Source organism: Camellia sinensis, chromosome 2, assembly GCF_055761805.1.
Source record: "Camellia sinensis isolate YWXY chromosome 2, ASM5576180v1, whole genome shotgun sequence".
Lineage (NCBI taxonomy): Eukaryota > Viridiplantae > Streptophyta > Magnoliopsida > Ericales > Theaceae > Camellia > Camellia sinensis.
Genome location: NC_138962.1, coordinates 122,191,184 through 122,263,272, shown reverse-complemented (window position 1 = coordinate 122,263,272; position 72,089 = coordinate 122,191,184). Strand labels below are relative to the sequence as shown.

At 36.9% G+C, this 72,089-nt stretch overlaps 2 protein-coding genes across 2 annotated transcripts; one reads left to right on the top strand and one right to left on the bottom strand.

The window, feature by feature from the left end:
• Positions 1-37,005: 37,005 nt before the first annotated feature.
• LOC114283904 (uncharacterized) lies at positions 37,006-37,749 on the top strand. Its single transcript, XM_028226783.2, has one exon. The coding sequence runs from the start codon at positions 37,006-37,008 to the stop codon at positions 37,747-37,749; it is 744 nt and encodes a 247-aa protein (XP_028082584.2).
• A 14,122-nt stretch (positions 37,750-51,871) lies between these two features.
• LOC114283933 (phosphatidylinositol 4-phosphate 5-kinase 6-like) lies at positions 51,872-67,678 on the bottom strand. Its single transcript, XM_082915535.1, has 8 exons — positions 64,877-67,678; positions 63,147-63,314; positions 62,755-62,920; positions 62,271-62,387; positions 61,975-62,168; positions 53,239-53,387; positions 53,060-53,141; positions 51,872-52,618 (listed from the first exon to the last, which is right to left on the bottom strand). Exons 1-8 carry the CDS (start codon positions 65,947-65,949, stop codon positions 52,330-52,332), a joined length of 2,238 nt encoding a protein of 745 aa, XP_082771661.1. The 5' UTR covers positions 65,950-67,678; the 3' UTR covers positions 51,872-52,329.
• Positions 67,679-72,089: the final 4,411 nt, after the last annotated feature.

Here is a 72,089-nt window from a genome sequence, read left to right as displayed (position 1 = left end):
TTTGGGATGACTTTTTAGCTAATTACGAAAAGATGTGCAAAAAGTAGAGACAAAAGAGAATCTTTGACTTTTTGGTATGAATTATTGATTTTTTGACTAATTTAATAACTTTTTAATTAATTGACTAAAATAGCCTCTTGCCAAAGGAGCCCTGAATATCCGAATGAAGATATTGGGACTAATTTATGACGCTCAGAATTAAGTAAAACTGATAGAGAAAGAAGGATTTGCGAGATACCTCAGAATATCAACAGGTTTTGATGGGGGTGGGCTCTGACGAGTGGGTTCCAATAGGGATAGGACTAATGATGGCTGAAAGATAGCTCTATGTAAGAAATATCACTTTAGGGACTATTTTGGCTTTTGGGATGGGTTAAGTATAACTCCAGGCTACTTGAGGATATCATAGATATTATTTGGGGGTGTTCAAAATAATACAATAAATTTTAAATTTTATAATTAGTTGTACAAAGTATTGAGATGTCCAACCAATTTTTTGCAGTACAAATAGAGCCACCCCATAAAATGTCTAAGAATACACAGTTTTTATTGAGTTTAATAATTAAAATATCAATTTTTCCGTAGATTTTACCTAACTTCAATTGATTCAAATTAAAAACAACTTAAAAGTTCAAGATTTATATTGATAAAATTAAAAACTCAAGATTTTTTTGTTGTTATAAGGGTCAAACCTTGGAAATAATTTCCCCTAAAAATTTTCGCTCAGGACTTATGAGTAAATAAATCTTGTCAATAAAATAATTTGATCATTATCCCTAAATTAGAAGATTACTAACCCAATAATTGTAGTTAATCTGAGTGACATTATTTTTTTAATTGGATATCATGTATGACTAAAATAATTTCTTGGATAAATTACACTCACTTTTTTTTTTTTTAACAATTTGAGAAAAATATAGTTAGTCCCAAACTTTTTACATAATTACTCCAGCGTTCCTCGGTGTTTTAATTCATATAAGACTTAGCCTTGTTTTATTAGTAATTCATGAGTCATATGGATGAAAAGAAATTATCTCTTTTTTATTAAAATGTATATTTATCTTTATTTATTTCAATATCTACTTGCTATTTACATTAATTTTGATTGCTTAATTTTACTAAAAGGGATGTCAGTATTATTTTTACTGCAACCCATTAATATTTATGGACCCTGATTGGGTTGACGATAGCCTTATTTTCTTTTTCTTAAAAAATACTTTACCTTCTTCATCTATTAGTTAAAATCATTTTGTCCTTCTCAACTAAAAATATTATACTTTATCATATTGAGTTATTAATTTTATCCCTTTTAAATATTCACTTTCGTTAAAATTTTGAAAGAAATGGAATTAAAAAGTTACCTTAAACGGTTACTTTAGAATCTGCCGAAATTATCCTAAGAATATTTTTTTTCTTGCCCTAAAAAATACAGACCAATAAATAAATAGTCACCAACAATGATTAATTTTTTGAAGAATGAAAATAGAAATTTCAGATTCTCGAGTGCCGATTTTTCTAAGTGTCTTTAAAGTCTAATCTATGCTACCAAACACACAACAACTCATTTTAAAAATGCCCCATAAATGAATGAATTTACACGATTTAGTTATTTCTTAAAAATATATTCTGAATTTATTCTATAAGAATAAATCTAATGTTATTCTAATTTGGAGTTGGAGAGATTCATCATCAGCAAAAACTCTGTTTGTCGAGAAAGGATATGAAATTAACAATTTACAATCTTGGCAATTTGACTTCCAAAGGGGATACTTTATTTGCGTCATATAGATATTGCTAAAAAAATATTGACACTGCTATTATTTAATGGGATGTGGCTTCCCAAGGTCCAATTCAACTCATTATGGCCTATTTTAGGTCTATTTTCTATTTTTAACATTTCTTCAGTAAATTATTTATAAAAAGTAAATTTAATTAGATATCAATAATTATATGTTTGGGTTATTTTTGTCTTTAAAAAAATAGACAATAAATATAATTTTAAAAATAAACTGTCCATTTTTGAAAGACAAATATAATTCAAATATGTGACTACAACTATCCAACCAAACTAAAATTTTGTATTGATGATTGAGTCGAAAGGCATTAAAACCTGAACAATAAAGTGAACTTGAGATGGGCTTATTAATGGGCTGAACTAGGCCCTCCATTTCAATATTTGGATCAAAGAAGACGGGAAGGAAACTAAATCCTAATATGTTGTGTGTTGGATCTTAGATTTGGATAGAAAAGAGAAAAAGTGAAAAAAAATAAAAAATAAAAAATAAAGAGGCACTTACGAGCTGGTCCTATTGACCGAACTTATTTACTTATAAGTCCTGTTCATTTTTTTACCTATCAATATTCCTAAAACGCCCTCTCTAACCTATAAGATCACTGCTCTAGCACCCTAGTTGTCGAACACTAACTCTAACCATTGACGACCACTTTTGATTGCCGACAACCACCACTAACTTCCAACGACCTATTTGGCTGCTATCTTTGACTGCCAATAACCATTATTGACCTTCGACAACTTCCTCTAACCTCCAACAATTTTTTTTTGGATAATTTCAATGTCCAATATGTTACTACCACCACCATCTCCTTAGATTTAGTGGCAACAAGAGAAAATGAGAAGAAGAATGATGAAAAGAATGAAGGAGAGGGATGAGAAGTCCTTACCCGAAGTTCTCATCATTCTTCACATTCGCAGATCAACACAAAGAATCAAACATAAGTTTAGTGATAAATTTATCACTGACTGTTTGTAAAAAAGTTATAGAAGGCAAATCTAGTCATCACCAGCATAAATCAACACAAGAAACGAAAACATATTCAGTGATAAATTTATCACTGATATATTAAATCCTGGATTGCAGAAGATTTGGTTTGAGAGAAATAAACAGGGAAGGAAGGAAAGAGATAAAAGAGTGGTGAGATCTGGAGAATCACTGTTGCATGGACTCATTTGAAGTTGATTTCACCATGGAAATAATTGGATCGGTGTAAATCTAGAACATCTGAGGTCACTGAAAAAATGTTAGATAATTAGGATGATGGAGATGAAGGATAATGACAGCGATGACAATGCATCTGCGACGGTGGAGTATAGATCGGTGATGGCAGATGTGGTTTGTGAACAATGGTGGTGGATCGGAGGTGGTGGAGATGGTTGAACGATGGTGGCGGCAAAGGTGACGATGGCCAATGATAGGTGACAGTAGTGGTGGCGGGTGGATGACCATAGCGACGATGGTGGTGTGGCGATAGTGGCGGTTTGAAGCTCTTTAGAGAAATTGTGTAGAGAGAGAGATGATGAGGAGGAAGAAAAGTATTCTGAAAAAATGATAGAAAGAGAGAAAAGATAACAAAAAAAGAGAAAATTAATGAGAATTAATAAATTCAATAAGGGTAATATAGACATTTTAAGACTTAATTGTGCATTTAAAAAGTCGATAAGATTTAATGGTATTTGTGTCCACATAATCGGACTAGCCTGTAATTAACCCAAAAATAAAAAGTTAATGTTTCATTTATATTTCACTCACATTTTTCTTTTTCTTTCCATTTCTAAATCTCTAGCTAAAATCTATTATCCAAATACAACCATTAAAAGATTATGCTAATAAGAGTCTATGCAAACGTCACTAGACTAAATCTATACAATCATTTTAATAAATTTTTCTCTGTTGATCAAAAAAAAAAAAACCTAAATAACTTTCAAAAAATTAAAGTTTCAATATATATTTGAGGAAATATCATTTTCTCCCAAACTATCACACGTTTTTCACTTTGACCCCCCATACTTTGATTTATTTCAATTTAGTACCTGAACTTTCCACAAATTGATCAATTAGACCTCTGCCGTCACATTCCGTCCACAATTGAATGGAATGTGCTGATGTGGGGGGCAAATTGATTTTTAAAGTATAGTTTGGGGGGCAAATTAATTTTTAAGGTATAGTTTGGGGGGTAAAATGAAATCTTAAATGTCACATCAGCACATTTCGTCCAATTGTAGACAGAAGGTGACGACAAGAGTCTAATTGATCAATTTCTGAAAAGTTCAGGTACTAAATTGAAATAAATCGAAATATGGGAGTCAACGTGAAAAAAACATGATAGTTTGGGGGGCAAAATGATATTTCTTCTATATATTTTACATATTTTTAGATATTTTAATACAATATTTACACATACACTCGCCATCATCCAGTAGGAAGTGATTAGTATTTTGCCTTAATTAATTCATGCAGGGAGTTGTAAGGTGTAGGTTTAGTGTTCACTGGATTCTCCTTCTATGAAGTTGTTGTGAGAGAGAGACCTCATGTTAGGTTATAGTGGGTTTGAATTCAAATCAAGAATACCCACATGCATATTGCCTTTTTTTTAAACATGATTCTCTTCCACAACATCAAAAATAAGGGTTGTTGAACAAAGTTTAGTGCTTAGGGCTAACTTCCCTTGCCATAATGAAACCTAGAGAGAGACTGATCAATTCACCAAGAATCAATTAAAATAATATATAGGAACCAATAACTGAATTAGGTACCCACAAAAAAAAAAGAAAAATGCTTGAGACCTCTAAATTGTGAGCTCTAGAAGAGCTCTAACCTGTGGGTCCCACTGTATGATTTGATATTTTTGCCTTTGTTTTGTTTTTTTATTTTTTTTTTTAGGTTGTCATGTCACTAGTGCTCTTATTAGAGCTCTATTATTAGAGCTCTTAATCACTACCTAAAAAAAAATATTAATGGACATGATTTTTTGCTTCTAAGAAATATTATAAAATCTTCTTTAATATTTATATATTTTGTGTCAGAATCAATATCCCATTTCTGTGTCCATATCGTTCCAAGAGTGTAACAAACATTTTCCTAAGCTACATAAATACTTTTCGGAAAGGTTTTTGTTTTTTTTTTTTTTTTTTGCGGTATTTGATTGTAACTTCAAAATGATGGTAATGATGCTGTTGTTATATATATGGAAACATATGTAAAAGATAGATTGCTATGATGAATAGAAAAAAAAAAATCATATATTTTGTATAAAAAGTGTTGTTCCATATAGAAATTATAAAAAAAAAAATTCCTATTTGTAAGAACTTAGACAGGTAAGATTGGGTCTTTCTTAGGTTAGGATCTTAATATAAGAAAATTTAAGGATTAGTGGAGCCCATTATAGGTTATAGTTTGATAATCCGAATCGTTTATTTTGTAAGATTCATTAAGTAGAATATTCATGCAAAAAATTAAAATGATCAGACATTAGTAAATATATGTTTGAATTAAATTTATATTACAAAAAAAATGGATGGTTATTCTTGAAATTATATTTGTCATCCATTTTTTAAAAACAAATATGATTCAAATGAATAGTTACCGACGTCCAATTATCTTTATTTTTTATATAAATATTCTATTCAATAAGTCTAAAAAAATGAAAGATTCATGTTAGGTTTTTGTTATTAGCAATCCTGTTTGACAAAACTCCTTTCAGTTGTAATTTTATTCGTTCTTATATTTCAGTGAGGCTATGAGTATTTAGAAACTAATTCAACCCGAATTGTGCCTATGCAGATGAGTCTGTGATCTTAATCATATCATGTTTGCCACTTCACTGACTATGTCGGGTCCGAGATAGCGCCCAGGGGCAGCGCCCCCGAAGCCAAAAGCAAAAATGCAGCCGAAGTTGCTTGACTGCTCGAACGGCCATTTGTGTGCTCGAGCGAAGAATCTTTGGTTTCAGAAGTTTGAGCTGTCTGTAAAAGTACTGGGAGTTATGTTTTCGCGCTTGAGCGGCACTTCCTATGCTTGAGCATAGACCCTTGTTCTGAAATACACGTTTTAGTCAGTCTGCTCGAGCGGCCACTCCAGTGCTTGACCGGAGATCGCGATTCGGCCTGCTACAAAGCTGCGATTAAATCAGATTTTAGGGTACAACTTCCAGATTTTCTATTGGGGTATTAGGGTTTTTATCTGGAGCTTCTTTTCTTGTTTCCTTTAATATCTGTGAGAGTTTAAACTTGAGTATGACATAATCGACTGGGTTTGGTCCACTTAGCTTAGGAAACTTCTTTTCAAGGAGTGATGGTTGCAAACAATCCTATGAATAAGCAGATAGACACAGTCAAATTCTTTTCAAATTTATTGTGAGATCTCAAAATCATGATCATCACCCATTAGGTTATAATTTCCCAACTAACGAATTTTGAGAAATTTTAGAATTCTCACCAAAGTGATCAATCAAACAATAGCCTTCCCATTATTCATTACTTACCAAAGAAAATGCACCATTTTATTTTCAAAAGCACATTATCAAATTTCAACTTCTCCTTATTTTATTTTATTTTTTTTTTTTAATTTTGAAGTTTTCCTTCTTTCTTTTTTTTTCTTTGAAAAGTGTTGAGGAGTTCGGATTTCATTCCAAGAAATCAATCAAACAATCATCCTTTAACCAAATATCTTATAGAGGAATCAAAATTTTATTCAAAATGGAATACTTGGTCTAATCAAACAATTATCTTCTAATCAAATATCTTTTAAAGGAATTTGGAATTTTATTTAAAATGGAAGAGTTGGTCACCACTTCTTTATCTACCATTTTTTCATAAAATTTGAAATCCCCCCCTCCCAAAGTCAATGATTTAAAGATTCTCATCCAATCAAGCACCTTCCGTAGTCTCTAAGGTTTTACTTAAGTTAGAAAGTTGTTTCTCTTTCTCTATCCTCTCTCTCTCTTAGAAGTTATCCTTTGATCACATTTTTTCTTGGGGATTTAAATTTTCGAACGGCAATCATTCTCAATCTATCACTAAGGTAAATATTCAAATTCACACTCAAATTCTTTAAATTGGGAAACTACTCCCTAATTTATCACTAATTGACAGAATCAAAATCGACTCAAATCACTACCTAATATGATCTCTCAAAAATTTTGGCAATGAATCATTGCTAAGAATAACTCAGATTACCCCAAAATCAAATCACTACCATATCAAACTCTCGCTAATGCTTTCTATATGCAAAAGGTAGGTTTGGTCACAAAAAGGTACATCAGTTATTGCTGTCAATATATCTCTCATTCCACAAGAGAATGATCAAACAGTACTAATAGTATAATTTAACGCTTGCCATATTGACATAACATAGCCCGCGAATGTCCGGGATATTTTGCAACAAAGCAGGTTTTCCATAGTCTAAAATGATACAATGCAATTAACAATTAACCACTAATTTCATAAAAGAGAAATTTTCAAGTTAAGCTAACTTAATTCCCCAACGGAGTCACCAACTGTGGGCGCCGTGCTTTTTTTGAGTCTAATCATTGCTTCCCACACCGACTTATTTTGACTAAAAAAGAGTCATCACTTAATTTTTAAAGGAGAATTAAGAAACCTTTAACAATAAAAATTAAGTTAAGGCCCAGTCTGTCATAACTAGAAAATTTCTAGGTTTGGGAGCTTAGGTACAAAAAGGGAATGCCATTTTCATGAAGCACCCCCTTTTGACCAATCCAAAGATTGGCCTCTGCTCACTTTCTATTTTATGATTTTAGTGGTTTATTATTCATAACCCTTAACTAACCTTAAACTACGTGATATGAAGAAAAATGAATATCATATATTTTAGATTGAATGAATAAAGCCATATTTTCATAAATAAATAAAAAAAAGTGATTTTTCATTATAAAAATAAAAAATAAGTGGCTTTTGATAAACCATGGCCTCGAACATAAACTAAAATACACAATATTCATAAAAACATACCAAATACACAATTTTGCATAGAAAATCAATTAACTTGCATAAATGAAAAACAATGCAAGAAGCATATACATGCCAAGAGGATGTAGAGGACTTACCCGAATGCCCACTTACGCGTCTTACATGCATGCATAATAAATATGTCCTAATCATGCAACTAACATACAAAAACATAAACCTAGGCCTAGTTTGAGGCTACTTATCATGCTTATGCACAAAATACAACTAATGACCAAAAAACAAGAATATAAACTACCAACTATGTGATGATCAAACTGGGCCATACATGATTATTTCATGATTAAAGGAGACCTAAATGCGCTTTTCTAATGAGATAAAGAGAAAACATGCAAAAATAACTGAAAAAGATAGTGAAATTAAAGAACTACATGATGCTATGATGGTCTAGCAACCTAGCATGGATTAGCTACTGAAAATAGGCTAAAAAGAGTACTGAAATTAACTAAGAAGAGAGGTATACTTGCTGGTTTTCTTAAACTGAAGGGTGTGCCAAGAAAAGTGCAAGAAAACCTTAGTTTTCTTACTTACAAGCCTCCCTCAAGATTTGGTTCCAAGTTTAGGTTCAAGAGCTTCAATCCTTAGGTATTTTCAAAGGCTTAAAGTTGCTATAGGGTGTGGGAATTTCAGAGTTGAGGCTATGAGAAGGGAGAAGAGGGTGTTTTTACTCTCTAAAGCTCACAAAATGGCTACAAGTCTTAACCCCATGAAAAGGAGGGGAAGGGGTCTCTTTTATAGGCAAGGGGATGGTTTTGGAACCATTTCTAGGGTTCCATCGCTTTCTCCCTTCTCCTCTCACCAAAAATACACCAAGATTGAGTTTCTAAAAATAACTTCGTCACGCTTAGATGTGCGCACACACCATTTTTGTTTGCGGCGCAACGATTGTGCACACGCATGAGGTACATGCAAATGCACCCTTTGCCATGGTACACGTGTCATCCGTGCATGCATTCTATGTTCTTGGCTTGCTTGTGGCCCTAATAAGTCCGAATTGTTTTTTGATCAATGTTTTTGATAAAACCGATCACTACTTTTGGAAAATATGTTTGATCAAAGCATAATCAGGCTTATCTTGCTTTCTCGAGGTTAAAATTTTAGTTTTTTTTGCTAAAAATAGGTTCAGCGGTAAAATGGTTATTTTAGCAAAAAGTCAGTTTTTGGCCCAAACAGGTTTACATAGTAAATCCAAACATCCTTACACATTCTAAAGATGAAGTAATTTACCATTTCATCATCGGGAGTCTTGCAAGTGCTCGAAGTCTTGGGGTTAGTCAAAATGGGGTGTCTACAGTGGATTTTTTTTTCTAATATTTACTTATTTTCACTATACCAAATTGCAAGAGGAAGTTTCAATTCGAGAAAAACTCTAAAGTATGAGAAACCCTAGAATTTTGGATGTCGTGAATTGGGAAAAATGTTATCATATTGTAAATTAGGGAAATTGTTGTTATATTATTGACATTGGGAATTTGGTGTTGAAATATTGAAATTTGGAAAGTTGTCATAAAAATTGAAATTGGAGAATGATAATGGAATTGGGAGGTTGAGAATATAATTTGTGAAATTATATTGTTGTTACGATGGTTGTAATCATTGAAAAGAAATAATGTTTGGTGTTGATAATAACTCACTGCATTGTTAGAGATGTTTTGATGAGAATGAAAACCTGTTGTTGAACGGTGGTGCAAAGAGAAGATTTTACAAGAATTGAGTAATGCACACTATCATTAAAAAAAAATATGGTTTTAATTGAACAGTTAGGGTGAATTCGGATCATGTATGGTTGAGATGAGAACAATGTGGGTTTGTGGTGCTTAGCGATGGCCACTAGCAGTGTGTAACTTCATATGGTACACTGGGTTACATGGTACTCATGATGACCACGGGATTAGGTGACGCTTAGCAGTGGTCACTGGTAGAGTGTAGCTTCATATAGTGCACTAGTTTAGGTGGTGCTCAGTGATGACCACTGGCAGATACATGGACTTAAGAGGATTCACTGGGTTTTGGTGTCATTAATGCAAAAAGGATGGTTTTGTTATTGTTGGAAAATGGTGGTTTAAACAAAGCATTTTGAACATCTTATATATGTATAGTATCATGATCATTTATACTTGTGGATTTGTATTGGTTTCAAAAATGTTCCCTATTGGACTATATATTCACCCTACGTGGCTGAAATCTTTTTCAGGTATTGATGACGTGCCCAGATACAATTGGATGTGTGCTTGAGTTGAGAGAGATAGCTCTTCTAACCTATAGGCCTTAGGCCATTTATTTTTTCGGTCGTGTGCCATTCTTGTAAAGGTTATACCTTCGTATATGATGTAAGCCTATGGGCATTTTGATTATTCATGAGATTAAGGTGTGCACGGTGCGGTTCAAGCTGTTTGAGAGTAAAATTACAAACCAAATGGTAGATTGGCATATTAGTGAATTGGCAAATCGCGGTTTGGGCAGTTTTGAGTGGATTGCCAGATTGAAGAATATTCTAACCAATTATCAAATATTTGCATAATATATAACACTAATTTTCATAATATTTTATATATAAAACACAAATTAATTTTAAATAATATGTTTCATATATATATAGCTATTAATTTGTAACAAATTTCACATCTTAAATCTCTCTCACTCACATTTTTACTTTGATATTTCATTGGAGGTTAAAAAATATATATGTATTAACTATAACGGAGCGGAACGGTTTGAAAGGCAGATTATAAATTTTAAAATTCAATCTGTGGTTGGCGGATAGAACGGTACCGATTGATGCAGATCAATGCAGTTTTAGCAGATAGGACAGTATTTTGCACAGCCCTGCATGAGATCATTACTTGGCTTTATGTACTGAACATTCATCTCACTCAGATATTGAATGTAGGGTGTATATAATTGGAGAAACTTATATACTGAATGACACTATTATTGTGAGGCCCCAGAAAATATTATTTTCTTAAAAGTCTCTTACTTTTAAATTATTTCTTTGAAGTCCCTCAATTTCTTAATTAATTACAATCTTAACCTTAGTATCAAAATACATGCACCAACTGAAAACTTGCAAACCCTAATCAATTTTGGCAACTTAGGAATCATTTCTAATATCCTAATATTGATTAATTGACTCCCTAAATATAGAATTACCACTTTAAAACCCTTGGTTTTTCTGGTTTTATCACATTTGTTGGTTGATAGCCTTTTTATTTGAAACAATAAATCTAAACCGAATTAGATTCTCTAACCCTAATTTAGTTTAATTCTACACTAAAATAAATGTTCCAATTCATAAATTAAATGCAAAGCCATCTGTAGCTCGACTTTTTGTGCCCCCTCTCGGAAGACAAATAAGCCCTACAGTATCGGACTCCCGCGATTCTGAATCTGATCTCACAAGTGCAATGTTAAATAGATAAACACCAAAGAGTCTAAATTCGGAAAATCTTTTGGAAAATTGATTTTGAATCAAATTGCCAAAAATAGACTACTTTGCTAGATACAGAGTCGCTACCTAAATGTTTTTTGGAAATTTAGGAATCTATGACTTGTGCCAAAGGCCATGTGTCCGTCATCACCAAGATTGTCTTGGCTCGAGAACTTAGGTATGAGAGAGGAAGGTCATGAATTGAGCACCCCCGCTCGCCCGATCAAAGATCGGCCTCTACTAATCATGATATGAATTTTATCTATATTATGCTCTTGTTCCTATTTATTAGGCTAGCATTAGTATCTGATGTGCACACACACAAGAATAGACTAATTTGCAAGAATTGGAACACTTGATCTCATGTTTGTTTTGAAAATTGTTTCGAATATGTACCACTTGAAAAAGTGATCACATAATGAACATTACTCAAATTATTCCAATTCAAGCAATTAGCCTTCATCCACAGGCATTCAAGCAATTTATCAATTAAGCAATTAGCCTCATGGCAAGCATGTTAAGCATGGCAACAATCACATTCATGCAATATGCTAAAGTACAAAAATGCTCACCTCATACTCCAAGGCAAGCCAAATGAAACAAAAGAGTTAGAAAAAATGTATGATCCTAATGATGCAAATGACTAATGCAACACATGTGATATGCAACTAATAGGCTCGACTACTAATTATGACATGTGAATCAATTTGATAGCATGCACCTTTTTCAAAGAAGTATTTAAACGACAATGCAAGTTAGAATAATGCGCCTAGCCTCGGTGTATGCAAAACAAATGGATGCAAGCATGAGAAATGCTAAACAAAACATGATGCCCTAAACTAACCATCATAAGCAGTTAAATAAAAGAGAGAAAGACGTGGGGTTGGAAGGCATAAACATTATTACAATTGCTTACCCTCGCGCACAAGGGTCCAAATAAATAAACTAGCTAACTAATTAAAGTGAATGTAATTAATTAACTATTACAAACCCAAATAAATAATTTAGCTAAACTACTTAGCTAATTATTCCAAACCAAATAAAATAATTAGTTAACTACTCTAGCTAATTAAATAATTACAATACGAAACGAATTAGCTATTACAAAGCCACTACTGTAAGCACAACATTAATATTAACATCACAATTAGCTATTACAAAGCCACTACTGTAAGCACAACATTAATATTAACATCACTTCACGGATCCTGAGAATCGAGAGAGGGTTCATGCATGAATGTGTTTCTACCTGAAGAAGGTCATTGTTCTGCTGCCAGATACTCTGTCGCACAGTAGAACACTTACACTGTTTTCCACCTCAAGACCAATTCTATTCTACTTCAAAAGTACACTGCTAGATTTTGCACAGGTGGCTAGCAGGCTAGAAGTAATGGCCTACCGTCCACCAATGGTGGCCTGCCGGCCACTGTTGCTTCGTTCTTCCTGCTACAACAAAGAACAAACAGAGCAAGAGTAGGGTATTCTCAAGGGTTGTTTGTACAACTCACCCCTCCTTATCATCAAACAATAGCTCAAAGGAGTGACAAAATTTGATTCACAAACCATCAACGGAAGCAATTTCGTTGCATGATGGCTTATTAACCAAAAGTGTGCAAGTTCAATGAATGCAACAAAACAAGACTCTCAAAACCACCTTTTTATCATGAATGATCAAGGAAAGTAGTTGACCATGATTCTTGAACTGTTTGCATCACTCATGAATATGAAACGATTCAAGAGTCAAGGGGTTCAATTAACATCTGATTGAACCTAAACCAAGTTATTATCTTGCATCTCTTTTAGCCTCAATTTTATTACTCCATTTTAATTACCTTTCCATTCTTTAATAAATTAAGTCCAAAGGTGAGCTTTGAGTTCTCTAAAGGAGAGAAATATCAAACCAAGAGTTGGCTAAAGGCATGAGAGAGATGTCATGTCATTGATAATGAACCCCTAAAAGGGATTAAACCATTAAGTATGACAATCTCAATCTTAAGCTTAAAAGAACAATAGGTTTGAAACAACTCTCAAAGCAAAGCAAAGCAAAAGCCAAGAAAGGAGGGTGGTTGTAGAGGTGATTAAAGGTGATTATAAGTATGGAAAGCCTAAAACAAACACTATCAACTCAAATAGGATGGTGGCTAAGGCCTACACCACTAAACCTATGAGGACAATTGCACTACAAGCATGCGATACAAAGCTCAAATGTAATGAACACATAAAAATAGACCTAAAACAGTGCTAAATTAGTCCTAAAATATGCTGGAATTAAGCTAAACATAGCTAGAACAATAAGCTAAAATATAGAGCATGCTAGGCTAGTGAACAAACACAAGGAGAGGAGGCTAACCTATCCAATTTTGAGACTTTCAAAACAACATTTTAGCTACTGAAATAACTCTGAAAATTAGTGTTTAAAAGCTCCAAAAAAAAAAAAAGACAGTGTAACGGTGGGAAACACAAGGGTAAAGGCCTTGAAAACAAGGTGTAAAGAATGGTGAACCACCCCTCAACCCTTATTGGCCTTAAACCACAAGTTTCAGCCCAAAAATACAGAGTTTATATAGCCCAAAAATAGTGGAAAAATAGTAAGAAAAAGAATAAATAAAGAAAGTAAATAAGCAAACCTTTATACCTCTTGAAGAGGAGAACCAATTTTAGGCAACAAATCAAGGCAAACACACCCTCAAGAGCTCAAACTAGGCTCAAAGGTACCTCAGCTCCAAGATGGTAAGGTTTGGTTTAGAGTGTATAGGTAAAAGCTTGCAAAAAGCTAAGAAATTGCACAAGAGATAGAATTGTAGAGAAAGAGAGGGAGAATTTTTGCTCTAAAAATTCCAACCTTAAAAATGAAAGGGGAGGCCTCTTATATATAGAAAACCATGTAACTCCCTTAGAAATATCAATACATACACATGTAAGATGGTGCATGTATCTGTGCCAACAGCTAGCACAATTGGCAGAAAAATATCTACAAAACACACTTGTGGCCGGCAGGCCACTACTACTGGCTGGCAACCAAAAGTAATGGCCAACAGCCAATAGAAGGGCCAGCAAGATATAAGAGGTTGAAGGCTTGAAAAACTCTGGTTTTGGTCCAAAAATAAGGCAACGAGTGTGCAGGGTTTGAAGGCTCAAAGCTGTGGCATTCCGCTGAGGACTCCGAGTACTTAACAAGCATAGACTCATCATTGGGTGTACAAGCGGTGGCGTCAAAGTCGTAAGGGCAGTAAAAAATGGGGTGTCTACAGCTTCCCCTCTTTAATAGAACTCGGAGTCATGAAATGACGTGAGTGAATGTCAAAGCCTGAAGATGACCTATTTTGACAAGGCCGTAAGATTTGGACAAACAATCAGAACAAAATAAATGGTTGCGCCCGCAGGCTGCCTACATATCCCCTTGCAAGGAATCAAAAGCATAGTTCTAGGACAAGATGCAAATGATATGCATGAAGAAAACTTTGAAAGCTGGACTCACACGCTTCGCGCAGCTGGCTATTTTGAAAACACATGATCATACAAGGTCATGCACTAAGCAAATAACAAATACAATAAGCAAAAATAAGATTACAACATATGAATGAGTAGCTTCAAACTTAAAACCAACACAGGAAAGAAAACACCGCTCAGGGTTGAGTTTTATGCATCTTGAGAAATTGAGAAACGAAAACCGCTCGGGGTCGCGTTTCACATGTCCCAAGATGAAAACTGCTCAAGGTCGCATTTCACGCATCCTGAGATAAAAACAAAATCGCTCTGGGTCACATTTCACTCATCCTGAGATAGGAAAAAAATCACTCAGGGTCGCGTTTCACGCTTCCTGAGATAAAAGTAAAACCACTCAGGGTCGCTTTTTACGCATCTTGAGATACAAGAGAAACAGCTCCAACTCACACTTCACGTGTCCCGAGATAAAACACGTCAAGGGTCATGCTTCATGCGTCCTAAGATACAAGAGAAACCACTCGAACTCGCGTTTCATGCATCCTGAGATAAAACACGCCCAGGGCCATGCTACACATGTCCTGAGATACAAGAGAAACCACTCAGGTTTGCACTTCACGCATCCCGAGATAAAACATGCCCAGGGCCGCGCTTCACGCGTCCTGAGATACAAGAGAAACAGCTTATACTCGCACTTCACGCGTCCTGAGATAAAACACACCCAGGGGTGCGCTTCATGCGTCCTGAGATACAAGAGAAACTGCTCAGGCTAGCGTTTCTCGCGTCTCGAGATAAAACACACCCAGGGTCGCTCTTCACGCGTCCTAAGATAAACAACAAAAGATACAAAAAGGAAAGAGTGTATGCGATAGATGCGCAAAGTGGACAAGTGCAATAGATGCACAAAGTGAACAAGTGCAATAGATGCACAAAGTGAACAATATTACAAATCAATACAGTGACAACGCATGTTCTATGCAAGATAAACAACCGACGTATGATGTTAATTGAAAGCATGTTCTATGCAAGAAACAAAAGCATATTCTATGCAAAAATTAAAAGCATATTCTATACATGAATCATGAATGATCCAAGGCACGCATGCAACATAAGTATATGTGAAATGCACTTTCTGTGCAACGGAAGAGAACAACTATGCGATTTTGACAGAATGAACAAAAACATTATTTGGTGACAACCTCCGATTTACCTCTTAGAGACTTTACAACATGCTCAAAAAGGATAGACCTCGTTCACATTGGCAAGTGGTGAACATTTGTGTGACAAAACGCAGTTTCAAGATCTGATAGAATCAATCTGGATCCAACAGTGAGCTTTCCGTACACTACTCGAGAAACAGAAACACATAACAGCACTAGGACATAACTGAGGACTACCGACCACCCACCGGCCATCATGGGAGACCGTTGGCCACCTATCGGCCACCGGTTGGGCTTGCCGTCCACGAATGTGGCCTGTTGGCCACCCATGCCAGTTTGGGGTAGATTGGTCTTTTCACGCACGGGTCTTTAAGTATACACCTCCATGCTTCATTTCCTCACACCCACACCTCTGAAAGTACACTCTTTCTCTCTCTAGGTGCTTCTTCTTTCTAGATTTTCCCTTTACACGCATTTTCCAACGCCCCACGCAAACTTTTTTCATAAAACCCTCTTGATTCTCTACACTTTGAATTGATCAGATTTTGATTTCGTCACTTTTTTTACATTTTCACCACTTTAGGCTTGTTCCCCTCAAGTTTCTCTCAAGTTTCATGAACTTTTCCGGATTTTGATTTTTTCTCCTATTTTCTCTCTCCTAGGGTTGACTTTTTCCTAATGTAACCTATTTTCTCCATTTTTCTTCATTTTCACCTACTTTTCACCCATTTTCCAGATGGCAGATGATATGCCTCACGACGGAGCTCCTCTCGAGGTTCCGTCCGTGCTTCCACCTATGGCCGAGGTAGAGGAGCTAGCAGTTGTCAAGGTCGGTGGGACGACAAAGGACATTGAGGCTGACTTTGAGGTGGAGTTCGCGCCAGAGTTCGAGCTAGAGCCGTTACCACTGAGAGTGCGGCCCTTCGATCAGGCGATATATCATCTCTGCACATACATATTACCGCCTGGAGGCATCAGGTGTTTTAGCGATTTTGCTCATGGTGTACCAGAGGACCTCCTATTGAGGAAGCCGGACTCCCACCTGTCTTCCAGCGCTACTGAGGTATGAACTCTGTTTTCATGCATTCCCGCATTTCCTTTAACTGCATTTCTTGCACTGCCTTTCATCTAATTACTCTTTCATCACTACCTGATTCACTCTTTTTCTCTGCCACAGGGAAACTCCCGTGCTTACAAAGGGTACGGAGCGACGACGGCGAGGGACTGGTATAATGAGCTCCCTGCTGGGGTCTGTGATATCATCTATGAGGCTGGCTTTGGCCTTTTCTGCTCCAGACTATCACTCGTCATAGCAAATCGCCCCCTTCTAGGAGCGTTGGTGGAGAGGTGGTGGGACACCACTAATTCCTTCCACCTCTCTATTGCTGGGGAGATGACAATGACTCCCTATGACTTTGCCATGATTACAGGCTTAGGAGTAAGGGGGATCTGATCCCCTTCGACACGGATATGGATAAAAGGGAGGCTGCTTGGATCCACCTGTTAGGAGTGCGTCCGCCTCTGTACCAGCTGACCATGGTGAGATACAGTTAGTTCGCTGAGCAGTTCCACGGGAGCGAGCCCAAGACACCGAAAGAGATGGAGCAGTATGCCCGAGGCTTCTTGATGTTTGTCCTCGATACCATCTTGTTTTCGAACAGGTGGAACACCGTGGGTTTATACTTACTGAGCACCCTGGTGACCTTGTCCCAGGTTCGGTTCTATGACTGGGGTGGAGCTGGCCTCGCCACCTTTTACGGTTACATGAGCTCTACTTCTAGCATGAGAGAGGAGTGGGTCGGAGGCTACTGGCGAGCCTAGGAAGTATGTACTTCACTTCCCTCTTTGCACTTAATTTTCTACTTCACATTTTCTACTTTATATCTGTTCAACACCTGTGCTTTCTGCTTTGCACTTTTGTATCTGTTCATGCTCTGTGCTTTCTACTTTGCACTTTCTGTATCTGTTCATGCTCTGTGCTTTCTGCTTTGCACTTTTTTTATTTGTTGACACTATTGATAATCGCTACCATTTTCTTGTAGTTATGGGCTTACACTTCTTTTTCGGCTCTCACTCTAGAGTCTATAAAGAAGATCCCTTCTGTCGTCCCTTACTTACAATGGTACGACAGTCGGTAATAGCGTCGGTGTCGTGAGATCTTTGTCTTCTTCAACCATTACTTCGATATAGTGGTCGCCGACGAGGTAACTCAAAACTCACAGTCATTTTTGTTTTAATACTACTTTGATTCACACTTTGGCAACTGATGGCAACTAACAATTTGTACATTCTCTATTTGCAGATCACGTGGCAACCTTGGGCGACGATGCCTGCCGGGGTGAGAGACCAGTATACGGGAGCTTGGGGCACATCTCGCTTCCGGATTTTGCTGGAGGGTCCAGTGTGCCGGGCTTGGTTTTTGAGTGAGCGATTTGGACGCCAGACCATGGGCTCACTTGATCTAGCCATTCCGATGCCACCCCCAACGTCTATGAGGACAGTGGATAACCTACCAGTTGATGCAGTCATAAAGTTCATGGTAGGCCTAGATGTTGACTTCTTTGGAAGAGAGGGCGACTACACAACATTCGTTCAGACTCACCTTATGCCTCCTCTAACGGGCACTCACGCAGGCAAGAGAGTAGGGGCTCTTGTGGTCGGTGAGGTGACTCAGGCGACCAGGGCCCATACTAGAAGGGCTCCCCCTGTTGAGCAGACTACTCGTTGGCCAGAGCTTCTCACTGTGCTCACATGTTGGCGACCGACTGGGACGTCCGATCGAGCCGGCAGAGGTAGGACACGAGTATGTCAGAGTTCGAGGCACGTCTTAGGTATGGACCACAGTTTACTATTTGCACCCCACATTTCCATTTTTGATATGTTTATTCCAGATATTGATCATCCAAATGCACTTGTAGGCACCTATAGGGTATACATGAAGCCTCCTTGAGCTGGTCGCTTCTCTGATGGGTATGGTGCAGAGGAAAAAGATGTTGTTTGGTCTCCGCGATATCCAGGTAATTCTTTCAGTTCAGTATGCATTTCATTACTAACTCTGTTTGTGCATCACACTATCATATTTTCACTGATACATCGGAACTTTAACTGTAGTCTTTCTCTAAACTGCACTGATATATTGCACAATATACTCATACATTGTACTCACACTATATCTTATTTCTGCATGACACTCATTCTGCATAGTATGCCTATATCTAATACATACACTGTAGCTAATATGTTGACAACCCTTTTTTTTTTCCCAGATTCCATCCGTGCCGAGGACACCAGCAGAAGCACCACCACCGGCAGAACCTCCTCTAGCAGTAGGGAGGAGAGAGAGGCAGGCCCCAGCACGTGGCTGAGATGTACGCCACAATCGAGGTAGGGATAGAGGCACCCGAGGCCAAAGCAGTCCCTCAAAGCCCATTTTAAGCGACGATGATACTTAGACTAGTGACTCCGAGGAGGTAGTGAGTTGACATGCTGAGTCATCTGAGAGTGGAGATGGTGATGCTGGCTCAGGGTCCGAAAGCGAAGGTGACGCCAAGACGGGCTCTGGGTAGGGAGCAAACATGATACCAGCTCTGGTTCAGAGTCTGATTCTAATAGTGGTGCTGATGGAGACAGTGCCCCCGAGTCCCCTCTAAGGAAAAGGAAGAGAACGAAGAGGGCCTCTCGAGCCTGAGGCGACTGGCACCGATTTTTTTTTTTATACTTTTTGTTTGGTAGCATTAGCACATGTATAGCTTTAGATAGGCTTCATTTTTTTGCTTTTGAAACTTGTACTCCTCTTTTATAAAAACCATGATCAGAATAAAATCTCACAGTTTTTTTTAATTTTTTTTAATGAAAAAGTGTTATCATTTTTGCATCATGAACACCATATTTGCATGAAATGGACATGGAATTGAACTTGCCAAGAGAGCACTTGATTGAAACAATGTTCTTAATCGGGTAATGAGTCAACCAACAACCAAGATACAAAATACAAAATACAACTCGATAAACAAAGCAAAACAACTCAAATATAAATATAAACACTTGCTAAAACCAAAAGACTCAAAACAAGACCTTAAAACACACAAAGATCAAGACAAAACACATGCTACCAACACTGCCCAGCACATAGGTGGACGGTAGTCCAGAAAGGGGGCTGCCGGCCAAAGATGGGAGTTGCCGGCCAGAAGAGGTGGCCTGCCTGCCACAAGTGTGAGGAACCTCCAGATTGTTGACAGTTGGCTTCCACTACAACCTTATCTTCTACAAAAGGTTCTCCTTCATGATTTCTTCTCCAGAACCTCATTTTCAGCTGTTATTTCTTCCACAAATGAAGATATTACTTGTTGAGAAGCTCACGAAATGGATAGCTACTTTAGACGGCATGGAAAAGGCAAATTTTTGGGGTTTCGACATAAATGCACTTTTTCCATTGAGTCATACTCCACTTTGCTTTACGTTCCTCCATGTCGCGGCCTGATGCTGGGACCCAATTACGCATGTATTTCGCTTTGGAACACAAGAAATGTGCCTGAATCTTAAAGAATTTTGGGCATTGATGGAAATCCAGCACGATGAGGAAATCATGTCTCAGTCCCGTTTTGGACACGCCCAGGCTTTTGGACGAATGTGTGGGCTCACTTTGCAAGAGGCCCGATCTTTGGCCCACAACGGAGAGCTAGACATACCCAGCTTGATTCATCAATTTTTCGACATCGATGACAGAGGAGACCTCCTCTGGCAAGGTTTTCGGTAACATGCCCTCTACTTATGTATGCTATCTCATTTCCTTCTTTCCCCTAGTTTCAGCGAATCCAACATTCGGTTAATAGAAGTGCTCTAAGGTTTGAAAGAAAGTAAGAGTTGCGTTGGTTTGGCGTTGGACGAGACCCTGATGGCCTTGGATGCATTTCATTGGCGAGAGACTACCAGATTCGCGGGGAGTACACTACTTCTTCAGGTATTGTTTCGTATCCATTCTCATATGTATTTCTCACATTACTCGGCACTCATGCTCTATTTTTCTCTCAAAGCCCTTTTCTTACTTTTTTTTCCTCGACATATATCTCTCTATTCTTTAGTCTCTCTTATTTTTCATCCCTTCCCAGTTATGGCTTGTGGATAAGCTGAAGGTAGTGGACTCTTGCCCACTTAGCTCGAGCTTAGTTCTTCCGTCACCAACTAGTTGATTTTCCTAACGAGGGATGATGGTGCAACTGGATGTGCAGTAGGTTTGCTACTGACATAGCTTGCCGTTGCCCCTAGCCTAATCTGATCAAGATGAGTTACAGCATGGCTCGGCAGCCTGGCATACAGTTGATTGGCCTTATGCACTGCGTGTTTTACTTCCCTTATTCAGTTCAGATGCCAGTTCAGGCATGATCAGACCTGGCCAGAGGAGGGGGTAGAATACCCGGCTTCATTTATGATTCGTGGTTCACACTTGGCTAGGTACCTCATTGCCTAGAGGAGAAGAGAGCTTTTGGCCCCTACCCCAAATTTCAATCATGCCCTTTCTAGCGAGTGCTTGGCTTGGCTTGAGGATAAGGCACAAACTGGGCCCACTTTGGCTTCAGAAGCTTCTGCAAGCACGAGTAGATGACGCAGGAGCACCTGACTCACCTATGCCCCTAGTTTATTGCTTTGACCTTTCGTTTCAAGTTTTAAGATGTAATAAAAGCAACTTTGATTTGTATCAGAGAGTTGGAGAACTTTATGTTGAAATCAATGGAATTAAAGTTATGAGTACTAAAAAAAATTTTTTTGGGTCCAAAAATGGTCTAAGTTGTGAAAGGTAAAATTTTGAACAAAATCAACTTTTATTAAAACTTTCCAAAACTATTTTCGAAAGTGATCACCACCTGACACGCGCAGAATCGATGCTCAAGATATACAACCCCGAATCAAAAGATCATAAATGCCCCTAATTGAACACCACTGCTCTGCACTGTAACCAGCTCTTCTTCCCAGAACAAAGATCACAACTGAACTCTCAAGTAAAAAACAGACAAAGGTGGCTTGAACAGACACATGGACAGGACAGTTGAGTTAGAGGTGATTACAGCCGAACTTCCGGATGAAGTTGTCTATGTATCCTGAAGATGGGAATCAGGCCTTACGTAGTTTGATTCAAGTTCACTCGAGTATTAACTCTCTCCTTTTGCGCTCTCACTTTTGCTAAAGTCGCCTTTTAGGGTTTTCAACCTTGCGAGCTCAGTTTTTCTTTATTTCTAATTTTTCATGCTCTAACTTTTGCCTAGGTCGCCCTTTCAGGGATAGTATTTCTTCAACTTGTCCATGTTGATTGATTGTGAAAATTCCAGGCCATCTAAGTCGATGAGAATAACCACTCCTTTTGACCAGATAGCTTTGATGATGTAAGGACCAGTCCAATTGGGTCTGAACTTGCCCCTAGGGTCATGAATGAGAGCTTGGTTGTCTTTCAGCACCATGTCTCCTTCTTTGAGATTTCGAGACTTAAATTTCTTGTTAAAAGCCTTGGCAATTCTATGTTGGTACCCCTGAACATGATACAATGCCTTCAATCTTCTCTCATCAAATAGCATTAAGTCCTCAAATCTACTTTGTTGCCAGTCCACCTCTGTTATCTGACACTCAGCCATAACTCGCAACGACGGGACTTCTATTTCAATTGGCAAAATGACTTCCATCCCATAGACAAGAGAATAAGGAGTTGCCCCTGTAGACGTCCGAATCAAAGTTCTGTAGCCCCAAAGTGCGAATGGCAATTTATCTGGCCAGTCCTTGTAGGTCTCAACCATCTTCTGCAAGATGTTATTGATGTTCTTGTTAGCGGCTTCGATAGCTCCATTAGTTTGCGGCCTGTATGTAGATGACTTATGAAAAGCCACATTATATTTCTCCAACAAGTCTATCACCTCTTTCTTGAAGTGGGAGCCATTATCTGATATGATCTCGTTTGGGATTCCGTATTGGCAAATGATATTGTTTCTAATAAACTTAGCCATATGCGATGCCTTCAACACTGCATAAGATTGAGCTTCCACCCACTTCATAAAATAATCAATCGCCACCAAGATATATTCATGCCTATTTGACTCTTTTGGTGTGACTATACCGATAACATCGATTCCTCAGACTGAAAAAGGCCATGACGAAGTCATGTTGTACAGTTTTGACAGCTGGATATTCATGCGATTGGCATGAATTTGGCATTTGTGGCATCGCCAAACAAAATCGATACAATCCTCCTCCATGGTGGACCAGTACTAACCTTGTATGAGAATCTTTCGGGCCAACACTACACCATTCATATGCGCTCCACATTCACCGCCGTGGATAGCCTCCATAAGGCGCTTCGATTCCTCTTCTTCCACACACAACTTATACATTCCCAGATGACCTCTTTTATATAGTTTACCTCCGCAGATGATAAATTGGACGGCTATTCGCCGTATTCTCCTTTTATCCTTGGCATTTGCCCCTGGTAGATAAATCTCTTTTTCCAAGAAAATCCAAATATCATAGTACCGGGATTTTTTGTCTTGCACTTCATCTATCACAGCAATATTTTCATAAGTTGGCATGTATTTATGATTGATGATAATCGGATGCATCCGAACTCCAAGTGGGATGTCTACCATGGAAGATAGAGATGCTAAAGCATCAACGAACCTGTTGTTCTCTCTTAGTAGATGCATGAAAGTCAGCTTTTCAAACCTAGGAATCAGAACGTCTAGGGTCCGATGGTAAACCTTCATCTTTTCTTCTTTGACTTTCCAGTCTCTATTCGCTTGAGAAACAACTAAGTTCGAGTCCCCGATGACGTCCAACCTTTTTGCCCCTAGTTCTAGGGCGGTTTCAAAACCAACAATGCACGCTTCATATTCTGCTTCATTATTGGACACCTTAAATCGGAGTTTGAAGGCCAAGGGTATATGAGAGTCAACACACCGATCCCATAACCGTACTAATTGGCTACTCCATCAAAGTACATTGTCCAAGTCTCCTCCTCAACTTGTAGAATGGTTTCTTCTGGGAACAAGTGTTCCATTGCCTCATTTCCTTCTACCGAGTGGTCTGCCAGGAACTCTGCTACAACTCTTCCCTTGATCGACTTGCGGGTGACATATTTGAGACCAAATACGGAGAAAAGAAGCAACCAATGAGCTAGCCTACCCGTAAACGCTGGTTTCTCAAAAAAATATTTGATGGGATCTAATCTCGAAACCAGGATTACAGAGCAAGCTAACAAGCAATGCCTCAACTTTCTGGTAGCCCATTCCAAGGTTAGGCAAGCTTTCTCCAATGGTATATAGCGAGTCTCATAATCCAGCATTTTCTTACTTAAGTAATAGATGGCTTTTTCCACCTTATCTTCATATTCCTGAGCAAGCATGCATCCCATGGTCGTGTCTGTTGCTGACAAGTACAGAATCAAAGGCTTCCCCAGCTCTGGCAGTGACAACACAGGCGGGTTCTGGAGCTACTTCTTAACCTGCTCAAAGGCGAATTGACATCGATCATCCCATTGGAATTTTTTCCTTTTCTTCCGAAAACCAAATAGTGGTTCATAAGTCAAGGTTAATTTGGAAATAAGCTGTCTTATGAATTACACTTTACCCAGAAAGCCTCGCACCTCCTTTTTAGTCCTTGGTGGTGGCATTTCTAGGATGGCCTTGATTTTGGAAGGATCTACTTCAATGCCCCTCTATGTGATCAAAAAGTCGAGCATTTTCCCACGCCAAAGGAGCATTTCTGTAGGTTTAACCTTAATATGTATTCCCTGATCCGTTGAAAGAATTTTTTCAAGGTGGTGTAATGGCCCTTTCTTTCTTTGGACTTGAAAATCATGTCATCCACATACACTTCGACCTCTTTGTGGATCATGTCATGTAGAATGGTGGTCGCAGCCCTCTGATAAGTAGCTCCAGCATTTTTCTGACCAAACGGCATAACCTGGTAGTAGTAGGTACCCCACGGCGTAGTGAATGCGGTTTTCTCTTTACCCTTGGGCGCCATTAGAATCTGGTTGTACCCGGAAAACCCATCCATAAATGACAACAATGCATGGCCCACAGTGAAGTCCACTAACTCATCAATCTGCAGTAAAGGAAAGTCATCCTTCGGACTGGCTCTGTTCAAGTCCCGAAAGTCTACATACACCCGGATTCTACCATCCTTCTTTGGCACTAGGACAATGTTGGCTAACCAAATTGGATACTCAGATACTAACAATAAACCTGCCTCAATCTTCTTGGTGACCTCTTCCTTGATTTTCAGCGCCTAATCCGGAGGGATTCTACTCAACTTCTGCTTGACTAGTCTGGCCTTAGGGTCAAGAGGGATCCGATGCTGTACAATCTCAGGATCAATTCTTGGCATGTCTTCGTAGGACCACACAAAAACATCTTTGAAATCTTTTAACAAAGTGACTAAGTGCTCACGCTCCTCCAAAGATAACGTGGACCTGATCTGGACCAGACGCGAATCCTTCTTTGTACCCACATTAGTGGCAATGATTTCATCAGTATAGGGTTTAGCAAACCTCTTATCATCTCGATTAATCAAGTTTTTCAAAACCAGAGGAATTCCTTCTTCTTCGTTTTCATTAAAATTCTGAAGATCTTGGTCAATACAATAAACCAACGGCACAAAGAAGTACACAAAATCCACAGAATTCTCATTCAAAAGGTCCAGATCTTCGGCTACAGACTCAAAAGAAAAGTTGAATGAAGACCTAGACAGGACTTTGATATCCGGGTTTCCATCCCCAAAAATACCAGACTCAGACTCAGAAGAACTAGAATCTGATCCCGACCCCACAGACTCAAAGGAATCAGATTCTAGCTCATCACCCGACTCAAAATTGAATAGATAGCCTTCCTCTGGTTACCAGATAAGAGATAGTGCCTCTGATGCATCCAAAATGCTATTGGCTGGGCTCATACCCGATTCTTCCCCAATCATGAAGATAGTAAGGTTATCTCCCAAGTCCTCTGAGTCAGTCGCATGATCTGTCAAGAGACAAGCCAATGTTACCCCTACTCTAAGTTCGTTGTTGTCTGAGTCATTTTCCATGCTCTATTCAGCTTTAGTGCTTAGTCCAACCCTTTTCTCCTCATCATTGTTCTGCAGTTACAGGTCAAGAAAGATCTCAAACCTGGGGACACGCTACTTCGTGGAATTCACCTAAGGCTTCAGAAAACCCCAAAAGGGGAAATCTTCTTCCTCTCAAACAAAAAGTGCCCATTAAGCATTCCCTGGATTAGCCTATGGATGAGCTCATAGTGTTTCCCGACTTGCTTGGCCTTGGCTCTACCTTTGATTTCTTTTCCTTTCCTAATCCAATCCTCTTTGATGGGTACATAGCCCAGACCAAGGGCATGTGGGTTATGTGGCACATCTGTCAGTGCTGCCACGTCTTTCCAACCACTTCTTTCGAATCCCATTCCTAGAACATGCTACAGTTTACTCATGAAATGGATAGACTGGGTGCTGACGTACATGCCTTCGTCTGCGGCTAGTATGGTTTGCACTACCTGGGCTTCAGCCAGAGTGAACCCTGAAAGAAATACATCCTCCTCACCATGAGTGATCTCCAGCACTGGTGTAGTTATCTCTGGCGATAGATGGATGGATGAATTCCTAAAAACAGTCGCCACTCCTCCCCCATAGAGGCACTTCAACATTTGGTGGAGAGTGGAGGAGACAGCTTTCACATGATGCAACTAGGGCCTTTCTAACAGTAAATTGAAGGTAGCCGACACATCCAAGACATGAAATTTAACCTCCTGTTGAGCTGGGCCCACCTGAACTCTGACTTGCACATTGCCCATAACCTCTTTGCTCGTATTATCATATGATCGAATTACTTGGGCTGTGGGAACAAAGTTCGCCGGTTTAAGGCCAATTACATAGGCGGTGCAAGAATGACAGATATTGATAGCTGAACCAGTATCTACCAACACCACTGGCACCCATTTCTCCCTTCACTCAACAGATATGTACAAGGGTTTGTTGTGAACTGAGCCTTCCAGCAGTAGCTCTTTGTCAGAGAAGGTCATGGTTGCCTGACGCCACTTGGGAAGACCAATCCCACAAGTTGTTCGGGGGTAGTGTCAATGGATAATTTAGCTTTGTCCATTGTTGACAGTATTGCCTGTCGGTTTATCCAGGAGGCCATGAGAAGATCCCAGATTGAGATGTCGGCTTGGATTTTCTTAAGCTGTTTCAACACTGCCTCTTCTTCTAGTTGTTTCTCTTTCTGTTTCTCAACCTCTCTGTCTTTTCCAGATGCCTCAGCTTGATCTAAGTGCGGTGGCTTAAAATACCACCCACTTCTTGTTAGATGGTCAATTTCTTCTGCATACCACGTGTTGTCCAGAAGGCACTCACCCTAGTCTTCGTCGGTGTGGGCTAGATGCAGATCGTTATCATTCCACCATACACTTTCAGCAGCCAACAAACAATTATCTGGCTCTGTTTGTATTACCTGCACATCACAGGTATTCCCCATAGGGTGTTAGGCCATTCCTGGTTGTCTTCAACCCTCTCTCGTTCAAACTACTTCAGTGCAGCTTCCTGCTCCGTGTCCGCAGTGCTCACAGTGCCCAGTTCCTGAGCCGAATTTTCTATGCCAGCATTCTTTGGCAACTTTCCCTTCTTATCAGCCCTTCTGGCCACTACAACAATTCCTGCTTTCTTTTCCTCCGATTTCATTTTAGTTCCTTCTTTCCTATCCAGCTCATCACTCAGCCATCCAGAGTTGTCAGTTGATCCATTCAAGTTGAACCAGCCAATCCATACATCTCCTTAATCCTGCTCGTCAAAGAACTGTAGGTTATCTAAACCCTCCTCAAGTTTTTCCAAATCATCCAACCTCTAGCTTAGGTTGTCTTCCTTAACCACATTGATGTCTCTCTATGTTAGTAGCACTAGTTCGGGTTTAACTGGACCGATTAGCACAATGTAGCAGCTCGGATCATACACCTCATTAGGTAAGTCCTCAAAACTCTCTGACAACAGACTCGTACGTTCTTCCAAGGTGGACTCTCCTTCCACAGTAAGCATCACCACAGGCTTAGGTTAGGGGTTGGACATGTCCATCATGCATAGATCTGTGCCTTCTGGAATGAACAACGTCGGCTTTGGTAGGTGGGAGGGGGTAATATATACGCCGGGGTCGTAAAGGGTGGTCAATTTATGGATTAGGTTGAGATTTCGAGGGGGGGACTTGATTATGAGCCGAGAGTAGATTTGTGGTCATGTTGAGTTTTTGAGGTGGAGCGATTACCTTGTTGTCAATGAAATCCTGAATCTCGTGACACAATCGAAAGCATTGGTCGGTATCATGATCATGCTGTTGGTAAAACGTGTAGTATTTTGCGGGGTTGTGTTTAGATGGAAGGGGATCAGGCAATAGGCGGGGTTCTAATGGTTTGAGGTGCCCCTTTTTGACTAGCACCTTCATGGCTTGAGACAGGGTCATGTACAGTTGATTGAAGGTTCTTTGGGATTGGTTAGGATTGGAGGGTGTTTGTGAACTCATGTTGGCAAAGGGGTCGGCAGTCTTGGTTGAGGTGACAACACTTACATCTAACGGCCTGCAGCTGTGCTACCCCCGGTAGCATTGGAATTGCGTACAAATGGCCTTTTTACCGGCTCCTTCTCATCTGTGATCAGCCCCTGTTTCATGGCATCTTTAATTTGCACCCCCATCTCATGGAGTTCTGTAAATGTGAACAGAGGTAGGACGATCATCTTTTGCAATAGTTTTTCGTGTAGATTCTAGGCAACCATCCTAATCTGATCCTTCTCAGAGGGCCTTGTGATCATCATCGAGGACTTAGCTCTCCACCTCATCACAAATTCTGAGAAGCCCTCATTCAACTTTTAGCGTGTTACCTCGAGATCACGAATTGTGACCTCGATTTGTTTATTGTACGAATAATGTGCAATGAACGCCTCAACCATCTCCTCCTAATTCTGCTTGACAAAATCTTCCAACTTCGCATACTATATGGCTATTATACCTGACATAGTCTGGCCAAAGAGAGACAACTTTTGTAGTCTAGTCAGGCCCATCAGCTGCAAGATGTCTGAAAACAACCGAAGGTGAACCATTGGATCTCCGAAGCCGTCAAATCGATCGATCTGCGGCATTTTGAACCGATCTGGCAATGTCACTACAGAATCGGTATACCTGTCATCTCTGTCCAGAATAAAGATAACACCTTGTGCTCTCTTGAATAGCTTCTCCAGTTTATTGACCTTGAGTACAGTTGGGTCAACCTCAAACTCAAACGAAGCTTCAGTTTGATACACAGGTGCTTTAGAGGCTTGTGCTAGGATTGGCTCTACCGGATTGCCCTGATTTTCTTGGACATTAGTAGTATGGGCAGTGGCTCTAGGTGCTGGGATACCTGTAGGAGGTGCATGGAACGCCTAAGACCACGGCCAGCTATGGTTGCTGTTGCTGTAGCTGTTTACTACCTTGGTTTGACGGGCTGTGACCTCGGCCTGACGGGCTGCATCTTGCTGTAAGGTTTCAACTGTTTACTGTAGAGGATGTATCAATTCTTCTATATTGACTGGGAGATATTGTGTCATCAGAATAGGCAAGTGATCTCGTGCTGGACTAGAAGTAGAAGACTGTCCCTGAACTTGATTGGATACAGGTGAATTGATGGGTGACTACTATGAAAACTAGACCGGTGAACTTTGCCTGACTCTCCTCCATCTTGTTACTGATGGGAGTGAAGCAAACATGGGCTATCCTATAACAAGATCCCCAGCTTTACAAGGCCTTTTGACTCGGGTCTAGAGTACTTGGGGGATATCCGAACTTTTTGAAGCCATGGTGATAAACTACCTAGCAAAAAGAAAGCAGTAATCAGAAACCGTACAGCACCTCAGCTAATGATGTTATCAACACAGATGTAATCAAAGCTGTAAGATTGCACTCAACACTAAATTCTGCCCCCAAAACTGATACCAAACTCACAACTGATATGCGCATTCCTGTACAGTTCACTGTAAAGCATATATCAGTTAAGTGAGAGCCAAAACACTCCTATGAGGAGGTAGAGTTACCCTGTCCTAATTTCGCCAAGAACTAGGGTTCACTATTCAAATAGAACAGTTTTCACACAATCCTGTATTTTGGGAAAGCATCCTGTCCTAGTTTGAAACAGTCTCTATGGCTTTTCGATATGTAACTAGGTCGAATGGTCAAAAGGGTACATCAACAAGAGTACCTAATATACCTCTCACACCTAACACCGAGAAGTGAAAGGAGGATCAAATGGTACAGCGGTAGTTCAGATCTAAGGGTTGTGTTCCCATCATGGCAGAGCCCATGACCGGTCAGCCTTTTGGCAAGCTTTTAGGCAAACCTCCATCAAACTGTCCAGGAATAGCAAATGGCAAACACAGTGACTTAAGCGCACTAATGCAAATGCAATGCAAAGAAACATATAAATGTAGATAAAATTTCATATCATGAAGTTCAAGTCAAGTTCTCTAAAATTCCCAGCAGAGTCACCAGAAATTGTAGCTCGACTTTTCATGCCCCCTCTCGGAAGACGAATAAGCCCTATAGTGTTGGACTCCCGCGGTTCTAAATCTGATCTCACAAGTGCATTGTGAAATAGATAAACACTAAAGAGTCCAAATCCGGCAAATCTTTTAGAAAATCGATTTTGAATTAAATTGCCAAAAATAGATTGCTTTGCCAGATATAGAGTCGCCACCTAAATATTTTTTGAGAAATTTAGAAAACCCATGACTCGTGCCAAAGGCCATGTGTCCGTCATCACCAAGATTGTCTCGACTCAAGAACTTAGGTACAAGAGGGGAAGGTCATGAATTGAGCACCCCCGCTCACCCGATCAAAGATCGGCCTCTACTAATCATGATATGAATTTTATCTACATTATATGCTTATGTTCCGATTTATTAGGCTAGCATTACTATGTAATGTGCACACACACAAGAATAGACTAATTTGCAAGAATTGGAACACTTGATCTTATGTTTGTTTTGAAAATTGTTTCAAATATGTACCACTTAAAAAAATGATCGCATAATGAACATTACTCAAATTATTCCAATTCAAGCAATTAGCCTTCATCCATGAGCATTCAAGCAATTTATCAATTAAGCAATTAGCCTCATGACAGGCATGTTAAACATGTCAACAATCACATTCGTGCAATATGCTAAAGTACAAAAATGCTCACCTCGTACTTCTAGGCAAGCCAAATGAAACAAAAGAGTTAGTAAAAATGCATGATCCTAATGATGCAAATGACTAATGCAACACATGCGATATGCAACTAATAGGCTCAGCTACTAATTATGACATGTGAATCAATTTGATAGCATGCAGTCTAAGCACCTTTTTCAAAGAAGTATTTAAATGACAATGCAAGTTAGAATGATGCACCGAGCCTCGGTGTATGCAAACAAATGGATGCAAGCATGAGAGATGCTAAACGAAACATGATGCCCTAAACTAACCATCATAAGCAATTAAATAAAAAGGAGAAAGACGTGGGGTTAAAAGACATACACATTATTACAATTGCTTACCCTCGCACAAGAGGGTCCAAATAAATAAACTAGCTAACTAATTAAAACTAAGCTAATTAATTAACTATTACAAACCCAAATAAATAATTTAGCTAAACTACTTAACTAATTATTACAAACCGAATAAAATAATTAGTTAACTACTCTAGCTAATTAAATAATTACAATAAGAAACGAATTAGCTATTACAAAGCCACTACTTCAAGCACAACATTAATATTAACATCACTTCACGGATCCCAAGGATCAAGGGAGGGTTCATAAATGAATGCATTTCTACTCGAAGAAGGCCACTGTTCTACTGCCAGATACCTCTGTTACACAGTAGAACACTTACACTGTTTTCCACCTCAAGACCAATTATGTTCTACTTCAAAAGTACACTGCTGGATTTTGCACAGGTGGCTGGCAGGCTAGAAATGATGGCATGCCGTCCTCCAATGGTGGCCTGCCAGCCACTATTGCCTGGTTCTTCCTGATGCAACAGAGAGCAAACAGAGCAAGAGCAGGGTATTCTCAAGGGTTGTTTACACAACTCACCCCTCCTTATCATCAAACAGTAGCTCAAAGGAGTAATAAAATTTGATTCACAAACCATCAACAGATGCAATTTCATTGCATGATGGCTTATGAACCAAAAGTGCGCAAGTTCAATTAATGCAACAAAACAAGACTCTCAAAACCACCTCCCTATCATGAATGATCAAGGGAAGTAGTTGACCATGATTCTTCAACCATTTGCATCACTCATGAATGTGAAACAATTCAAGAGTCAAGGGGTTCAATTAACGTCCGATTGAACCCAAACCAAGTTATTATCTTGCATCATTTTTAGCCTCAATTTTATTACTCCATCTTAATTACCTTTCCATTCTTTAATAAATTAAGTCCAAAGGTGAGTTTTGAGTTCTCTAAAGGAGAGAAGTGTCAAACCAAGAGTTGGCTTAAGGCATGAGAGGATGTCATGCCGTTGATAATGAACCCCTAAAAGGGATTAAACCATTAAGCATGACAACCTCAATCTCAAGCTTAAAAGAACAATAGGTTTGAAACAACTCTCAAAGCAAAGCAAAAGCCAAGAAATGAGGGAGGTTGCAGAGGTGATTAAAGGTGATCACAAGTATGGAAAGCCATAAATAAAAACTATTAACTCAAATAGGATGGTGGCTAAGGCCTAAACCACCAAACTTATGAGGACAATTGCAGTACAAGCATACGATACAAAGCTCAAACGTAATGAACACTTAAAATAGTCCTAAAATAGTGCTAAATTAGGCCTAAAATATGCTGGAATTAAGCTAAACATAGCTAGAACAATAAGCTAAAACTTGGAGCATGCTAGGCTAGTAAACAAACACAAGGAGGGGAGGCTAACCCCTCTAATTTTGGAACTTCAAAACAACATTTTAGCTACTAAAATAACTCTGAAAATTAGTGTTTAAAAGCTCCAAAAAAAAAAAGAAGATAGTGTAACGGTGGGAAACATAAGGGTAAAGGCCTTGAAAGCAAGGTGTAAAAAAGGATGAACCACCCCTCAACCCTTATTGGCCTTAAACCACAAGTTTCAGCCCAAAATAGTGGGAAAACAGTAGGAAAAAGAATAAATAAAGCAAGTAAAGAAGCAAAGCTTTAAACCTCTTGAAGAAGAGAACCAATTCTTGGCAACAAATCAAGGCAACCACACCCTCAGGAGCTCAAACTAGGCTCAAAGGTACCTCAGCTCCAAGATGGTAAGGTTTGCTTTAGAGTGTATAGGCAAAAGCTTGAAAAAAGCTAAGAAATTGCAAAAGAGAGAGAGAATTTTTTCTCTAAAAATTCCATCCTTAAAAATGGAAGGGGAGGCCTCCTATCTATAGAAAACCATGTGACTCCTTCAAAAATATCAATACATATACGTGTAAGAAGGTGCATACATAATATCTGCAAAACACACTTGTGGTCGACAGGCCACATCAATGGCTGACAACCAAAAGCAGTGGACAGCAGCCAATAGAAGGGGTCGGCAGGCTACAAGTGGTTGCAGGCTTGAAAAACTTTGATTTTGGTCCAAAAATAAGGCAACAGACGTGCAAGGTTTGAAGGCTCAAAGCTGTGGCATTTCGCTGAGGACTCCGAGCACTTAACAAGCATACACTCATCATTGGGTGTGCAAGCGGTGGCGTCCAAGTCATAAGGTCGGTAAAAAATGAGGTGTAATTTTTATTAAATCACTAATTGACCCCAAATTAGTACTAATATATATATATATATATATATATACTTGTACCTTTAAACCTATTTTATGCACCATATTTTGAAATTTTCAACAATTATACATAAGAAAAAAATAACTTCCGCAAGCCCTCCCCCCCCCCACATGGCCGGCTACCCTAGGAAAGTGAAATGAATGCAACTTTTTCAAACCATATCCATGAATTCATGGAAAAAGTTTGCAAGTACCCCCAAAATATGGAACTATGCGTCCACCCTAAGTTCAATCCTAAACAAAGTCTAACTAGATTATGATTAATTCCATAATTAAGACCTATAATCATTCACTATTTCATTAAGTTCCAAGTAAATCCAAAATATCCAATCCATTTCCAACCAATAGGTACTTTAGACCTTTTGCGCCAATTTTAGTATAAATAAAACCCCTCCCTTAGCATTTTATACACAAGAACACATACACAAACACCTCATTCAGCTAACAGGAAGGGAGGGCCAAAGAGTGAGCTTGGTGGAAAAAAAGAAAGAAAGAAAGAGAAGGTCTTGCTAGCTAACCAACCAAGCCTCAAGTAAGCCACATCACCATCTCTCCATCTATTTCCTTTTTCAAATACATGTTATTAGAGATTTAAAATCATATTTCAGATGTGTTGTAATGGTATTCATGTGTTCAAAGTGGATGAATTGGGCTTTGATCCTTCTCTTATTCATATTTCCGCTTAATAAATGCAAAACTACCTTTTTCCTCCCATATCTCACATTATTTCCAAAGGTATACCATCACTCTAAAAATTTGAGTAATTGAAACATTATTTTTTATGTTTTCATCACAAAAGAAGTGAACAATTTCCCTTAGTTAGCCTCTTTTCTCACCCATATTCTCATTTTAAGTATTGTGCATGCAAAATTTGTTTTACAACCAACTTTCAAAAATTCTAGAACAATGTATAAAAATATACGAGACCTTGATTTTATGTCAAAACCTTCTGTAAAGAGTTATCTTTCAAGGAAAATTGGTTTCATTGAAAAAGAGTGAGCGGTTTGTAAGAAAATTCGATTTTCGTATCGATCGACAAATCTGGATAGCGCTGGAATGTTTCTTAAATAACTAAAAATATAGAAAAGCTATTCCATTTTTGAAACATGTTCTGAAACTAGATAAAATTCTCTACAAACCATAAGAAGGCCAGGTTCAGTAAAAATCTAAAATAGCCCTTTCGATTTTAATCTTTACGTGGTACAGAATCTAGAAATTCTATTTTCTATTGGTATTTTATGCTCTTGTGTTCATGAATATGATTATTAATATATGATCATATCATGGTATGATATTACATATGTCATGGTTATGTACCTTTTATTTTAGTCCTTCGATGATGCTCACATTTATGCAAATTTATTCTTTCGTACTTCCTTGTACTAACTTAAAATGTTAATCTAAAAGGAAAACTTAATGGGGTGGCTAATGGGGTTTCGATCACATGAGTATTTTTATGACATGAAGTCATGTTCAAATTGAATTGGTTAGCGAACATGTTCCCTTTTGAAACTTAAAGTCTTGCGCAAGTGGTTGCTCATAACCCTTGAACGAAGCGGTTGTATTTGGACCCTAGGTGGTTTGGTATGAGGAGGGAATGGGCAAGGCTCTATTTTACCATTTCTTTTGAGGTCCTCTGTTGGTGCTATGCTTTATACAACCATTGGTAGGTATCAGGGGTAAGGTCTACAAAGCAACAAAAGAAGGGGCATACCGAATAATCCACATCCGATTCTTGGGATTAGGAGGATGAAATCTCTTTAGGGGATTTCTAGACTACTAACAATTAATCTTGTAACCTGTGTTATTTACTTGGATGTCATGTTCCTTTTCCCTATTGTTGTAATTGCTATTGTGTATTAGATTGGGAAAAAAGAGGACAGGGTATGTGTGCGTTTACTGGACATTCAAAGCTCACGGCGTATCATGCCAGATGCCGAAGAGGAGTTTGCAACAGAAAAATGACAAGCTAGAAACCTTCGAAGACTTTTGGTTGTCCTAGAGAAGTTAGAAATTTCTTTTGTGTTTTGTATAGTCCATCTGGAATTTTATTTTTGGATGTAATATTGATGGAACTAATTTTTGTAACTAAGTACATTCTGTATCTATTCTCTTATTATTATTATATGCCTGCCTTTTTAAAAACTAAAATAGTACCCTACATTGCTTATGAGACCTTGCGTCAATGCCTTTTAAGATCTGTCAAAAAGGTTGTGTGCTACCTAAGAAAGCTAGACTTAGAAGGGAGGCTAATTTGACTCCTCCGGTGATCTGGGATCTTACTTGGTCATTGGCCATAGGATTCATTAGTGACTTTCCCTTGACTACCACCCTTAGTGTAGATTTTGAGGTGTCACAACTTGGTATCAGATCCTAGGTTCAACCCTTAGCCCGCTTAACTTGATACGCAACTCTAGAATCCCTTAGCCTTGTACACTAGTGTATTTTACTATCACACTAGTATATCTATTTAAAAGAGACTAATAATTAAAAACTTTTCTCTCCACCATAGGACGTCATCGGAAAGCCGTCAAACAACCGACATTTGCCTGGACACATGGGTAGTCTTTCACATGCAAGGTAGGAGGGTCCTGTCCGTCAATACCTACTTTAGACACCGACAATGTGAATTTGACGCTAAAGAGATGATCATCAAGAAGATACGAAAAGTGAAAACAGACTACTCTTACTATACGAAGGAGCAAAAGAGATCCTTGGTTCGACGCCGTCTGCAGTATCTGAGTCACACAGTAAAGAGTGTAATCTGAAAGGAGCAAGATGACCGAAAGATGGACACCCTGATACGCCGACCTTGGTAGATGAAGCACCACACCGACACCCGATGCAAGCTAAGAGTAGCGGATCTCACTACCTTGACAACAGTCAACCAATAGAGGTGGAGCAACAACCGGTGCAGCCAGGAACAACCCTAGCATTTCCAATCGAGGTGTCATCTGAGCGCGTTCCTCCTTCACTGATGTATACACCCCGCTCTCCTGGCCAGGCAACTGACTCGGCAGATAAGGATCCCGAAGTAGATTTCGGCTGGTCTGGGAATGAGAGTAAATTTAAAGGTAGTAAGCTAGGCTTTTGTAAGATCCACTTATAGTATGGATACTTAATATATATGTAGTAACTTTGTAACTAGGTTGTGTGTAGTGTCTTTTGAATAAAACTCTAATTTGGAAGCCTTTTGTACTGATGCCTATTATAAATATATGAATTGACGATTTAATCTATATCAGTTGACTGTTATTTTCTTTAATATTTTGCCACTCCCTAAGAAAACTAAACCTTAATTTCAAGTCTAATAGAAAGATTACCTCCAATTAGAAATCTTGAAACCAACTTATCTCGTACCATGAACAGAATGGTGGATACGAGAACTAATGACTACTCAGAGACTAGCAACAATGCCCGGAACCATCCTAGAAATCAGCATGGGCCCGTACCCACAGGAGGCAATATCCCTAACAATCTTGGGCATCAAATTCTGGAAGAACTAGGACAACGAAAGAATAATCGGCAAAACGAGAGGACTCAACCCTTTTCAGAGTTTAGAAAACAAAGGCCTCCAAAGTTCACAGGAGTAGCAGACCTGAGAGTGGCTGAAAATTGGCTTCAGCAAATAGAGAAAATGCTGGACACTATAGGGATAACTAAAGATGCTGATAGAATAGCCTTCGCAGTAATTGAGTTAGATGATGAGGCCGATCATTGGTGGGAACTAATCAAGAATACCCATGACATGACAAGCATGTCATGGAACCAGTTTAAGGATTTGTTTCTGAATAAACATTTTCCAAATACAGTTTGGCAAGAGCGAGTAAGGGGATTCCAAAACCTGGAGCTGGGGAATATGACCATAACCCAACACACTACAAAATTTGAAAAACTAGCCCGCTACGTAACTAGGTATGTAGTTAATGATGAAGAGAAATCAAAGATGTTCGAATGGGGGCTGGACCTTACAATCAAGGGGAAAGTTCTATCGCAACGACTTCACTCATATGCGAGGGTAGTGGAGACGGCATTAGAATCTAAAAGGGAAGTAGCCAATGTTAGGAAATTTTGTGACAAGCGGAAAGGGGGTCAGACATCTGTAGGACCTTAGAGGAACCACAAGGAAAATACGGCCCTGAAGCCCTACTCAAGGCCACAACCATAACAACAACAACACCAACCTCAACAACAGATCTAGAAGTGAGGGGATCAATCAAGGCTGGCAGGACAAATCCAGTGCTTTCATTGTCAGCAGCTGGGGCACAAAAAGAGCGAATGCCCCCAACTCCGTCTATCAGGATACCAGGGAGGAGGTTCTAAAGCAAATGCCCAGGCAATGGGTGGATAGAAGCCCTGGTTAAACAAGATGGGATCTACTGGACAACAATACTAGAAGAGTAAAGGAACCTAGAATGCCAAGACCAGTGGCAACCAGAAGGCAACCGGCAAAGTCATTGCCTTGCAAGAAAAGAAGGGGGACCCATTTGTAATTAAGGGTAATTTAGTACTATATAATTCTTGGGTGAATATTTTATTTGATACTGGTGCATCGCATTCTTTTATATTCTCTGCTTGTGTTAAGTCATTAGAACTTGTGTGCGAACCCTTTGAAACTACGTAAGTGTAATATCACCTATGGGAGGGTGCGTTCAAATAGAGTTAATCTGTAAGGATGGTAAGATAGGAGTCTCGGACCTATGCTTGACTTGCCACCTTCGTGTCATAGAGATGCCGGACTTCGATATCATCTTGGGCATAGACGAGTTTTCCACTCATTGAGCGGTGATCAATTGCTATCAAAAGAAGGTAGTGGCTCACGTGCCTGACGAAGCACGCTTCCAGTTTAAGGAGGATATGCAAGATTCCCTGATTTCAACAAAACGTAGGACATGGTGGCACAATCAACTTGCGGGTAAGGTAGCAAGTTTGATTTTAAATGAGGAGGACCAAGCAAAATTAAAACTTCCGCGAGTAGTATAAGAATATACAGATGTATTTCCTGAGGAATTATTGGGATTGCCACCAACCAGGGAGATAGACTTTAGGCCCCGTTTGTTTTCAGAGGTAGAATGGAGGGGATTCATCGTGAGGGGATTGATAGTGAGGGGATTAAGTAAAATTGTGCTTATTTTGATGATAGTTGTTAGTGTAGGAATCATTAAATTATTTTTATATAAAATAATAAAACAGATAAAAAAAATATAAAAAAAATTAACATTAATATTTAAAAAAAAATTCCCAATATATAAAAATTAAAAAATAAATAAAAAATTTCTAATCCCCTCACTATTTTTCTAATACCATCTCCACCTCCTCCATCTCAATCCCCCTTCTAACCTCCATTTATATCAGCTCCTCCATCCTAATCCCCTTTCCAACTCTCAAAACAAACACAACACTAAATAACTCCACCTCCATCCTAATCCCCTTCCATCTACTTAACCCCATAACAAACAGGACCTTAGTATTGAGCTATAACCTGGAACGACTCCAATATCTATGGCCCATATCGTATGGCACTGGCAGAACTATGAGAATTAAAGACACGACTATAGGAGTTGCTCAAAAAAGGATTTGTTCGGCCAAACATTTCACCGTGGGAAGCGCTCATTCTGTTTGCTAAAAAGAATGACGGGAATCGGTACCTGTTCCCTAGGATTGATGATCTTTTTAATCAATTTAGAGGCTCAAAGTATTATTCAAAGATCGATCTCAGGTTGAGTTACCATCAACTATGAGTCAAGGATGAGGATATACCAAAGATTGCCTTTTAAACCAGATATGGTCACTACGAGTTTGTATTAATGCCCTTTGGACTAACCAACACATCAACAGTATTTATAAGCCTAATGAACAAGATCTTCACACCATATCTTGACCAATTTTAGTAGTGTTCATTAATGATATTTTAGTATATTCAAGGTGTGACAAAGAGCGTGAGCAACATTTAAGGATTATTCTCCAAGTTCTTAGAGACAATCAGTTGTATGCCAAGGTAAGCAAGTGTGAGTTCTGGTTAAAAGAAGTGAAATTCTTAGGACATGTAGTGTTTGCGAATGGGATCTCGGTGGATCCAACCAATGTAGAAGCAGTCTTAGATTGGAGACAACCGAAAACTGTGTAAAAATTTTGCAATTTCTTGGGATTGGCTGGTTACTACTGAAGGTTCATTTAAGATTTCTCCAAACTAGCTAGACCAATGACTCATTTGAGGTAGAATAGAGTAAAATATGAATAGGACGAAGCTTACGAAAAATCCTTTCAAGAGCTAAAGAAAATATTAACTAGTGCACCAATTTTGATCATCTCGGAACAAAAAGTGGGGTACACTGTGTATTGCAATGCGTCTAAGGAAGGGTTAGGCTACGTGCTCATGCAAAATGGAAAGGTAGTCGCGTATGGTCCCAGGAAATTAAAACCACAAGAGCAAAACTACCCAATGCATGACTTGGAATTGTCGGCCGTAGTTTTTGCTCTAAAGCAATGGCGACATTACCTGTATGGGGAATCTGAGATTTTCACAGATTACAAGAGCTTGAAGTTCCTATTTACACAGAAAGACCTTAACTTGAGACAGAGACGATGGATGAAATATCTTGAGGATTTCCAGTTCACTCTCTCATATCATCCCAGTAAGCCAATGTAGTGGCAAACGCGTTGAGTTGCAAGAGTAGGAGAATGATAGTTAAATTAGTCGTGAAGAAATGTGATATGGTTAAGACACTTGATGAATTTGGAATTTAGGTAGAGACTCAAGACACGAAGGTATACGTGTACAGAAGGTGATGCCTAAATTAATAAGTGAGATCTTAGAGGTCTAAAAGCACAATCAAGAAGTAGCCTATGTTAAGTGACGTCTGGAATCAAGAGAACCAATGTTTGATTGGGTAATTCACCCTAATAGGAGTTTAAGATATCAAGGTAGATTGCTTGTGTCAAATGACAAGTTGCTTAGAGAAAAAGTACTTAAGGAATGTCATCACTTTGTATTTGTGGTACATCTATGAGGGACTAAAATGTACCAAGACTTAAAAAGGCAGTATTGGTGGAGAGGAATGAAGAAGGATATGGCCAAATTTGTAGCAAGATGTCTAACATACCAGCAAGTGAAGGTAGAATATCAGAAGCCAGGAGGAACGTTGTAGCCCCTACCAATAGTTGAATGGAAATGAGAGCACGTGACAATGGACTTTGTGACCGGGTTAACCAGGACACCCAAACTGCTTGATGCTATATGGGTAATAGTGGATCGCCTCACTAAGTCAACACATTCTTACCCTATAAGATAACCAACACTTTAGAGTCCATGTGCAAGCTCTACATTGGGGAAATCATTCGACTACAAGGAATTCTGGTATCCATTGTATCGGATCACGATCCACGATTCACCTCTCATTTTTGGGGAAGTCTACAAGAAGTTTTGGGTATCGAGTTATGTTTCAGCACTTCTTTTCATTCACAGATAGATGGACAATCTAAGCGCACCATCTAGACATTCGAAGATATGCTAAAAGCTTATGTAATGGATTTTCAAGGAAGTTGGAGCGACACCTACCTTGAATTGAATTCTGCTATAGCAACAGTTTTCAAGCCAACATTGGTATGGCGCCTTTTGAAGCGTTGTATGGGCGACGTTGTAGATCGCCAATTTGTTGGACTGAAATAGGTGAAGCAAAGCTAATAGGACCGGAACTTGTCCTAAAGACTACAGAGAAATTCAAACTGATCTGACAATGATTAAAGATTGCTCGAGACCATCAAAATAATTACGCGGATAGGAGGGGGAGAGCACTAATGTTCAAAGTAGGCAACCATATGATCCTAAAGGTGCAACCAAGGCGTGGGATCGTACATTTTGGAAGGAAAATGAGCTATCACCACAGTATATCAGACCGTTTGAAATATTGGAGAAGGTGAGTAAAGTGGCATATTGACTAGCTCTACCCCTGTAGTTAGCAGGGATACATAACGTCTTTTGTGTATCTATGTTGAGGAAATATGTCACCGATCCATTGCACGTCATCAACTAGGAAGAAATCAGTCTTGACAAGGATGTTACCTTTAAAGAAGGACCTGTAGCAATACAAGATAGTCGAGAGAAGAATCTTAGGGGCAAGATGGTTCATCTAGTAAAGGTGCTCTGGCATCATTGAGGGATTGAAGAGTCTACTTGGGAACGTAAAGACTGGATGAAGGCAAACTACCCCCAATTGTTTGAAAGCTATGTATAGTTAAATTTTGATGATGAAATAGTATTAAGGGGGATAACTTGTGAGGCCCTTGAAAATTTTATTTTCTTAAAAGTCCCTTACTTTTAAATTATTTCTTTGAAATCCCTTAATTTCTTAATTAATTACAATTTTAACCCTATAATCAAAATATATGTGCCAACTGAAAACTTGCAAAATCTAATCGATTTCAATAACTTAGGAATCATTTCTAATATCTTAATACTAATTAATTGACTCCCTAAATATAAAATTACCACTTAAAAACCTTTGTTTTTTCTGGTTTTATCACGTTCGTCGATTGATAACCTTTTTACTCAAAACAAGAAATCTAAACCGAATTAGATTCTCTACACCTAATTTAGTTTAATTCTACACTAAAATAAATGTTCCAATTTATGAATTAAACCCAAAGCCCTCACATTTTTATTAAATCACTAATTGACCCCAAACTAGTACTAATATGTATATACTTATACCTTTGAAACTATTTTATACACCATATTTTGAAATTTTCAACAATTGTACACAAGAAAAAAAACAAAATAACTCCCTCAAACCACACCGCCCAACACCCCCTCCCCCCCAAAAAAAACATGGCCGGCCACCCTAGGCAAGTGAAATGAATACGACTTTTTCAAACCATATCCATGAATTCATGGAAAAAGTTTGCTAGTACCCCCAAAACATGGAACCACGCTTCCACCCTAAGTTCAATCCTAACCAAAGCTTAACTAGAACATGATTAATTTCACAATTAAGACCTCTAATCATTCACTATTCCATTAAGTTCTAAGTAAATCAAAAATATCCAATCCATTTCAAACCGATGGGTACTTTAGACCTTTTGCACCAATTTTAGTATAAATAAAACCCTTCCCTTATCATTTTACACACAAGAACACATACACAAACACCTCATTCAGCTGAGAGGAAGAGAGGGTGATAGAGTGAGCTTGGTGGAATAAAGGAAAGAAAGAGAAGGTCTTGCTAGCTAACCAACCAAGCCTCAAGTAAGCCACATCACCATCTCTCCTATTTCCTTTTCACATGTTATTTCATGTATTCAAAGTGGATGAATTGGGCTTTGATCCTTCTCCTATTCATATTTCCTCTTAATAGCTGCAAAACTACCTTTTTCTCCCATATCTCACATTATTTTGAAAGGCATACCATCACTCTAAAAATTTGAGTAATTGATACATTATTTAGTATGTTTTCATCACAAAAGAAATGAAAAATTTCCTTTAGTTGGCCTCTTTTCTCACCAATCTTCTTATTTTGAGTATTGTGCATGAAACATCTGTTTTACAACCAACTTTTGAAAATTCTTGAAATATGTAGAAAAATATTCTAGACCCCAGTTTTAGGTCAAAACCTTTCTTAAAGAGTTAAATTTCAAGGTAAATAGGTTTCATTGAAAAAGAGTGAGCGGTTTGTTAGAAAATCCGATTTTTGTAATGGTCAACGAATCTGGACAACGCTGGAATGTTTCTCAAATAACTAAAAATCTAGAAAAATCTATTCCATTTTTGAAACATGTTCTGAAAACTAGATAAAATTCTCTACGAACCATAGGAAGGCTAGGTTTGGGAAAAATCTGAAATAGTCCTTTTGATTTTAATCTTTAAGTAATACTGAATCTGAAAATTCTATTTTGCACTGGTATTTTATGCTCTTGTGTTCATAAATATGCTTATTAATATATGATCATGTCTTGGTATGATATTACATATGTCATGGTTATGTACCTTTCATTTTAGTCTTTCGATGATGCTCACATTTATGCAAATTTATTCTTTTGTACTTGCTTGTACTAATTAACTTAAAACGTTAATCAAAACAGAAAACTTAATGGGGTGGCTAATGGGGTTTCGATCACATGAGTATTATGAGATGAAGTTATGTTCAAATTGAATTGGTTAGTGGGACGTGTTCCCTTTTGAAAGTTAAAGTCTTGCGCAACCGGTTGTTCGGAACCATTGAACGGAGCAATTGTATTCGGATCCTAGATGGTTTGGTGTGAGGAGGGAATGGGCAAGGCCCTATTTTACTGTCTCTTTTGAGGTCCTCGGTTGGCACTACGTGGTATGTAACCTTTGGTAGGCATCTGGGGTAAGGTCTACAAAGCAGCAAAAAACGGGGCAGACTGAATAATCCGCGTCCGATTCTTGGGGTTAGGAGGATGAAATCTCTTTGGGGGATTTCTAGACTACTAACAACTAACCTTGTAACTTGTGTTATTTACTTGAATGTCATGTTCCTTTCCCCTATTGTTGTAATTGCTATTATATATTAGATTGGGAAAAAAGGACGAGGTGTGTGTGCATTTACTGGGCATTCAAAGTTCACGGCGTATCATGCCAGATGCCGAAGAGGGGCTTGTAGCAGAAAACAACGAGCCAGAAACCTTCGAAGACTTTTTGGCTGTCCTAAAGAAGTTAGAAATTTCTTTTTGTGTTTTGTATAGTCCATCTGGAATTTTATTCTTGAATGTAATATTGATGGAAATAATTTTTGTAACTAAGTACATTTTCTATCTATTCTCCTATTATTATTATATGTTTGTCTTTTAAAAACTAATATAATACCCTACGTTGCTTATTAAACCTTGCGTCAATGCCTTTTAAGATCTGTGAAAAGGATAGTGCGCTACCTAAGAAAGCTAGACTTAGAAGGGAGGCTAATGTAACTCATCCGGCGATCTGGGATCTTACTTGGTCATTGGTCATAGGACTTGTTAGTGACTTTCCCTTGACTACCACCCTTACTGTAGATTTTGGGGTGTCACAATTATATCCATCTACATGAGAGATATCGCTTTACTGAGATTATCATTTTCTTTATTTTTTATTATTTAATTGATCATTCGCGTGGGTCAGGCCTTGGAAATCCGAGGTGTGACAACCTTGTTTTTTAATCTGATTATCTTTATCAAAATTGTATAGCAATCTAGTTTCTATTATATACATCTTATTTTGGAATGGAACCCTATTTTCATAATTGTATTTACTGTCATGCTTCTACTCACTGAGCTATCAGCTGACCTAATTGTTAAAGAGGTGAGAGAAAGACTTAGAATGGACTCATGGCTTAGTAGGGATTCTATTTATCATGACCCGAACCTACCCCTAGAGGTTTAGGTCATGACCAGCCAGTAATCCTCAGATTACATTCCACCTCAAAGACAAAATTGATCATAATATATTAAACGAGGCCTAATGGAAGCAATATTAAATATAAAAGATAGTCCATTGAGCAGTGCATATATGAAAGCCCTCCTCTAGCAAAATAAACTTCCATATTTTTACAAGGATATATCACAACACATTTAAACATCTTTCACAAACATCCATTCACAACTAAGTTCCTAGAAGACAAAACAAAACAAAACTATAAAAAAGGGTTGACAAACTTGACTCCACTTGAGCCCAAGCACGCCCCGTCACGGAGGCACTCCAAAACGGCTTCACATGGGGTGGACTCCCAAAGCACATCTACACCTGATGATCCAAGCACTCACCTACATACATATATATATATATATATATAAAGGAGAGGGGTGAACTGGAGCCCAGTGAGTAATATCAATATAAACGATTTAAATGAATGAAGTCCAACATAATTGTCACGACCCAAACCCGCCCTTATAGGTTTAATGTTGTAACTAGCCAATAATCCTTGATTACCAAAGGCCTCTGAACACATTAAAAGAAATACAAGGGCTAGCAAAAGCAAATACAAACATATAATGTCCATAGAGCTGGGTAGACATACATAGGACAGAAAATTTAAAACTTTTAATACATATACATGACGGCATATTCACATTGGTCTTACATCACCATATTTTACATATATAGAACATACAAAAACTCGTTCAGCAAAAACAAACGTATTACAAAAGTCATAAACTTGGTTCACAAAATTCAACCACATGAAACGCTCTAGGAACCTCCTCGAGAGGAGCAAAGATTGGCCGACACAAACAGACCTCCAAACAATCATCATTGAACCTGGCCACATGCCTGATCACCTTCATACATAAATAATACAGTGAGCTGGAGCCCAGTGAATAATAACAGAGTAAAGGGTTTAATGAATGATATCCATAACAGATTCAGAAATCAAAATTCAGATCAGAAACAGATTCATATTCCTACTCATATTTAGATTTTGCATGTGATTATACGTGGTACATTGATTAGCGCTAACAAATCTAATGACCCATGATTATATGGGATGTAGTTCCGATGACTCATGTGTATAGAGACGTTCATAGCTGATGACCCATAAAGGGACCTGATAACCCATAAATGGATGTAAAATATCACATGATACTAAGAATACCACGAATACATTTTAAAAACTTGGACAATCATTTATTCATAGAAAACATAGCATTTCAAAAAACTGATCATTTCGTATAATCAGAAAATAATTAAAGTTAAACATAACTTTATAGAGTTATTACTCACAGACAGCTCCTGTAGCAGAACAGACAGAGCAGACAGATCCGATAGTCTATAGCGCGTGACCTACATAAACACATAATGGATACACATTGAAACACATGCTCAAAAAATACTTAACTTATTTATTCTCTATCGTGGTGTGTTTCTAATCCTTATCCTCATTATTATGTCTTAATTAGGGCTTAGGAATGCCTAAGATGCAATGAGGATACCAAAATGCAATTTGAAACATTTAGTCAAATTTGTTGAAAACAAGGTCTTCACTTGAGCCCAACTTTGGTCGCTCGAGCGGTCTACAAAACTCTGCAAAACTTCTGAGAGCTCGAATTTTACACTCGAGCTCAACTTCCTACACTCGAGCTAAGAGTCAAACATAAGGGTGGTCGCTCGAGCACAGATTCTGTCATTCGAGCCAACCCCTAACCTCTGCAAAAGTACTGGGAGCACACATTCTTCGCTCGAGTGCAAACTCCACCGCTCAAGCGAATGATGCAAATTCTAGAATTTACAGATTTGCTTCCCAAGCTCAAAACTCGAATTCAAAGCGTCAAAACATTGCCTTTGGGCCCAAAACTTGAGAAAACATTTCTAAACTTGAATAACATCATGAATCGAAGGTTATTTTGCAAAATCAAGGCCCAAAAGCAAGTCAATTGTTTGAAATCAAACTTGAAACTCAATGTATAATACATGCATGACTTGATATGAACTCAAACCATCCAAAACATGATCAAATGAGATATTTAGCTCAAAAACTTGTTGAATTCTTATAACAAAACCAAGATAAAAACATGCATGTGGCAATTCTTTTGAATCAACTCCAAAATGTCGTGAAATGTGCATGCATATAGGATTTGAATTATAATTCCCAATCTTAGCTTAATTCTCATGTTAATGTACTTAATTCTTTTGAATTCATACATTAAATGTGTCAAACACAAGGCTTAAAGATTGAATTTCTTACGTAAAGTTCTCAATTCCTTGAATTCTAGTGAGTTTTTGCTCAATTTCTCCAATTTCCATTTAATTCTCTAGCAATTCCTCATTTCCTTCTTGAATTCACTCCTCTCTCACTCTCTCTCCCTCTCTCTTTCTCACATTTTTCTCCTCAAGAAAATGATGAACAAAGAGAGTTCTAATGTGTGTGTAAGCCTTATATAGGCTTGGTTAGTAGGCTTAATTAAACTAGACTTACAATTAATCAATTGGCATTATTTTATTTTGATTATTTGGTTCCAAATTAGATTTTAATTAAACCCATCATAAATTACTAAAAATTCCAAATAACACATTAACCTAGGCAAATTCCTAATCGAATGCCGATAAGGCCTTCAATTCGCATATTGAATCAGAAAATCAAACAGATATTTCTACGTCAAACAGTTATAAGCACAAGTAACACAATACACATGCTATTAATTTAGAATTTCCTCTTAATTACTTCTTAGGTATTCTTAATCATGGTTTAGTGACTAATCACAGTTCGGGGTTGTTACAAAAATTCAAATTATGTCTTTTTCGATATCCAAACAATTCAAATATCTAATCATATAAATCTTTTGCATTAACAATAACCAATCAAGTCATTATAGGTGATACATCCAATAAAGTAACGATATAACAATGTGCCAAAGCCAAAAAGACCACTAGGGTCATTTCAATAGGACCACAACAAGTCAATCCATAAACCATAACAAGTAATTCAATATGGACCACTCGAGTCTAACATCAAAAATCTCTGTGTTTCAATTAATCCATGGGCCATGGTATTTTTCTCCCAAGCAAGGGTCTCAGTAAAGGATGCCACGACTACATTTTCAAAAAGGATATTCATTCATATATAATAAAATAAGATTTCAAAATAACATTCTTGATTGATTCAAAATACTTTTCAAACATAGCTTTATAAAGACATTACTCACAGTGGGCTGTTACTTACACAAAACACATAATAAAGGCACACATTGAAGTGCACGTATAAAACAAACATTATATCCTAAGTCAATTCTCTTGGATGTATTTCTTGTTTATTCTATGACTAAGGATGTCCAAACAATGCTTAAGAATGCACATGTAAGTGTTTGTCAAAAATTGCTGAAAGCAGGGTCTTCGTTCCAACTCACCTTTTGTCGCTCGAGCAATGCGGCTTGACTGCAAAAGTACTGGATGGTGTTAAAGTGGGCTCGAGCCATCACTTGGTCACTCCAGCCCAAGTGCAATGCAAAGTTGAGTTCGCTCGAGCGCACACTAGGTCGCTCGAGCCAACTGCAAAGGTTTGCAAAAATACTGGGACCATGTGAAGTGTGCTCGAGCGACGACTTCATCGATCAAGCGAAGTGGTCGAATTCTAGGTTTTCCAAAATTGAGTTTTGAGTTTCAAAACACAAATTTCAACCCCAAAGGCTTGCATGGCTAGAGGGATTATGAGAAAAAACTTTATAAAAGCATGAATACTTGATAATTATCAAACCATAATTCAAAATCTCTTTCGACTTTCCCAAAACAAAACCCAAAACTCTTCAATCTTGCCATGCATGAATGAATTCAACTATTTTCTTTTCAAAACATGATCATATGAGGTGATAAGTGTGAAATCATGAAGAACCCTTAAAGATAGCAAGTATAGCTTCATGTATGTAAAGATTTTGTTGAAAATCAAGCTTAAGATCAATGATGGATTATGCATGCATGTCTCAATTCATCTCATGTATACTAAATTCAAAGTGGTCAAAGCATTTCCTTCTCAAAGTCATGCAAATAATCCTACAAACCTCATGAATTCAACACCAACATGGATTATTTATAAGGATTATAGTTAACTTTCATACCTAGAGCTTGAATTTGATTATAATCTTACTCAATCCCTTCAATTCTACACAATTCTCCCCCTCTCTCTCTCTTGAAGTTGAGCTCTTAACTCTCTCTACAAATTTTCATCTCCAAGGATGATGAGAAATGAGTTCATTAAGCTTATATCACACACATATATATATATATATATATACATACATATAGGCTTGATTAGGCTAGGCTAATTAAATGGGATTAAGGCTAATTAATCTAACTTAAGCCTAATTAATCCTAATCAATTCTAATTGATTTATTCTAATTATTTTGATCCGAATCAAATTTTAATCAAATTTATCATATGGTTCTAAATATTTCAACTAGCCTATTATACTAGTCAATTTTGGTTTGTGAATCTGTTTGGCCTTTCAATTTTGAATTCTGAGTTGATACTCTACCAAATATTCCTTAAACAAACAGATAAACACAAATTAAACACATAATCATTCAATTTTGCCTAACAAATGATACGTAAAAATGATGTGTACGTTAGGGTTGTCACACTATTACACAGACCTTTACGACATTATTTATTTATTTCATTTTAGCTAGCTACGTTGATCTTGTGCATACATTTTGGTTAAGATTCATTTAGAGTTATTTTGTTGCATGGGTTGTTTGTGTTCCACTTGGTATATGGATGGAATTGGCTAGGGCTGGTTTTGCTTAGGTTACATTTGTGTAGGAGTGTAAAAATGACCCACGGCTCGAGATGGGCTCGAGCCCAGCCCGAGCCCCTAGGCCTGGGCCATCATTTTAAAGCCCGGCCTGGCCCGTGTCCTAGCCTATCGGCCCACTTAAGACCCACTCAAGGCCCGGCCCACCCGAGGTCCAATGTCTTTTTTAGTGGAAAATAATAAAATTTTGGTAGAAAAAATTTAAAAAAACAAGCAAAAATGGTCAAGCCCGAGACTAGGCCCAGGCCCACTGGGCCAGCCCATCCAAGGCTCGAATACCCGTGGGCCTAGGGCTGGACCTGGGCCTAATGTTTTGGCCCACGAGGCCCGACATGGGTCGGGCCAAGCCGGGCCAGATTTACACCCTTGCACTTGTGACTTGTGACTAAATCTTGTTTTGAATTATTTATGTCAAAGGACTACTATTGTTTTTAATTCTATATGGTTATGGTTTCATGTTTAGGCTTATGTATGCTTTGGGCTAAGGTCCTGTGGGCCACGGCCAATCATGCTAGGATTTGGGGTGTGACAAGTAGATCAATCATTTTGGAAAACATAATGCGAAAAATGGTCAGAATGAACGAGAAGGTACTATTCACCTTTAAAAAAATTCGAAAATAGTTTTTGAAGGTCTAGAAAACTCTTTCGCTGTGGGTATAGAGATGTTTGTCTTTCTTCATTCCCGACTTGTTGCTTGGAACGATATCTTTTTTCATCATCGAGAGCTCTTTATAGAGCACCCAAGTCTTAAAGCCGATTAAAAATGGAGTGTCCACAGTAACTTAGGCACTACTATGTGTCAAGAAATGTTATTCCCACAATAAAAGAGAGGCACAACGTCTTTTTTCATAGGTGAGGCAAAAATGGGGTGTTCACATGTATAATTGAACTAAAGAGCTAATACAAATTTAATGCACTACTTTGCATAAATTACTAATCCAATTTGAGGTTAAGTACAAATGTTTAGTCTACTAGCATAACCATAAATTTTGGCCTTATAATGATCACACTCAACAATGTAAAATACACTTCTCACAAATAAAAATGGAAAATTTAGCCAAAACCCCTCCATTGGACTCTTATTTAATGAAAATGACCACCTAATTTATTTTGCTTCATAAACCCCTTAAGAAGGAGATGCATAATTGAGCAAGGAAAGAGTAAAATTTCTTCTTCTTCTTTTTTTCTTGGATAATATTTTCCATGCATATATATATATCACAGAACTCTTTTGATAATGAACACTTTTATTTTATTTTATACAAGTTTAAAAATGTTGTGCATGTGTATTTTTGATTGGTTCATCTAATATGTACTCTGTTTTTTATAACAGTAATATGCTACTCTTTATGTCAATTACAATGGTATTTTTTTTTTTTTAAGAATTTCATAATTGTTTGATTGATGTTGATAAGAGGATTCTAAAAATACTAATTTTATTAAAAACCGACATCTAGATCAAAAGTTATATTATTTTAAAGTATAAAATATTAAATTACTCACTAAGTATATTTTGATAAGAGTGGTATGTGTTGAACTTTTCAATGAAAACTTTTTGTGCTTGTCCTTAATGAATTAAAGTTTTATTACGAGACAAATCCCCTAATAAAAATTGCACCCTTATTTGGACTTGGTAGTTGCCTAATATCTCCCTTCCTACCTAAGATCATTTTCCACCCATGCCTCACTAGGTCTTGTCAACTGCATTCTCTCCTTTATACATGAAAATAACCAAAGTTTACAAGAGACAAAGTAAATGACATAATTAGCAATACTACACACTCAACAAAATACCCACAAAATGTAATCTGATAACCATATTAATTATGAGTGTGACCCACATCATGCCAAATTTAAATATACACCATACATAAACTTCGTTTTATATGCATTTTCTGAAGTATTTTTCTAGGTGTATATGGCTCTTCTGATGACATAAAATTTGAGCTATGATAAAAGTGCATCATGCATTGATTTTGGATGTTCAACAAGCATACTATCAAGAGTTTCTGTTTCAAACCTCAGAGAATTTCATTCCATTTCAATTTCTTTCTGTACATTTTATTCAATGCTGAAATCCCAGTGACCACTCTTCATCTGGGACAAAAAAAATGGTACAAAAAGAATTCCAATATAGGTTTAAATATCATTTACAATTGGAACATGCTTGAGTAACTCGAATTGCGATCCTAATCTATTCTAAAAAATATCAAATATACAGCCACGAATGAAATTGGGATTAAAACTAGGGAAAATATAACAATGCTAGGTTATTGAAGCACATAATTCAAAACTAGGAGGATACAATTTAGCCTCCATTCCAATGGTTGTGCCAAATGACTAAGGTGGTTAATTTGCATTGGTAATGACCAAACATCTCCAGATTTTGCACTAAAGATGATCTATACACGGTTACTTGTTTACCAACTGTAAGTAGAAGATATATATAGGTCAGTTTGCAACTTCAACTGTCTTCTGTGAAAGCTTTAAAAATGAAATCCCGAAAGCGCTTTGAATATTGCTTTGGGTCAACAGCAGAGATTGAAGATGGGTCATATTGGATTGACTTGTATGCATGCTCAAGCTTCTTACTAATATCATAGTCTTGTAATATATCTATTATACCAAAGACGAGGATGACATCATAAAACTCTCCTGTTGGTTCTCCAATTAATTGAAGCTCACAATCGCTCCTTCTCATTGTTTGCTCAACCCGTGCTGGCATGTTTATGCCTAATTTGGTGGATGCCCACCTACAAAACTCAATTTAAAAATAATGAGAATTAAGAATTATCATACATAGATGTTTCCATGAGAACTCATGAGGTAATTGAGAAAAATCTTCAAATTATTTTTTTTTTTTCCTTTTTACTTGAGAAAATATCATGAATCCGGAAGCAAATACATTAACAATAATCCATTATTATTGTAAGAAATGTTTCAAAAAGTATAAGTAAACAACACTCAAGATTAAATTACACTTGGGGTAGAAGAACTCATGTAAATGGGAAGAAGACTATTTAATCATTCTAATGTTTCTTGATTAACTTGGACATGTAAATAACTAGTTTCAATCTTGACAACGAAGAACAATAATATAAAGCGTCCATGTTTGGATTGTTGATGAGAACATTGGAGATATTTCTAAATTGTAAATGATATATTTTTTTTAATGTTCAAAAGTTTATGTTTACCGATCAGGGTCAAAAAGAAGCTCATCCATGTCTGCTCTTGAAAGGCAAGGGGCTGCTCCATCACTATCAAGATCTCCATTCCCTGTAAAGAAAATTAAATTTTACATTAGTTGTCAATAATTATTCAACTTGAAATAATGAAGAGGGAAAGGATAAAAAAAAAGATAAAAGGGTTAAACCAGTAGGAGTGTGAACTCCAGAAGCATGACCCTCTGTCATGAGGGCTTCCCTAGTGTATGTAGTAGTTTCTTTAAAATGAAGGCCAACCAGAAGGCTGTAGTCCATAATTCGCTCTTGTTCAAGGAAGTCACAATCCTTGTCTACTTGCCTGCACGAAAAAAATGCTAACTAACAAAAAGAAAGAAGCATATAGACATAAAATCAAACATTCATTAAAAAATATCCCTTTGCTTAATCTTGCAATTGCATTTGCACTGCATAATCTTTTGAGTATGCATTGCACAGAGATATTTATCTCTACATGACATAGATTTTGTCACAATATGAATTGATAAAAGTCAAAATAATTATAGTGAATATACTAATTAATGTTTGTTCTGAAAAGACCCATTAAGTACTCTCTCTCTCTCTCTCTCTCTCCAGTTCATGGCCTTTTAATTTTCTCTATTGTCAAATTGAAGATGTAATGACTTGGAAATTCAAAAGTTAGTTTATTAAGTAAATGCAACGCATGATTATTTATTTATTTATTTGTGTACAATAGTATTGCATTGAATCTCATTGGATTATAATCATATGGATGAAAATCAAATACAATATATAATTAATACAAAGAAACTTCCAAAGTGGAAAAGAAAAGCCCCCAATAAATACACGACGAAGGACACCTACGCACAGGTAATGGTTAATGTTATTTGTAACAAAATATTTTGTATTGGCAAGTTTTGTGGACGAAATTTGGTTGTAATGGAATGGTATATATGTGTGAGGGTAGTTTGGTCATTTTTCATGCTAGTTAGGCCAGCACATTGAGTTCAAAGTTTTGCTCAATTACCGGCTCAGGTAAGGTTTGCATACATGTTTTTGTTGCATATAAAAAGGTTTTTAAATGCAATCAATCACTCTTTCAATAGACAGAAGTAATATCTAAGCGATTGATCCCTAAGAGATCGATTGAAAATAAATTTGTGCAGTAGACAACGATCAATATGCAATTGATCTCTCACATGATTGTGATTGATCCCTTCTCAAGTGTCATCGATGGCCTGTTTGATTTCCATAAAACCTTTTCTATGTTGGTTTTAAAAGTTGTTTTTATATAAATACAGCATCTCTGCTTGTTTTTTAGTATCCTGACGAATGTTTTTCATAGCCAAAGTTTTGAAAAGTCTAAAACTATTGTAAGCGATAATTTTAATCTTTGTTAGAGATTCTAAAAATCCTTAACACCTTGCATATCGGTGCATTGCTCATTCTACTCCCAAGATCGATTGGGTAATTAGAACCATTTAGGAATAGAGATCGAAGCATGGGGCTTTATGGTGTCTAAAAGATCAAGTAGGCTGACTAGGTTAAGTCATGTCGTGGAGCTTCTACAAGTCAACAAAGTTCAATAAACCTAAGTGAATGGTTGTAAGTCCTCTCATTTGAGTTTTGTATTCTTGAATCTTCATAGTGGATTTTTGTTGGATGTTGGGATCGTGATTTTTTCCCTTTTGGGTTTTCCACATAAAATATTGGCATTTTTGTGATAACATAAAGGCTAAAATTGGGTAATTAATTAGTTTAATCACATTTTAATCAATTGGCCTATTCACCTCCCCTCTCCCTCTCCCTCTAGGAGCGTTCTATTCAAACTCCAATATTCTAATTGATATTAGAGTAGGGTTGCTTATTGACTTAGTTTGACTACTAGAGTTGATCTTGTTTTCTTGTGATGGAGTTCGAGATGCGCAAGGTAGGGTCAAATTCAAGACCACTTTTGTTCGTAGGGAGTAACTATCCCTATTGAAAATCCAAGATGAAATATTTCATGATGTCCCTTGGTGCAGGAGTCTAGACTTTCGTCAAGTTTAACTTTCAACCCCTCACTCTAACCGATACCACCGCCAGAGAGAATATTTTAGAAACTCAAAGACAATGGGATAGAATTGACATTGAAAATATTAAATATAATACGAAGGCTTTGTATGAAATATTTACTATTGTCGGTGCAAGTGATTTTAGGCTTATCTCCAAGTATGAGATTGCCAAAGACACTTGGTATGTTTTGAAAGTTACTTATGAGGGAACACAACTTTTGAAAGACTCTAACGTGTAGTTATTGACCTTAAAATTTGAAAAATGTAGAATGCAGGAGTCTGAGACCTTTGACCAATTTTATGCTAGGCTCAATGACATAGTTACTTATCTTTCAGCCTAGGTGAGACCATACCTGAAGCAGAATTGTATGTGAAGTCCTTAGATCTCTTTCTCAATGTTATAGACCAAAAGTGACTGCAATAGAAGAGAGTAACAGAATAAGGGGACATACAGATAGATGAATTGGTAGGCTTTTTGTAGACTTATGAGTTGACCCTTTCTAATCTGTTCACCCAAAAATCTGTTCTAATCCTTGTAAAAAATCCTCAAGAATTTTAAATGAGGGAATTGCATTAAAATCAATTAAAGAAGTTAAATTAGAAAATAATCTTGAAAAAGATGAGGATGAGGAAGATTTGGCCTATTTTGCTAAGAAATTTGAAATATATAAGATTTAAGAAGGGTAAAAATCAAATTCGGAACAAATCTAAAAAATTAGGTAACTTTTAGAAATCTAGTCAATTAAGAAATGACAAAAGGAGTGATAAGAGCCAAAATGTTATACATTTAGGCCATCCAAGCTACACTTTGTAGTACGTAACTCAATGCTACTTGATGATTTTCTGTTGAGTATGGGAAATTCACTCGTGTTGAAGAAAAGATTTTCTTAAGTGAGAAAAGATGTGAATTTAGGTTTCTAAGATCATATTTCGATCAAAACTTGACTTAGTTCGTGGGAGGCTTATATATAAGGCTCTCGAACTTCAAGAAAATGGTCTTCAACACTAGAGAATGATTACAGAGGCAAAGAGAAGAGCTTTCCAAGGTAGATTCTTGGAGTTCTCATCAATGATGTCGGATTCCTTCTCAACCATGAGCGGCTAATCTTCTTCCTTAGGGTTGAAATCAAGCCATAATCAAGTAATTTGTATTAATATATTGTGATTTTAGTTTTAATTTGGCTTGGATAATCATTGATGACGACCTTTTCAGACCTTTAATGCAATGAAAGTTTTTATTCACTTAATGTATTCAATTTTTATGATTGAGAATTTATGATCATACAGCTATTTTATCTCTTTGTATATACAAAATTGTGAGACGTGCCATGGCTAGGAGAGATGAAACCCTAGTTTAGTGTGGACGATTCATGCTAACTGAAGATGATTCATGCCCGCGGTTTGAATATACTTATACTCTTAACAATGATATCGGGGTGTATATGACCTTTGTCTGTGTTCTTGATGTAAACACATTTGTCACATTTGTTGATTTTAAACCCACTTGACAACATGATATTGTCAAATTTCTCGTGCCATTGTTTTGCTGCTTGCTTCAAACCATAATGATCTTACAAATTTATAGACTTTCCTACTTGTCATAGAACTGAGAACCCTTCAAGTTGTTCTATATAGATGTCTTCATCTAAATCTCCATTTAGGAAAGATGTCTTAATATTTATTTGATGTATTTCAAGATTCCATAAAGCTGCGATTGCAATTATCATGCAAATGGATATAATCCTAGTAACAGTTGAATATGTTTCAAAGTGATCTACGTCTTCTCACTACTTCTATCCTTCGATAACAACCCTAGCTTTCTACTTGTTAATTGCCTCATCTGCTTTCATCTTCCTTTTGAAGATCTATGTGCAGCCCAAAGGCTTACTACCTGGGGATAGATCCATCAGCTCCCAGGAATGGTTCTACAAGATGGAGGCAATTTCGCTTTTTATTTCTTTTTTTTTCTTAAATGGCCCTCTAGAGAGTTCGCGTCTTCTTATGACATGCTAATTGTTGGTAGTAATGAAGAGATTTTCAAATCTACTAAGAAGATGTTGAGCTCTGAGTTTGACATGAAGGACATGTGCCTTGCAGATGTCCATTTAGGAGTTAAAATTTTCAAAACATCTAATGGATTTGTACTATTTCAGTCTCAATGTATCAATAATATTTTTTAGAAGTTTCACAAGTCAAATACAAACTTGGTTAGTGGAGTTGAGTCTACATTTATCTAAGAATAATTGTGAGAGTGCGTATCAACTTGACCAGTTATACAAGGCCTGATAAAGCCTACTCGATCAACAGGCTAAGTAGATACCGAATAATCCTAGTGCCAACCACTAGAAGACGATTGTTTGGTTACTAAGGTACTTATGACAAACCCGAGTTTCTGGACTGCATTACACTAGATACCCAGCAGTATTAGAAGGATACAGTGATGCAAATTGAATATCTGATGTGAAAGGCTCAAAATCTATGAGTGGATATATTTTTAATCTTGGTGGAGTAGCAGGGTCTTGGAAATCTTCCTAATAGATGTGCATTGCGAGATCAACGATCGAATTAGAGTTTATTTCTTTAGATAAAATAACTGAAGAAGTTGAATGGCTCTGCCCTTTCGTTGAAGATATTTCACAATGATCGAAACATTTGCTAGCAATTTGTATATATTGTGATAGCTAGGCAACGATTAGGAGGGCACAGAATAACATATATAATGGAAAATCTAGACATATTCATCGAAAACATAATTCCATTAGACAACTACTCTCTAGTGGGATTATCACGATTGACTATGTGAAGTCTAAAGATAATATTTCAAATCTGCTCACCAAAGGATTAAACAAAGAGTTAGTTGACAAGTCATCAAGGGGAATTAGGCTGAGGCCTTTAGCAATAACAACTACCATAATGGAAACCCAACTTAATTGACTAGAGATCTCAAGATCTAAGTTCAAAGAAACAACCTAATTGTGTGTAACTTAGAAGAATCACTGAGGACGTAAAATCTCTTGCACGTTACTATAGTCTGTGATGCCTGCAAGGATGAAGGATAAGTTAAGCTTTTATTGACTCTTATGTGTTGAGAAACTCAAGCAGAGTATAGTAGGATACTCTAGCTAAAGAGGTCACCTATGTGAGTGTGAAGTAAGGCCACTGCTATAACAATTGACTAGCCTAATTTTTTTTTCAATGAACTAGGCAAGTTTTTAGGGCTAAAACAAACAAAACAGTTTGAACTTACCTGTATTAGGAGAAGTTCCTGCATTAGGTGTATTGTCTTAGTTTACATTAATGACAAAATAGGTTAAGACTTCATGTTCAGTGGCCAGTCAGTAAATCTAATAGGTTTTCACAAGAAAAAGCTACCTTTTTCTTGTGCAAGAATTATCCGTTATACTCTCTCTCTCTCTGGTTTTTCGTAGTCCTTTGTTTCATTTTTTGGCCAATTTTCTTCATGTAGAAGACTGTTGAAAAATAATTCAGCTTATTTGGTTTCCTAACTCATGATTCACTTATCAAAAATTGGGGTTTTTTATTTTTCGTGTTTTTTTTTTTATTTTTACTGAATTTTTTTAATATTGTAAGTATTTTTTTTTTTAGATACACCTAACATAAATATACTTAAAAAGTATAATATTTGTGAAAAAAAAAATCTTTAAAAAATTTACTAAATATGAAAAATACAAAAATATATATATATATATATGAAAATTCAGTACAATTTTTGTATTTTTGTGTATTTATTGATTTTTTTAAAATATTATTTTACAAATATTTTAATTTTACTTTTTAGATACATGCAAGTAAGGTACATCTAAAAATTAAAAAAATTGCTTAAAATTTTAAAAATATTCACTAAAAATTTTAAAAAAAAAATACGAAAAACAAAAAACTTAATTTTTAGAAAATTGAAACCGAACACAATGAATGATTTTTTAGAAACTTTGAGGCCAAATTAATGTGAGACCCAACCACCGGTTGAGGAGGGTCCAAGTGGGTTTAGATACTCCGAAGTGAGGAGGTTACACCACAAAAACAATGAATCAAAACCATTAAGAAATGAATGATAAATTGTCTCATAAAGTTGAGGTTTTGGGAAGGTGAAAAGTCACTTATCGCACATGGGTTAAATGTGAAAACATTAATGGATATTTAAATCCCAAGTTTTCAAAAGGGTTTGAGGGAGGGTCATGGATGAGTGGTGGTTGGGCTTAGGCCAAGACTATGGACTTAGTATGTTATAGAAAAATTGCCACACGTGAGCGTGCTGCCGCTACATGCTTGGATTGAACCGGGTCTAGGTCCATGATTCGTGGTATGTAGGCCTGGGCTAGGATCTGGATCTAGATTTAGATTTGGGCTTGGGCTTAAGCTTGGTTCTTGGTCTTTGGTCCTGAGCTTGGGCTTGTCGGGTCCAGGTCAGTAACCCTTATCTTTTTGTGCTCCTATGTATTTCCCATGCTTTGAACTAGGTTAATACACTTATTACTGGCCTCAATAACAATCGGGTTATTACACCAATTACTGGTCTATTAGTGACCCTATTGAAGGCTTATTAAGGCTGGGGCAATCTCCTGCCTGTATATCAGCATACCAAAATTGTAGAACTTATATGTTTCCTTGTTTTCTGTGTTCTACTTATATGTCAAAGAGAGAGGGCACACCGTAGTTCAAGTTTGCTAGATCAGCTCAGTGCGGTGCCGCAATATTCGCCGTCATCTGTTGTATCTTGAGAGATAGATGCTAGCATAACCTCAAGTACCTCCAGTGAGGCGGCAACACCATGTGATACACGAGCCTCGGTTTGCTTTCTAATTTTATATTTTCTATTCCAGATTGTTATCTTCTTTTCATTTTGATCTATTTCAAATTCATCAATTATTCTTCTATTTTCGTTTCTGTATTTCATTTTCCGAAATCAAAGTTGTTTGCATTTTATTTATTTATCTTTAATAATTTTACCAACATTGGTAAGTATTATTATTTCGAAGTTATGTTCCGCTCTTATGTTTTTGAAACTCAAATTATGATATGCCTTTGAAATATATTGAAATGTTTTGTTATGAATGGAAATCCTATGTTTATGTATGAAATGTATAAATATGGTATCCTCGAATTGGTCTTCACTACTAGGGGACTGTAAGCAAGCTGGTAGTAGTGTGATTGAGATCTCCCTTGCTACCTGCAGGTGGGTTCGTCTAATCAATATACGAGCTGGTTATTTCCTTGTCTTGTCTTGTTCTAATGGATGTACCTTACCATGGTTTTAAAATGCAAGCCTATGGCTAAGATATGGTCTGATTTGATTAAAGTTCTTCGATAAGATATCCTTTAAACTAATTAAACCTTTTGTTTTGATACTCTATTGTTGAAAAAGTTATTGGTATCCATTCATCTTACTATTTTTTTATAATATTGTTCACTGAGTTTTGACTCACCCCTCTCCCTTATGTGGCGAAAAACAAGTTGATGGAGATCTTTGTTTTGCTTAAGCTTTATACATATGTAATATAGATGGAAGTCACATTTTGAAGAAGTTTTATAAGTTCTAAAGATACTTAGCTTTTGAAAAAATAAAAAAATAAAAATGTCCTATGTACTTTTTGGGATGTTTTGAGAAATCAAATGAAATAAGGTGAATGTTTCATCTTGTATACTTATAGATTTGTTTTCAATGGATTACAATGGTTCATAAAAATGCTTCGCTAATTTTGCCCCAATTATGACAAGTCTCTTTATTGCTCAACTTAGTCAAGCCTTTGGTGGTCAGTCATCGCACTATTTCATTTGGGACAGGATGGGGCCGTGGCATTTAATGTTCATCTCCCCTTGAGTTTTATCAAGGTAATCTAGAATTTTTATAGTATATGGATCTATGAATACTTGCTATAAATATACCTTGTTTGGAAAAATATAATACATTTCATAACTGTTTTCCCAAAATTGGATAAATTCTCTTGCATTTTACAAATCGATTTAGAAAATAAGATTTACAAAATCAAATCAAGAAAGACATGGGGTTTTGAAACTAAAATTGTACTGGGTTATATATGGAGTTTTTCATAATTTTTCAGTATGTATTTTAAGAGATAATGATTTAGACCTACTTGTTCGGTCTTTCTTTAAAAACGACCTTTATGCCTACTTGGACATAGCTCCACGAACACACAAATTGGGATGTTGAGACCATTGGCATTTAAAAAATGGACTTAATAATGAATGCTTACACCAAATTTCATGATTTTTAAGTGGTTTAAGATATGTAAGTTTTCAAAGCTAATGATTCTGCAATTATGTTCTTCAAACAACACTCCAATGTTGAATTAAACTTAGATTTGACCCTCATGCCTTAATCCTTAACCCACGGGTTATGGATCCAGTTTATTGAAATCTAGGACGTGATAGGAAAGCTCTCAATCTATTCAGTGTTTGGGAACTAATTTTTACTTCTCTCTATCAACAAAGAAATAATTTGATTTAAACTGAGCGCACAAATTTATGCATTCTTTGGCATTTTATACTTGTCAAATGAATGTCCACATCATAAGAACAATTCAACAGTCATTTGTCTATACACTATTAACTGGATTGATTTGCGAGCTAACTCTTGTTTGAATAGAATTGTGAGTTCTACCCATTGCAAATAAGACTACTTTTTTTAAGATGGGTCACAAGAAAAAGTGAGAAATCTTATTGTTGATTCAATAATTATAAGGTCAAAACCAATAATTAGCACTAATGTTGTTTCACTCTCCTCAACATGTCTAGTTCATTACTACTTGAAAGGAAGTTAGTTCCAACATTCTTTCACTTTTATGCATTAAAAATTAAAGAAATAAGAAAGGAAAAAGTTATTAAAAAGTTCACCTGCAAAACTCTTGGAACCAAACCTTCTGCAATCGAAAAATAAAATTTAGATCAAGGTCCTTAAGCGTTGTCGTTGCATCAATTTCAGCCTCAGGTTTATCAGTTGTGCGGCCATGGGAAGAACCTTTCAAGTCAAAACGTCTATGGATAGGGTACTCAATACAAAATAGATTCCCCATTATAACAAATCGCACCTGAGACATCAGTGCACAACATGAGTACAGAGTACAATTTTGATTTCTTGAAAGTTCATTGCCAAGAATTTTAGAGTTGGTTTTGTTAACTTTTAACCTTACCTTCTTTTGGGCAGGCCCTGTCAACTTCACACAATGAAGGCCAAAAAATTTGATGACAAGAGTGTTCTCAAATGCTCGAACATGATTATAGTAAGCTGGCAGCATCCGTATTAGAACCTGTAGTGATTTAAGAGCTCATAAACAACTTGTTAATACCTTTTGGAAATTTTTTGATTCCATCGAGAATACAATTAAGAAACAATATAAAAATATTTTGAACCATTCTGGAGAAGTAGAATATGATTTTGTCAGGGAATTATATGCAAAACTTAGGAACTTGACAAGTAAACCAGAAATTTCTTCAAAATTGTGGTGTTTTCAAATTGGTGAAGTACTAAGTTCAAGTCAAGTAGATAAAGTTCAATCATGTAATGGATAGTATGTATAGTATGGACATATTTGTTTCAGTGCTTATATAGGAAGGCAAAAAACTGAAATGCAAAGCTCCGTACTTTATCTCAAAATCAGCAAAAAATGAACTCACTTTTACTTCTGCCTTCTTCACGGTCTTTATCATATACTTGTCATCATTGGTCAAGTAAAAGAAACTTCCACTCTTTCCAGGGGATGAAAGCTCCCGAAGGGCATCATTTCCACAGATGGATATCATGTAATCAGCTGGATCTACCTTAAACAATTTCCTAAGAGTCCTGAAAATGTATTTTATGTGAGAATCAGGCCTTATTTCTTCAAATTACCTATACTGTGCTAATAGAGTTGAAGCTATAGGATTTTCTTGAAGAGAAACTCAATCTTCTTGAGTTTTACCATTTCCCAATATACTCCTTTGATATCTTCAAGACCAACAGCGAAGCATGGACACATGCAAATGAACTTAAAAAAGTATGATGGAAGTATATGTATCTTGTAGCTAACCTAAAAACCAATGGGCAGTAATCTTTCCATTTAAATTCACAAGACTGGTGAGGTGGAGTATGTTTTGATCCTTCAGAAGGAAATTTGGTCCATACTTTCTCCTTTGGATCAAAAGCTGATGATCTCAAATCAAGGGATGTAGCTGGGGCTGGTCTTCCAACAGAATGTCTGCGCAAATGCACCAGAAATGAGTTACATGTAAATTTCAATTTTAGATGGAGATATTACAGCATCATTACGAGACATGAGGCATCACATTGAAAAAATAAATAAATAGTGCTAGTGACATATTTTTCACCCAATTCACCTTACAAGGGAATGACATCAAAGCTTTGAGCTATGCTACAAGCTAAAGAAGAGTACTTGTATAGATCATAGATAGATAGAAACTCTAGCAAAGGAAAACACTTCAACTCACTAGATGTTACAGCTGTTCCCAAAAGAGAGTGAAAGTGTGTCACATGCTGATTTTAACATTTGTTCCCAAGAATTCATCTTTTGAACAGGGCTAAAGAAGAGTACTAGTAGAGATCATACATTACAAGAAACTCTAAAAATGGAAAACTCTTCAACTCACTAGATGTTACAGTTGTTCCCAGAAGAGAGTGCGAGTAAGTCACGCTTTGATTTTTACAGTTGTTCCCAGGAATTCATCTTTTCAAAGAGATAAAGAAGAACTAGTATAGATCAACATAGCAAGAAACTCTAGAAAAGGAAAACACTTCAACTCAAGTGATGTTACAGCTGTTCCCAGAAGAAAGTGAGAGTGCATCATGCACTGATTTTTACGACTATTCCTAGGAATTCATCTTTTGAAAAGCTTGAAGTAGTCTTAAACGATTATACAAGAGGGTCCCACCGGAAATTCTCAAATAAAATTAAAAAAATTAGTTAAAATGTATCCTATCAAAACAAACATCAATGCCCATATGGCCTCAACGTGGCCTCCATATCCCAACATACAAACGCTCACCATTTCCAAACATACAAGTCAGATAAACAACATTCAAATTTAAGTTTTTTTTTTTTTTTTTTTTTTTTTTTTGGGGGAAATATTCAAATTTAAGTTATACATTTTACGGCCAAGACTAGGCAAAATAAAGTGTTACAATCTCCAGACCTATTACACTAGCAAATTACTACCAACAACAATACAGAAGAAGATTTATATCACAAACATCTAACATCAAATTTGAATGTCGAAACTTTAAAATGGGCATAAAATCATTTCCTACAAAGCTAGGGTCTGCCTGCATCTAAGATGGTAAAATAAAAGAATAAGCCCAAAACAACTGGCTCAGCAGGAAACATCTACAATCTATGTGTATCTCCAACAAGTGGCATGTACAAGTCAGCATGGGTATATAAAAAAATATATGAATTCAATACTTAAAGAAATAGTTCCACATGACAGGGTATATGATTTGACGACCAAGAAATACGCAATTTCATTTCAAAAGTATAGCTTGGAGTATACAGTACACCCTCTTACACCCACACACACATCCACATGCCAATTTTAAGATATCAGAACTCCTAGCCTTGTGAACAATTCCTCCCTTAAGGTAGTGCGTATCTTTCGCAAGATTTCTTCTTCTCAAATAATTCCCCTCCCAGAGGGAGCGAGCACCCCTTTCGCAAAATGCAACATGCAAGAGTACTCATCGATTGACCAGTATGTTACAAAGGAATAAGATCAAAAGGAGACAAAACAATTGTAAATGAAGTACCTTATTCCAAGTTGTAAATTGAGCATAAGCTCATAATTTTTATGCCCTTTCGATATTGTCTCCCCCTGTCTCCTTACTGGTTGTATTCTAATCTGTTGTTTTGTCCCCATTGACAAATCCATATCGTCAAGTTGGAGGTTCCCCAAACCTTCTCCTTCTTCTTCTTCTTCTTCTTCTTCTTCTTCTTCTTCTTCAGTATCGGAGCTAAAACTATATGTGCCACCACCATTGCTCAGCCTGCCATCCACAGACATTCTTCTATGTCTGTCATCATCTCCTATTGACATGGGTTGATTCTGTATCTGCAATGACTCTCCTTCAATATCAGGCCAATTGGGCATTTTTTGTGAAGGCAATATCGTGACCTTCTCAGCTGAACAAATCTTACAGTCATTTAAATCAACCGAAAACAATTCTTGAGGATCCCATTCTAAATTACCCACTTGCGATACTAAAGGATAATAAGTCCCACTTTGTTCTTTTGGGTCCGTACTCCACGCACCCACATAAAAACTTCCATCTGCCCATCGAAATGTTCCATTTCCCTTAGGCAATCCATCTTCCCAGAACCCGTCATATCGATTTCCATTAGCCCAAATCATTGTTCCATTGCCATTCATGATGCCATTCTTCCATTGCCCAATATAATGGTTTCCATTATTCCATTGGTACCGCCCTTGTCCGTCTTGTAATCCCTTGCGCCACGCACCATCATAGTAATCCCCATTGGCATAATTCTTAGTCCCCTTTCCATGTTTCAAATTCATCACCCAAGAACCTTTATAAGTACCACTTACTCCTGTATAAGTCCCCTGACCATGCATATAACCACTCTTGAACTCACCCTCATAGGTGGCACCAGAGGGCCAACTAAACCTACCTTTACCCATAGTCTTGCCTTTGGACCATTCACCAACATACATACACCCATCTGCCCACAAGTACTTTCCTTGGTCATGAGGGAGGTTATCAACCCAATGCCCATTATACATGTCACCATTGGAGAGGACCTTCACTGTGCATTCTTCTTTGTTAGTATCTTCCTTGTTGTCATCAATGTGGGCAACTGACATTGTTGGGAAAAAGTTGTTTGCCCTTTTCTTTGCAGCTGCTTGTGATTTGCGTACAGTTACTTCCTAGGATTTCACAATTCCCCCCAATTCATTGCTCATTCTCTTCCCCAACAACCTTATCAAAAACACCTCCCTGTCTTGCTCTCTCCTCTCTCTCTCTCTCTCTCTTTCTCTCTTTGTTTCTTACACTTTTGCTCTTTTTTAACCCAAATCAAGCTCTCTATGTACCATCATTGTGACCCTCAAAACCAAACCCTCCTCTACCATTGCTACAACAAAGCCAGATATATAGTCCACCAATCAAAAATAAATAAAAATTGCAAACCCAAGAAAATAAAACAATAATCCCTTCCTGGCTTTTGGTGTTTTTTATTGATTTTCTGAAACTGGTGTTTGTCTTTTGTTATTCCTAGAAATAGATGTTTGGGATTTTTGATAAAAATGGAGCTATTAGATTGATGGGAAAGCAAAAAGTAGAATGGAACCAATCATTGGCTTTCTCATTATTTTGAGTATCTTTTTTCTTTTTCTTTTTTAATTTTTTTTTCCCTATTCCTTCTTTTTTAATTGGGTATGAACCAAAATATTCGACAACACATTATTGTTATTTGTTTCCAAGTTTGGCTCCTAAAACTCCTACCAGACCAAACACTTGGAAGGATGAGAGACATGAGAGTGGCTGGTGGGGGTGATGTCTTTGCCATTTATAGTGCCTCAATCAATCAAATTAAATACCTAAACACTATTAATTTTTAAAAATGCATAGATCACTTAAGATTTCACCTTTAATAACGTAAATTGTGAGTATTGGGCGTAATAGTTAAACTTCTCTGAATATTCTGTTTGAGGACTCTCTAACATTAGTCTTAATTTTGTTTTCAATTACATTACAATAACTTTCCTTATCACTTTCTATTATATTTTATTTTGCAATGATATACTGAATTTTATATTTTTCCACTAAACCCCAAGAACTATTGAAAACTTTCTTTCTAACCCTCATATGATTTCTCTAACTCTCCTTTCTAATATTAGTAAATCATATGGAAATCATACATTCAGCTAAGCCTCCTAGAATTTCTAGATAAAAAGAGGATTGCTATATATGGCCTATTTTTTTGTTATCACTTTGTATCTCCATATACATGACAAGATATTATTTGCTTTTATTAACAAGTATTCGGCCTAACGGACCAACTTCCATTATTTTCTTAATAATTATATCACTAATTAAGGGAGCTAATCATAAATGCCCATGTAAACTATGATACAAAACAATTACAAAAATCAAGTGACATATAATAGTTCTCAGATAAAAAATTACAAAAAATCTGAGTGGCAACCATTGTTTTCAAAGGAGGAAAATTTTCTACTCAATTGGCAAGCTGCATCACATGGAAAAAATATATATATACATATATTCACATTCAAGCCCATGACACCGCCGCCGCCGCCTCTGCCACCTCCATCATCTTGCTCCTCCTCCGCGCTGCGTCCACCACCATAGATCCGCCGCCGCCGCCGCAGCATCGGCTCCTTCTCCTTTGCTGGTGGCTCTGGCAACACAGATCCATACAGATCTGTGTATATTCCCAATAAGCAGAGCAGTTTCCATGAAAATTACAGTAAATAGGACTGATCCAAAATGAAAATACAATAAATCATCTTAAAATGGATTTTATATGGGTGGAGCTGCTGCTGCAGCAGCAGCAGCAGCAAGCAATGGTGGTGTTGCAGAAACCCCCAAATCAAAACATGAATTTAAGGTATAGTTTGGTAGGGCAACGGTAGAGGGCACAATTTTTGTGGCTTAAATGGTTCAAAATTGTCAAAATGACGTCGTTTTGAACACAAAACATGTCAAAACAACGTCGTTTTGACAGTTTTGAGCTATTTGAACCACACAAATTGTGGCTCTCAAACATCATTCAGTTTGGTAACGTTTTTGGTTTTTGGTTTACGGGTACAAAAATTTTATATATTGATTTTTGTTTATTTTTAAAAGAACATAAATTACAAACGGATTTGATTTTTGGTTTATGTGTACAAAAATTTTATAAATTGATTTTTATTTATTTTTAAAAAAACATAAATTACAAACGGATTTGATTTGAATAAAATATTTAAAAAATTTTAAAAACATAAATTAAAAAATATGTTTGTTCAGACTTAAAATATTTATATTTATTTTTTATTATTTATGACAATGGGATCATACGCATTATAACTGAAAAAAATTTAATTAGAAAAAAATTATGAGAAAAAAAAAATTATTGAAAAAAAATTTATTAGTCAAATTTTTAAATTTTTGTTTAAAAATTAACATAAACTCTTTTTTTGTGTGTACATTTTTTTCTTCAAATTTACAAACGGGAGCTGCTGGGTAGCTCGAAAGCTGATTGCCCCGAATGGCTCGATTGTCAGAAACGCGTCGTTTTGACCTTTTTTCTTCTTTTTTTTTTTTTTTTCTTTCCCTCTTGCTTCTTCTTCTTCCTTCCCCTGGGCAATCTAAAAAATTAAAGAAGAAGAAGAAGAAGAGCCCCAAAAAATCAAACAGTCCCAAAATCTAATCTGAGAAAAAAAAAAATCCAAATCAAAATCAAAACCAATTGTTTCCCCCCCCCCTTTTTGCTTCTTCTTTTTCCTTTTCCTTGGGCAATTTGAAAAATTAGAGGAAGAAGAAGAAGAGCCCAAAAAAATCAAACCCAAAATCAAAATCAAAATCTAAAATCAAAACCAATTTCAACAGCAAATTCAGCAGGAAAAAAAAAAAAAAGAAGAAGAAGAAGAAGAAGAAAAAATAGCACTAATTTCAGCAAAAAAAAAAACAGCTCCAATTTCAGCACAGAAACCACCTCAATTTCAGTACAAAAAACAGCCCTAATTTCATCACCAAAAAGCACCAATTTCAGCATCAAAACAACACCAAAACAGCAGCAAAACAGTAGCAATTTGAGCAAAAACAAGACCAAAACAGCAATTTCTTCTTCTCCTCTCCTCCTTCTCTTCCTCTCTTCCTCCTCCTTTATTTCCTCTCTTCCTCCGCTATTTCTCTCTTTCTCTCTGTTTGTTTGGGTTTGATTCAACTTTTGAAAAACAAACGAGAAGTGGAAGGGAAAGAAGAAAAAGAAGAAAAAAAAAAAGAGGTCAAAACGTCGTCGTTTCTGAAAATCGAGCCATTCGGGGCTATGGGTTTCGAGCTACAACACATTTTCCTTTATAAACTGAGACAACCATTTATAAACTAAAAAATTATCAAACAAGTTTTTATGATGATTTTTTTAATTTTTGTAAATATAAATTGAAAATTGAAAACGAAATAGTTAGGTAGCGTTTAGTAGAGTTTTGTAAATATGATTTGAGAGTATGAGTTGTATTTTGAGTTTGTGAGTTGTAGAATTATGATTTGAGTGTAGAAAATTTGTTTAGTTATGGTTTTTAAATAGAGTGTTGAATTGTGTTTTGAAGATGTATTTTGAATTAAGTTTTGAAAGTTTGATGTGACATGTGAAAGGTGAAAATTTGTTTGGTGATGTGTTTTGAAAATAGTTTTCAAAACTTAATTCAACCAATAATTTATAATTAAACACACAACTCATATATCGATATCCGTATTTTTTATCAACAATAATAACCAAACTATTTTTAAAATACTGAAATTAAAAATTGATTTTTTTTTGTCAATTAATTTTTTTTCAGTAATTTTTTTGAATAATTTTTTTTGCAAATAATTTTTTCATTTTCAAATAAACCTATGTCAATTATTTTGTGTCAGTTAATTTTTCTATCAATTCATTTTTTACGCCTTTACAAACATCTTGTAAAATACGTTTTTTTATTTTTTTCTAAAATTTTGTTAAAGTCCACAACCTTTGAGAATACATATTAACAAAAATTAACATAAATACACTAAGTTTAATATTTTAAAATACAAATTATAACGTAAATCTTACAAAATATTATCAATTTTTTTTCCATTTATTACATGTTATTAATTTAGTAATAAAGTCCTAACAAATTCACCACGCATTATTGTACTCCCATGATGAGCACCCGTGAAGCTCATATAATTGGGTGAATTAGCATGCAAAATGTCTATTTTGTCCCTCTTGATTTAAATGAGAAACAAAATCAAAAGGGTAATATAGTAATTTCACTTACCTACTGCCTACGCCCTATTGTACCATAGCTATGTGTTCGACACTGACTTAAAGAAAAAGGAGATAAGACAATGTATACGGATGTCATATTATTAAAAAATTAATAATATTAAAAAGAAATAATATATAACAAATAAAAAGTAAATAAAAAAAAATAAAAACCAATTTGAACCTTCTGAACTTACCCCTTTCTATAAAATCTGAATCTCATTCCTTAAAGAAAAAGGAGACGATGCAGACGATGTATACGGATGTGATATTATTAAAAAATTAATAAAATTAAAAACAAATAATCTATAAGAAATAAAAAGTATATAAAAAAAAAATAAAAACCAATCTGAACCTACCCCTTTCGATAAAATCTGAATCTCATTCCTTAAAGAAAAAGGAGACGATGCAAACGATGTATACGGATGTGATATTATTAAAAAACTAATAATATTAAAAACAAATAATATATAACAAATAAAATCTAAATAAAAAATAAATAAAAAACAATCTGAACCTTCTGAACCTTACCCTTTCTATAAAATCTGAATCTCATTCCTTTAACCATACCAACTTCACCATCTCATTGCAACACCTTCTCCAGTTCCATCAGAGACCAACGTTAATTAAATACAGTACATCCGTGTGAAGTAACAATTCAATTACAGGTTAGTTTTGATGCCAGTTATCTTAGCTTCACATTTGATATTAACTTCAGACTACAGGGAGAGTGGAGGAAGGGAAAAAGGAGGACAACCGGCCGGTCATTGTAGACGTCCCCGAACGCTCCCGGGAGGGTTAAGTCCCGTTCCGTTCATTTTGGGGTCACTACAGCTCGGACTCTCAAATTGTCACGGTTCTAAGTCTGAACCAAAGAGTCCAAATCTGGCAAATCGTTTTGAGAAAAACAGATTTTTGAAAAGAAGTGCCAAACATGGACTGCTTTGCCAGATACAGAGTCGCCACCTAAATGTTTTTTAATGGGAAATTTAGGAAACCCTGACTCGGTGCCAAAAGGCCACGTGTCCGTCATCACCAAAGTTGCCTCGGCTCGGGAACTTGGGTACGATTGGGGAAGGTCACTTCGTGAGCACCCCCGCTTGCCCGGTCATAGACCGGCCTCTACTAACCATGATATCAATTTTTGAAAACTTTGTGTGTTCTTATTCTGGTTTATTAGCCTAGGTTACTATGTGATGCACACAGCATATAAGTATAGACTGGGCCGCCTGAATTGGAACAAAACATTTGATGAATTATTCCAATTCAGATAACCCAACCTTCACCCACAGGCATTCAGGCAGATATATCATATAAGCACATAGCCTCATGGTAAGCATGCTATTCATGGCAGCACTCACACGCATGCAAGGATGCTAAAGCATAAAGCTTACCGAGTACTCCAAGCCAAAATAGAAACTTCATTAGAAATCATGCATGATCCTAGTATACAGAAATGCCTAATGCAACACATGCAAAATGCAAATATAGCAGGCTCGGCTATTCTAAGATGGCATATGAAATGTTACAACTATCATGTATTCAACTTTTGAAATTTGAAAGTACAATGCAGTTAGTATGATGCGCCGAGCCCGGTGCATACAAAACAGATGAATGATGCAAACATGCTGTCATACTGTATGCTAATTGAAATATGTCCTAATCTAACCATCATAAGCAGATAAATAAAAGGGAGAAAGACGTGGGGTTGGAAGACATACAACACACACATGCACACTTATTACAGTTGTGCCCTCGCGCAGAGGGTCCGAATAAATATACAGTCCGAATATTACAATCCCGAATAAAAGAATATTACAGTCCAAAATATTACAAAATCCTAATTAATTAACAAATTAACTAAGAAAATAAATAAAACTGGCATGCAAGCCAGGGACTGCCTTGCTTCTGATGGATGATGCATGTCCGGGTTGTCTTGCGCGGAAATCCACCGGAATGCCCCAATTAGCCTCTGTTTAGCAGTTATTCTTG

Bases quoted from the DNA above. Each gene is read 5' to 3' on its own strand.
- LOC114283904 (XM_028226783.2), top strand. From the start codon at position 37,006: ATGGTGGATACGAGAACTAATGACTACTCAGAGACTAGCAACAATGCC.
- LOC114283933 (XM_082915535.1), bottom strand. From the start codon at position 65,949: ATGTCAGTTGCCCACATTGATGACAACAAGGAAGATACTAACAAAGAA. The intron at 62,388-62,754 runs GTGAGTTCATTT...AAATCACTACAG, and splicing joins TGAAGAAGGCAGAAGTAAAA to GTTCTAATACGGATGCTGCC. The intron at 53,388-61,974 runs GTGAACTTTTTA...TTTTTCGTGCAG, and splicing joins TGGTTCCAAGAGTTTTGCAG to GCAAGTAGACAAGGATTGTG.